A 64741-nucleotide genomic window follows, 5' to 3' on the forward strand; every position below is an offset into this window, starting at 1 on the left:
TGTGCATATATCAATACCACCCTCAGATCCGAAACCCTTGTGCGACCAAACCCCAGAAATCCCAGTCCCATCAGAACAAAAAAGTAAGTTATTGTGCATCTTTCCGGTTGACGACTCAAGGTTGGTTTGCGCTATCTCCTCATCGCGACCTTTCGGCTAACAACAACCTGGTTTTGTTGTTTAGGGGGAGTCTAGCGGCCTTGTATGTAGAATGATCAGCTTGCAGATATTTTTACCAAGTCCCTCACTGGTCCTCGTATTAGTTACATATGCAATAGGCTTGGTGCATATGATTTGTATGCACCGGCTTGAGGGGGAGTGTTTGATAGTTATGCGTAAATAGTCCTAGTCCCATATGTAGTAGGAGTAGTATATGTCCTAGTCCCATATGTAGTAGGAGTAGAATATGTATTATATATAGGGCTCATTGTATCATAGTTAAAAAAATAGAATTTTCTCCCGTGCAATCTAACAAATTGTTTTAGACTTACCAACATATAGTAATTATTATTATAGTACCATGCTACTATTTTTACAATAAAACTCCATTGCTCACTCTTATACATGTGCATGGACAGGCTGGAGGTGATTGAGATGAGGTGTCAAATCAGCAGAAATAAGAATCATCTAATCTTTTTTTCTTCTTTTTCTCTGGCTTTAGGCAGTCAGCATTAATGAGTTTCTGAAGCCTGCTGAGGGTGAGAGGTATTATGCACCTGGTGGTCGAGGCCGAGGAGGTCGTGGCCGTGGTTCTAGAGGTTATGGTGGAGGTTACGGTGGAGCCAACACTACGAGCAATGTGGAAGCCCCTCCTATTGAAGATCCGGGTCACTTCCCTACATTGGGTGGCAAGTGATGCTTTAATAGTGCTTTGTCCCACGTCCAAGAGGCAAATTGACAGAAAAATAATGGAGTGAAAGGGTCAATGTTTCTGATGGCCTTCAATGTAAATTTCCTTCCCTCATGCCATACCCTCTGTAGTTTTTTTCTTCATGTGATGTGTTACTTTTCTGATATACTGGGGTATATGAAGCACATTAATTTATGCACGAGCTTTTTCTCCGCAGTTCCGTTCTAATATTTTGTGTGGCATTCTCATTGACAAAGATGGCAGGGTACTCGTGTTCTGATTAGGGACAAACACCTTTACAATTGACATTATTTGTGTTGGGAAGTCATAAAAGTTTAATAGCCGTGACACTAATGAGTAACAGTGGGGGCGACAGGTTGGTGCAAATCCGTGGTGAGGTTATTTGACTTCTCATGTTTTGTCCATCCTCATATTTTTTTTAAAAATCTAATCACCCTGGTTTTCACCTCCTGTGTGTTGTAGGGTTTGGCATCGACTCCTTTTTGTTTATTAGAATCAAAAAAAGATTACAATAAGGAGGGGACCTTATCTGTGTCCGAAACTGACCAAAGCTGTGATAGCACCAAAGAGTTTATATAAGTTCATCCTCTTAATGAATCTCAGGAATTGTTAAAAAAAGGAATTTATCACTTGTCCTTTTCATCTAATGAAGTGTTCACGCTATTTCCTTTACAAGGTCCAATGTTCTTACACTTTATGGACCTGCTCTGCCGGTCTTCCATCATTCTGCGACACTACTTTGGCAAAAAGATTGTATATTATGGCTCAATAGAAGCAACAAAGTGAAGAAAGAGCGCGAACACCTTCATTATGAGAAGCAACTTGACTAACTATTTTGGCCCGTTAATTTCTTCATATGCATAACTAGAACAATTTAGATCGTGTACTCCTATAACATAGTAAAAAAAATAAAAGGTGCTCCGGAAGGCGGTATAAGGCAATTGCATGTACTCTATCCCTATAAGCATAGATTGCCAAATTCTCCAGTGCAAAACAAATTAGCTTAGGCGCTAACACACTGTTCTCATACTGTTGAACTATGAGAAATATATTTAGACATATATATTGAGAAGAAGATCATGCCGATCGAGCAGACCTTTGAGCTTAGCACATTTTTGTGGCAGGCGAAGTGCTGTCCCTTTGGGGACATCCGATGACAAAAAGGATCTTAGTCACTAGACGTTCGAGAGCGTATTCATCTTCACCAGTGTATCTTTCTGTTGAACTATGAGAAATATATTTAGATATATTGTCAAGCTGAAGCAGGGCTAAGTGTCAAAGTTCAACAATCATTATGTTCACAATCATTTGTACGCTTCAATTAAAAAATCTTTTTAATCAAGAAATAAGAAGATATATCTAGCTGTAAGCATTTAGCAGGACAAGTCCACAAGGGTAAACATTAATGGTGATTAGTGAGATTACAGTAGACATGTCACGGATGAGCCAACAAGCAAATAGCGGACATTCTCTTGTAGTCAAGGACTCAAGATGAGCAGCAGCCACTATTCTGAGCAACAGGCTGTCCACGAATATTTACAGTTGGAGGCTTGGCAGCATTTGTGGCTGGTTGGCTTGCCATACTGCAGTCAGGAGAGCAAAAGAGAATGAAATAATGGAAATTGAGAGAAGCAACACATGCCAGCTCATATCATAAATGTAAATAAAAAGATCATTTGGAGGACATTTTATACAAGGGATGAGGTCAAAACCAAACAAGTTACTATATCTTTCATTTAGATTTTTTCCTTTTGGCTTGTGTAAATGTGATATTGCACGAAATGATTCATGACCATGTTTAAATCCATTTTAAGGCATCAAATAGGATCCTAACTGCAAGATGATTACATTTACCATCTGAAATATCTCCCAAATTTTGTACCAACCATAATGTCATAAAAGGAAGTGATAAAAATATATAAGTATCTGTCTCCCAGAAAATAGAAGTAATTGAATCTTATCAAAGATCAGGTCGCAACTTGGGAAGGCTATACAAGACACCTTTGATTAGCACTATTTAAAGAGGATACACTTTTACCTATTCTTGATAGCAGAAGTCATAGCCATGAAAGCCTGTTCTACGTTACTAGCATCTTTCGCACTGGTCTCCAAGAATGGAATACCAGTTTCATCAGCAAAGGCCTAAGAATAAATTTAAGTAGATCAGTTTGTTTTCCATTTAAGGACAAAGGATGATTAAATATCTGCAAGAAGATGATTCACCTTAGCCGTTTCATATGACACAACTCTATTAGCTGCAAGGTCAGATTTGTTCCCAACAAGAATCTTGTTAACATTTGGGGTAGCATAACGATCAATTTCATTCAGCCACTGCTTCACATTATTGAAGCTCTCCTGATCCGTCACATCATAGACAATCTACCATAGAGGCCATCCAAAGAAAATGTCAAAAGGTACAGAAAGCAGTTGACATTAGACTCTACAGATAACTAGTTGCTATTTACATTTTCTTAAGAAAAGTAAGGCAACTACTCACTATTATGCCATGGGCTCCACGATAGTAGCTGCTAGTGATAGTCCTAAAACGCTCTTGTCCAGCAGTATCCCACTAAACAGTGTCAAAACAGAAAACACCAATATCTTGATTTCATGAAAAGTTCACAGCACATCGAATATCTGTAACATGAAAGGCCTGAAGCAGAAGTGCGGGTGAAGTCTTACAATCTGAAGCTTAATGGTCTTCCCATCTTGCTCCACTGTCCGGATTTTCTACATGAAAATATTTGAACAGTTGGTAAGATCAGTAATAACATAAAAGTAGAGTGCTCTGGCTGAAAAAGATCACAGAAGATTCCAACTGTATGTAAAATTGAGTAGCTCATAAACAATTAAAGTATCTTACAAAATCAACTCCAATTGTGCTTATGTAGCTCTCCTGATATGTGTCATCCTGATGGTAAAAAGCGATAAAATAGTCAGCCAACATTTTCAGAATAAAATTTTTAACCACATTGAACTATAATCTGATAACTTTTCAGCAGGGTGAGAATCTCTGAGTTGAACTATAATCTGATAAACTTTTCAGCAGGTTGAGAGTCTCTGAGTTCACGATCAAGAATCTCTAACAATGAAAGCGATGCAACCAGCAATAGGTTCATAATTAATCATCCAGATGATTACAGTGTGAAAAATAAACTTCGTGTAAAAGAAGAGTCTCAAATATCATGGCAGATGTAGTTTTTTATGAGTAGGTGATTCAAAATTTCATAAAAAGCAATAGAACAACTCCACCAGGGCAGTAGACTCTACTAGCTGGAAAATTCAGGACTATTCAAGATAAATAATTCATTCCAAGTGGAGAATGGAACTGAAAAATGAAGATATGGAGAATCCATGGCTGATGCTCCATAAATCCTCCATTTGTTTAGTCAATCAGGAATTTAGTAGGTACGTTCAGACAGGTAAAAGCAGACTAGAAAAAAGTCAGTATAGACAATTCCAAGATTTGAAAACTTACAGCAAATCTTAAAAGGAGACATGACTTCCCAACACCAGAATCACCGATAAGCAGAAGTTTGAACAGGTAGTCACTGCCGGAAAGCACAACCAATATAATTATAATATACACCCATTAGCTGGCAGATGTTAAAAGTTGTATACTTAGGCACTACCTGGAATGAAAAAGCTAAATCACTAATAGAAACAAGCGCTAACATCAATATCAGAGAAGTTTGTTATCTTGCTATATATGCGTAATTTAGCAACATCTACTGGTCACTTTGGGATTAAATTTGATACTCCTACTTGATTTGGCTATAAAAATATGGAAGGGCAGAAGTTTAACATTTACATATCATTCCCTATATGTTCAAACTTACTATACTTTTTAGTAAATATTATTTCACATATTTATCAACACACCAAGACAAAGTAGTCTTTACATTATAGAAATCATCATGCACTGTTGGATGATGCAGTCTAAGTATGGTTAGATTGATACGTACGATAGAATTTGAGGAAGAGATTGTCTAAGGATTGTACCCTATTTGATAGGCTAAAGAGACAAACATGAGATAATTGACCTACACATAATCCTAGTTATCTAGAACATCTCTACACCCAAGTAAGACCAACAAATATCAACCTAATTACTAAAAAAAATTGACTTAGGAGGTTACTAGTTGGACCTTGTGCAAGCATGTGAAAGAAATATTACACCAAGGAATTTCAAACGATCTGAGATAACAATGAAAGCAATGTTGTCAATGACAAAAAATAGGAAGTGCCAAGTGCCTACAGGAATTTAAAAGCAAACCACAACTGAAGTGCGCACTTTATGAAGAAAGGCGCATATGGAAAAAAAGGTATATGCAAGGCAAGAAAAAAAAAATAGTAGCTGTAAATGTTAATCAACAACACAAACTGCAATTACATGGACTTACTGAAAAAACTGCAATTGAGTGAAATGTATGAAGCAAAAACCTTCTTCACCAAGTTCAAAAACCATTTACAATCTCTAATTTAAATATAAAAGATACAGTTTTGAGTTTCGAATTTAACTGGCGACTAGTCTTTTTCATACTTTTAAAGTTTCTAATCTACCATTTCCTGAAAATAACTTCTATTTTTTGGACCAATTGAAAAGAAATAAGTTATTAAGCTTAAAGTTGATTTTAATCTTCTCAAACGACGTTCGATTGTTGATTTTAATGAATTAGGGATTATAGGTGAAATCCACAACTGCGATAAACATTAAGGATGTTTTGACAAAATCCACAATTAAACGAATAAGTATTGAAACGAAAAGAACTAGAAAAGGAAATTGAATGACAGAAACTAATATGAAGAGATAGTTCAATCCGTCACCAACAAAATATTGCAAAATAAGAAAAGGAATATGCCGACGGAACTTACTATTCTGAATTCATAGCTATTAAAAGCAGACGGAAGTCGCCGGAATATTGAGAGATCTACCGGCGAGAATTGTACGGAATCTGATTCTTCGCGGCAGAATTCAGATGCAAAAACGTTGAAAGAGGCTGTGGGAGAGAGAAAGAGACCCTGCAATGAAGACACGTAAAAGGAGAAAATGACAAAAATGGTCCTTTATGTTTGGGAAGGTCTAAAGTAGTCCCTTAAATATACATTTAAATAGTTTTAGTTCATTAAATTTATCAAATTGAGCAATTTTGGCCTCTATTAAATATTTAACAAACTAAACTATGGTAGTTAAATTAATGGGAACTGGAAAAAACATTTGAAGGTGCATATTTTGAAGTTTTTGCTGGTTTTGTCTATTTCTAATGTCTGGTGAAGTTTTTGAGGTTATTTAGTTTGGGTCTTTAATATTAGAATATTTGATATTCCGATTTTTGATGTATAATTGTAATTTTTTGGTAAAAAAAAGTTCTTCCAATATCAATTAAATCTAACAAAATAGACAAAAACCAAACGTGCTTATTTTTGACAAACTTGGTAAGGGGCTATTTTTGTTATTTTCTCTAAAAGAAAGCATTGATACTTGATGAGCAGATTAATTAATTACATTGTTAGCTCTCTATTTACTTAATTAATTACACAGTAAAGCTAGCCATTTTAAAAGATGGCTAGCTTTACTGTTTCTCGTTGATTAGTTTGTCATAATTCCTCATAACTAGTTTGGAAGTAAGATGTGATTATTATTTTCTCATCCCGCATATCATTTTAATAAAATAATAAGTCATATCATGAGCATGAAATTGAGTTGTTAATAGATAAAAGACAAAATCAACGTTTAAGCCTAATATTGATGACAATATGAAATTTACTGATACGCCAGCTAACAACATCAATTTGTATACTACATAATTTTAAATTTAATCAATTCAGAAAAGGAAGACTCTAGAAAATTTGATCAGGAGACAAAAATTAAAGAACACAATTCGTAATATTAATATACAATTCACCAACATGTACTTTGTTTTCCAGTATTTGTTGGGAAATGTCATTAATCCACTATCAGATACATAAATTTAATTCGAGGATTTAAGATATATGTATTGACAGTTTAACAAAGTTTTTCACCAAATATAAACTTAACCTGTCATATGCAGCTAATGGTGGCAATTCTGTGGTTTCGTTTCCATTTCACCAATTTATGGGATGGTATTTCTCTAGATAACTTTTCCTTCTAACTCTTTCAGCTCTCAGTTTGAGAACCTAACATGTCTAAGATTGTTTGATACAATAAGAACTCTGAAGTTCATGAAGCTTGAGAATTCAGTGTAAATAGTCCAGGATAAAGGAAGACTAGATTTTTTTTTTTTTTTTTTGTGGAGAAAATTTGATCACCAAGACACAAATTAAGAGAGGGTGAAAATAGTTTGCTTTATTTCTTAGGAAAAAAAAAATTTAGACTGCGTATTAAGGATTGTTTCTGCCTGGGGAGGTAGCAGGTATTACATAGAATTAATCAAAGTGCGTGCAAGTAGGAAAAATATGCGTGTCAAGGATTAGGTCTCAGGTTCAAATCCTAGCGGAGACAAAAATATTAGGTGATTTTTTCTCATCTATCTAAGCCTTGGTTGATAGAGTTATCAGGTACCTGTTACTAGTGGGAGGTAGCAGGTACCTGTGGAATTAATTAAGGTGGGAGCAAGCTTGCCAGTACACCATGATTATAAAAAAATACCGGTGTCAAGGTTAGGGTCTCAGGTTTAAATTCCAGAGGAGACAAAAATATTTGGTGATTTCTTCCCATCTGTCCACGACTTAGTGAACATAGTAACTCGGTATAGGTACTAGCGATATGTAGAAGTTGCGCAACATCTACACTAGTAGAGATCTGCTATACTCAAGGGCGGATCTACCTTAGCCAAGCGGTGTCACGTGACACCGCTTCGTCGAAAATCTTTACTTGTTATTGATGTATAAAATAAAAAAATAAAATATGATAAAGTGACACTGCTTGTCAAAAAGAGCTATGTAACTTATCCGGTAAGATTCTGAAGTGTTCTATGCGGGTTCGAACTTCCGTAGCTTTATTTGATGTTTTAATATTTTTGTGCCTCATCTATACTATATTAAAAGCACGAAGGTCCTTAGCGAAATGTTGTTCGTATTTTTTACCCTCAAACTAGATTTCACATTGGATAGAATTGTAATTTAAGTTATTTTCCTAATATTTAGGATTTTAAATCCATATAAAATTTGACTTATTAAATCTTTCCCTATTTAAACTATGTAGATAATCCAAATATTTAGGACACTAAAATCAATTATAAAGTTACCTTATATGGATCAAAATAACCATGATTGTTCACACGATGGTCAATGTGATAATGAGTTTAACTTTTAATTCTAATTAAATAATTTTTAGAGAGTTGAATGAGGCTGAAACCCAAATCAAATGACGTAGTATGTATTATACTGCGTGCACATACATTGCTATGAAGAAAATAGTAATGCCAGTTTTTGGTTTTCTAATTTGGCCGTTTAATTATGAGCACACTTATAAACATGGCAAAACAAAAATATTGACAAAAAGTTAGAAAAATATACAAGAAAATTATTTTGGTAACAATTTTCTCATGAAAATATTTTAAAATACAATTATAATATTCTTTTTGAATTAAATTACACTAACTATAAGAACGTCCCAATTAAAATTTACAACTTATTATACAAACACGGGAAAACTAACACACTAAATCCGTGAGAATTAATTGAAAAAATAAACTCTAAATCTGATGTTTACATGAATTTTATATTTTTACTCCTTCTCGGGTAGTATTAGCGTCTTATGTTAGTTGGATGATGTTTTGTTTATGTTTTTTTTAGAATTAACATAAGAATATATAGCTTTTTAAAAATAAAAATATCATAATTCTAAATCTTCAAAGTTATACGATCTTGTTAAAACTAAAAAGCATGCACGATTTGTAAAATTAAAGCAATAAAATTATAAATCTTAAATAAATTTTATGTTAAATATATTGACTGTGATGACTGAGAACTTCTATCGGGCATAGTTTCTTCTTTTATTTAGTTAGCAAAATTGAATAAAAAATCAGCAATTTAGGAACTTAAAGTTATTCTTTGACATATATTTCATGATCAAAGCAGAAATTTGATATAATTTTTTAAAAAAACTTATATTCATTGAGATAAAAATACACGCGCAACGCGCGTACCCTTAAACTAGTCTAAAAAATGTACATAATCCAAAGGGGGTTTGAGCCCCTAAGCAATTAGACGTTATCAAAGCACTGAACAAGTGGATTATCATAATTGAAGAAACTAGCACAATTAATTTTTTAAAATGGAGGGATGTTGCTGTTTTCTTAGTAAGTTGTGCTATTTATTTTTTTTGGGTTGTTTTTTAAAATACGATGTTTTTACAGTAATTTGGTTACATTTAAAATGATAGTACTCCTTACAAAAACTCGTGCGTATGCCACTGGCTACACTAAACGTAGCGCGAAACCCAAATAGGAAGAGCAAAAAAAAAAAAGAAAAAGATCAAGTAAATGAGGAATCAATCAAAATATCAATAAATACAGAGAAAAAATTACCAGAAGGTTTAGAGTGCCTATGTGGAAATTTGCGTGGGATTCTCTTCATTGCTTGCGCTCCGCTCATTTTGCTCTATTCTTCGATTCGTCTCTTCTATACCTTCGATGCTATAAGAGAAAAGTATAAAGACAAAAGTTGTGTTAATTAACTTTTTAAGAAGAGATATTCATACAGTATAAGGCATATTGAGCGCGAATTATAAAGCCACATTTGTCGAATGCGGTTATAAGTCGCAATCAGCAAATGCGATTTACTCTTTTGCTCGATGATTTAAATCTCCTCGGATGCTAACTCCTTATGTAACGATTTTCAATTTATTTAGTAAATATATTTAGTTATTTTTGCTCTTTTTTAGCTACATATAAATACGCCGAACAAAAATGATTTGAGAAGTATTTTTCTTCTGATTATAACCCCTTATATAATCAACAACTGTCTATACTTTTGATGAATATAAAAATTTATTGTTGCTCTTTGATAAATATAGTTTCAAGTGTCTTAAATATTATTTTATCAATTGAATTTTCTTAGGCCCTTAATAAATGTATGTATGATATATTGAGGAATAACTCATTACTATGTATATTGGTTTTTTTTTTGGTTTTGGGTCGCTCTATGTGGGTTGACCCAACCCATGTAAAAGAGATAAGCGATTTACCTATAAAGAAGTTACTGCACAATAAAAGGGGAAAAAAAATATGAAAGAGTGGGAAGTTGGTTTTTCAGAAGAAAACCGTATCTTTTCTTCTTTAAAAGGAAAAGTCTGCATACGCTTTCAAATACAACTTCAAGAGACAGAAAAACTTCCTATTGGATTCTCCCATAAACACACAAAAAATCGAGGATATTTTGTTCGTGGATAAAACTTCGTTTCCAAGAGATTCAGAGTACGACCTGGGGCTATTATTTTGGTGGTGAGTTTAACAAATCTTCCGATGTGTCATTCTTAGGTACGCTATTGTTGTTCTCGTCCCGCGAATTGTTCTAACAATGGCATCAGAGCCTACGTTGTTTACTCCTAGTTGCTGCATCCATGATATATACTTCGTTAAAGATAATCATTATTTGGTGTAGGCACTGATTTTTTTGTGCGCCGCAAACTGGATAACCTAATCGAGTTTTACTTTAGAAAACAAACAAATTGATGTTAAATACTTTTCTGAGATTGCCGACTAAGAAGGAAAACAAGAGAAGTTGTCGGGTTTTTGTGATGACCCGATAGGTCATCTTATATTTTAGAACTAAATTCTATGTTTTGAAGCCTTAAATATCTAATTTTACCTTTCTCGATTTGCATGCATGGTCCGTGTATTTTTCCTAAAGGCTTATATGTTAAAAACTGATAAAAATAAGAATTTTTGCCTTAAAAGTTAAATTGAGTTGACTTTGGTCAACGTTTTGAGCAAATGGACTCGGACCCATATTTCGACGGTCCTGGTGAGTCCGTATCGTAATTTGGGACCTGGGCGTATACCCGGAATCGAATTCCGAAGTCCCTAGCTCGAGATATGATTTTTTGTTGAAAATTGAAAGTCTGAAAGTTTAATGATTTATAAGAATTGCTTGATGTTTGGTCTTGTTGATACCGAGTCCGTATTTTGGTTCCCGAGCTCGGTACAGGTCCATTATAATAGTTATGACTTGTCTATGAAATTTTGTGAGAAACGGAGTTAGTTTGACATGCTTCGGACGTCCGATTGTGAAAATAGAAGTTTTAAAGCTTTCTTGAAAATTTCATTTGATTTGGTGTTCAATTCGTAGTTCTAGGTGTTATTTTGGCGATTTGATCGCGCTAGCAAGTTTGTATGATGTTTTAGGACTTGTGTGCATGTTTGGTTTGGAGCCCCGAGGGCTCGGGTGAGTTTCGGATAAGCTACGGATGGTTGGAACTTAGAATATCTAGTTTTTTGTGCTTCATGTAACGACCCGACTGGTCGTTTCGCTTTTTAGAACCCCGTTCCCCTAAATAAGACTTCCCGCGCTTGCTTTAACTAATTTACGACCTGCGGGGATGGTCGGTTCGGGAATTGGAAGAGTTTGGGTTGAAATAGGCTCACTTGATTCCCTAAGATTTTCTTAAAAGGCTAAGTTTGACTTTGGTCAACATTTTTAGTAAACGGACACGGACTCGTGTTTTGACGGTCCCGGAGGGTCCGTAGGAAAATATGGGACCTGAGCGTATGCCCGGAATCGAATTCCGAGGTCCCTAGCCTGAGTAATGAATATTTGTTAGAAATTGTTAAAACTGAAATTTTAAGGATTTAATGAACTTGAATAATGCTTGATCATGTTGGTATCGGGCCCGTATGTTGGTTTCGGAGCCCGGTACAGGTCCAAAATAACATTTAAGACTTGCCCGCAAAATTTGGTGTCAATCCGAGTAGTATAAGTATGTTTCATCGCATTGGAAGTAATTTGAAGAACTTGAAGTTTATAAGTTTGATTCAATTGGTTTCAGGGGGTGATTCTTAGATTTAGCATTGTTTCGGGCATTTTGAGGGTTCGAGCGAGTCCATTTTATGATTTCAAACTTGTTGGTATGTTCGAGCGGGGCCTGGGGGCCCCGAGTGTCAATCGGGCGAGGCTCGAGTGAAGTTGGAAAATTTGGGAAGGAGCTGAAGCTCCAGTTTCCTGTCATAACCGCATCTGCTGTTGGCCAGCCGCAGGTGCGAGACCGCAGAAGCGGTCATCTTCTCGCAGATGCGGCCAAGCCAGGCCAAGCCCAAAGCCGCAGAAGCGGCTAGTTTTCCGCAGAATCTGAGCCGCAAAAGCATCTTGTCCCTCGCAGAAGCGGCCCAGCGGCCTAGTTGAAATTCTGCAGAAGCGGACACCTTTCCGCAGATGCGGTGGGCGCAGGTGCGGCCCAGGACCGCAGATGCGGAAATCACTGAAGCAGTGAGCTTCATTTATTACGGGCTCTGGGCCATTGTTGCTCATTTTCACTCATTTATTGGGCGATTTTGGAGCTCTTTAGAGAAGACCTTCACCTAGCATCTTGAGGTAAGTTCATCCTATTTATTTCTAAGCTTAATACTTGAGTCTTGGGTAGATTAACACACAAATGATTAGGAAAAATTATGGGATTAGAGCAAAACCTAGGGTTTTGATAAAACTTAGATTTTATCACGAAATTTGTTATGGAATGAAGTAGAAATCATATATTATTGATCCTTAGGTTATAGAGAACAACTTTCTTCGAAATATTTCGGAATTCGGGCACGTGGGCCCAGGGTCGGATTTTAGGAAACTTGTCTCTAAGGTTGGGAAATTGCTTTAGTAATTAAAATGCGAACTCTTGAGCTTGTATTGACTAGTTCCTACCTTGTTTAATTAGTTTTGGATCGTTCGGCTCCAAATTGAGGGTTTGAGCACGTTCTCGGTATTGGAAGCACACTTTGGAGCGAGGTGAGTCTCTTTTCTAACCTTGTAAGAGAGAATTGTCCCCATAGGTGAGTTAATTAATCATGTGTTTCTAATTGGGAAGGGGGGGGGGGGGGGTAGGGGCTACGTACGCACGAGGTGACGAGAGTCCGTGTGTAGCTACTATTATGTAATTGTCCGGGTAGTTTAGGACCCGTATCATGCTATGCTTGTAAATGTCTATATCCTTCCATGTTAATGAGATCACTTAGGACTTGTTAGAAGTTGGAAACAATGTATAAGAACACATGTACTCATTTGATAATTCGTGTGAATTTATTTGACTTTGATTATGCCTTATGTGCCCTCTTGATGATGATTGATATTTGTGGATCGGGCCGATCGCCTCGGTAGAAATAGATGCATCTATGGTTCGCGCCATTCGACCCTCTGGCAGTGCACATTTCTTTTTATGTTGGACCGGGCCGTACGACCTCGGCATAATGTGCGCATGTTATCTATGTGAATTCATATTCATGACTTGTCTTGCTAGATGCCCTGAAATGTAAATGGCTAACTATGAAATTATCTAGGGAATGACTTTTCGCTTCATGCTATAAATTGCTATATAATTGTGACATCTATGCGTAGTAAAACGCTTCTTATATTAATTGACCCTATTAAGTGTCAAGTCGACCTCTCGTCTCTACTTCTTCGAGATTAGACGGGATACTTACTGGGTACATATTGTTTATGTACTCATACTACGCTTCTGTACTTAATTGTACGGGATCTGAGGCAGGTACATCTGATTATCAGTCTGGTGCGCACGCTTGATCGTAGTCCGAGATTCCATGGTGAGCTGCTCCTTTCCTATGCCGACCAGCAGCGTGATGGAGTCTTTCTGTACGTTTTGGCTGTCTATTCTAGTTCAGACAGTAGGATAGATTATTCTTTTGTGTATTCTACTAGATGCCCATATACTTGTGACACCAGGTCTTGGCACACACATTAGTAGACTATTCTTTTGGGATTGTATAACTATTTCGGTTCGATGCTAATTATTTCTTGTTTTAAATTCGAATTTAGAGTTTGTGTTAACTGTTTTGGAAAAGTAAAACTAGAACTTATTAATATTTCTACGTTGGCTTGCCTGACAACGGTGTTGGGCGCCATCACGACCTGGAGTGAAATTGGATCGTGACACTTCAGCTGATATCTGGTGTGTTCTTCGTCGCGTTCGTGAAGGTACTCTTGCAAACACGAAAAGTGAACTGGACCGGGGAAAGTTTTCTTCTTCGCGAACGCGAAGGCTGGGTCGCGAACGCGGAGCGATAGGGGCCTTACCCTTCGCGAACGCGACCAGCTCAACGCGAACGCGTAGCATTAGGGACCTGGGGAAGGGGTCAGTCATCCCTTCACCGCGAGAGCATGGGCTTGCGAACAAGGCCAGGGGGGCATAGCCTTCGCGAACGCGATGAGGGATTCGCGATCGCGTAAGCGTAACAGGCGCAACTCTTCGCTAATGGGTCAGTACTCTTGCGAACGAGATGAACACTAACGCCCAGTTATTAAACAGTCCCATTACGGGATTTTTGCCATTCTTCTAAATTTTCAAAAGCTAGAAAGCCTAGAGACTGTTCTTCCAAGATATTTTCTTCCCCAAATTGTTGGTAAGTGATTCTGACCGACTTTCTTTCAATTACCCATTACATTTCATGAGTTTTCAACCTAAAATCTAGGATTTTCATGATGGAAATTGGGTAGAATTAGGAATTTTTGTAAAATTAGAATTTAAACCTCGAATTGAGGTTAGATTTCGAAATAAATTACATAATCGGGCTCGGGGGTGAATGGATAAATGGATTTTGGTCTGAACCACGGATTTTGACCAAGCGGGCCTTGGGTCGATGTTTGACTTTTTGGGGGAAAGTTTGGGAAATCTAAATTTATGCATTGTAGTTGATTCCTTTAGCAATATTTGATGTTATTGAGTTAATTGTGGCTAGATACGAGTGGTTTGGAGGCGGATTCTAGGGGAAAGGCTCCGGTAGAGCTTTGAATTGACCGCGGAGTGAGGTAAATATTGTGTCTAACCTTGACTTGAGGGAATTAGAAACCCTCAGACTATGTGCTATGTGATTCTCATGTGAGCGGTGTATATGCGAGGTGACGAGTGCTTATACGCCGCCGAATTATCTGTTTTCCCTGATTTACCGCTTTTCATTAATTGTTTCCTTTCCTATCTTAACTGTTATATGCTCTAAATGCTTTCCATGCTTACCTGCTACCTGTTAATCAATATCTTCTCCTGTTAATGATGTTAGTTCATTTCATAGTTTCACGAATCCCTGCTATTTGCTTAAATTGACTTGTTTGCACCTTTTAATTGTAAATTGCTGGATTGGTCTCGCTTGTAGTATTACTGGTGTAGATTCTATGTTGTGCAAGGTTTCCTTTTGGTTTAGTTTGGCATTTATTGATCGTAAATGCTTTGTAGTTTGAACTGTTGATTTGACTGTGCTTTGAGTATTTGGTACTGATATGGTGGGATCGGGTTGCACGCCACAACAGGTATAATAAGGGTGGATTGATATGTTGAAATAAGGGTGAATTCGTATTATACGGTGGGATCGGGTTGCACGCCGCAACAGGTGGAATAAGGGTGGATTGATATGGTGAAATAAGGGTGAATCATGATATTGATATCGGCATATGGTGGGATCGGGTTGCGCGCTGCAACACATACATACATATATATATATATATATATATATATGTGTGTGTGTGTGTGTGTGTATGTATATATATATATATATATACATACACACACACACACACACACACACATACATATATATATATATATATTATTTACTGTTGTTGATGTTGTTACAATAAAATAAGGGAGGATTTTATGTTGTCCGGTGGGATCGGGTTGCGCGCCGCAACAGCCTATATGTTTCCATTTCTTGAGCTGTGTTGGTTTCCAGTGTTTGTGTTTGAACTTTTAAAGATTGGTACTTCTGGACGACACTAGTTTATTCTTGAGGTTGTGGTTATTATTTTCAGTTGACTGTTTAATTCTGTTCAATATTTCTATTATTCTGTCATTATTATATATACCGCGTACAGATTAGTCTAGGTGACCCGCCTTAGCCTCGTCACTACTTCATCGAGGTTAGGCTCGGCACTCACCAGTACATGGGGTCGGTTGTACTGATACTACGCTCTGCACACTGTGCAGATTTTGGAGTCGGTCCCAGCGGTAGTTATTAGCGTGCACGGATTGGACATTTGCAGGGACTTGAGGTACGACTGTTCAGCGCCCGCAACTCCTGGAGTCCCCATCCTCTTTCTATTTAGCTGTACATTTTCATTCAAACAACTTTGTATTTATTTTAGACCATTGCATGTATTACTCTAGAAGCTCGTGCACTCGTGACACCAGTTTCAGGGATTTGTAGCAGACGTTTTTACGGTTTTAGCTTCCGCATTTGTATTTGGATTATTGCAGTTAAATCAGTTCTTCTTCACTAAATAAATTTTTAGACTGTTGAAAAGGATAAATTGTTCTAACGTTGGCTTGCCTAGCAAGTAAAATGTTAGGCGCCATCACGATCCCGACGGTGAAAATTCCGGGTCGTGACAGTTTTATAATGATCTTCATAGATCTTGTATATATTTTCTTTTGACAAGTATAGCTGTTCTATAGAAAATAGATTTGTTAGAATGATATCCTTTTATAAACAAAGTATGTCATGTCAGTAGAAATTTTCTACATGTCAATCTAATGATGACAATGTCATGAGCATATTAAAATACATATTTAGGTTCCATGAATTCACTAAATTATCTCTTTGTTACAGTAAACGACACAATACTACTTTCACATTTTTTTGGAGGCATTTGGATATGCCCTGTAGAATTTTGACCACAATTAATTTGGTCAGAGAAGTATCGTTGGATATAAACATTTTTTTCCGTCAAATGACCATACTTTATTTGAAGTGCTATAGAATTCAATTACTTAAGGAACTATGGTTAACTTGAATAAGTCTCCTTAATGACATTTTTTTTTGTGTGGACCCTGAACTAATATAAACTGTCCTTAATATAACTTAATATCTTCTTAATATAGAAAATTAATTTAGCCCTAATCCCTTGCATTGACATACTTCTACGAGTTATTGTGACATATGTTGTCATACTGAATGGTTTTAACCATTCTTATTGTTTCCTCGGTCCTATTTCAGATATGGCTGAACAGGGACAAGTTCGAATTACTCCAAGTGGGAGTTCTCGAAGTCATGGAAGGAGACAATGTAGAAGGATGCATCGTAGCATGACTTATTTCTATAATGATTCAGACTCAGAGCCTGACGTCATCAGTAGTGTCCCGAGAGCGATGCAAAATGAGTTAAGGCTAAGCGAAGGGAAGGAAAAAAGAAACTTAGGGAGTTTATGGAATTTAAAATGGGCCCCGATGCTTCCATTCCTGAACATGTACACCTTTTTCAGTTAAAAAGAGCTGAATTGTCTAATTACATAGAGATTACTGATTGGGAAGCATTAGCTATTTTAGCAGATTCTCTTAGAGAGCCTTGGGGTGAAATTTTAACTGAGATTTATCATGATATTTGGCCCAGTGCACCTTTTAACGTATATGTGCAAGAGTTGGTATTCGATTAATATGTGGATGTCCTAGCAAACATGTAAATTGTTATTATATATTTTATTTTAATAAAATTAAATTATGTTGTTTGTCTCATAAGTTACATATATTATTTATTATTTTATTTTATAATGGATTGAGACTTGAAATAAAGTACACACTAATAAGTGACTTTAATATTAAATAAAATATTTAGATATAGATGATGAATGGAAACGTAATGACCTTTCAATTCTATACTAAATATAGAATTAGTATTATAATTAATTTGCTTGAGTGTGTAATCACATGCATAAATTGACTCCAATATATGTTGATGAGTTAAACTTGTAATATTGTCTCTAATAACAGACATGCCACCGAAAAGTATCATTGCTGACTTGAACAAGGGTGACAAACTGAATGGTGAAAATTACGATATCTGGAGTCGTAAAATGTGGTATGTACTCGAAGAGCAAGATGCTCTTGAAAGTATTAACCGTGTTATGAGTCACCCAGAGGAGAGTAACACTACCCAACACAGGAGGGATCTGAAAACTTACAATATTTGGAAAAATAAAGATTCCACTGCACGTGCAAGTATTGTAAGTTCAGTTGATGATGATCTCATCCACGAATGTGAGCAATATCCTACTACTCAAGCCATGTGGGAACATTTAAGAGAGGCATATGGGGGTACAACTATGAATCGTCTTCGATAGTTGATAATCAAGTTTGACACGTACAAAAAGTGTCATGATCACAGTGTCAATGTGATGACCTAAAAGGTCATCTTGCGTTTTAGAACCCAATCCGGTGTTCCGAGGCCTTCAAAGCCTCAATTTATTTCTCCTCGATTTGCGTGCGCAATCCGGGCATATTTTCGGAAAGCCTTTATGTGAAAAGTTGAGAAAATAATAAGTTTTGCCTTTAAAAGTTGATTTTAGTTGACTTCGGTCAATATTTTGAGTAAACGGATACGGACCCGTATTTTGATGGTCCTAGAGGGTCCGTAGTAAAATATGGGACCTGGGCGTATGCCCGAAAACGGATTCGGAGGTCCCTAGCCCGAGTAATGAATTTTTGTTAAAAATTGTTAAACTGAAAATCTAAGGATTTAAAGAAATTGATTAATGTTTGATCTCGTTGGTATTGGGCCCGTATTTTAGTTTCAGAGCCCAGTACAGGTTCAATATAATATTTAAGTCATGTCTGTGAAATTTGATGAAAAACGGAACTGATTTGACGTAATTCGGACGTCCGGTTGTGAAAATAGGAATTTCAAGTGTTCTTAAGAATTTCATGTGTTTTGGTGTTAAATCCTTAGTTTTAGATGTTATTTTGGCGATTTGATCGCACGAGCAAGTTTGTATGATGTTTTAAGACTTGTGTGCATGATTGGTTTGGAGCCCCGAGGGCTCGGGTGAGTTTTGGATAGGCTACGAGTGTTTTGGAACTTAGGAAAAGTTGTTGGTATGACTGAACCTGTTGCAGGCCTCTGATCTCGCAATTGCGAGATCAGGCATCGCAATTGCGAACCTTGCAGGTTTCACTTTTGCGAGGCTTTTATCGCAATTGCGATCATAAGCTGGGCCATGCAGTCTTCGCAATTGCGAAGTAACACTGGGTAGGGCAGTGATCGATTGTGAACATACCTTCGCAATTGCGAAGGCATCAGATATGTGGATAACTTCGCATTTGCGATGGTTCTTCGTATTTGCAAGCTTTGCAATTGAGAAGCTCAGGTCGCAAATGCGGCATCTGCAGCTGTGTAAAAGGGACTTAGACGGGATTTTTGATTCATTTCCCAAATTTTCAAAATCTAAACCTCAAGATGCAATTTTCCAAAGGCTAGTTGTTCTCCAAATCATAGGTAATTGATTCTTAGCTCTTTTCTTTCAATCTTTCACTTCTTAAAACAAGATTTCAACCTAGAATCTAGGATTTTCATGGTGGAATTGGGGGTTTTTGGGTAGAAGCTAGGGATTTTGAAATTTGGGGATTTAGACCTCAAATTGAGGTCGGATTCCAAAACCAATTGTATATCCGGGCTCGGGGGTGAATGGGTAATCGGGTGTTGGTCCGAGTTTCGGGTTTGGACCAAGCGGGCCTGGGTGTTGACTTTTGTTGACTTTTTCCAAAATGGCATAAATTGAATTTCTTGCTATCGTGGGTAGTTCCTAAGGCTTAAATTGAATTGTTTGGTTGGTAATTTTCTAGATTCTATTGGTCCGGAGGCGTGTGTGAAGTGAAACGCGGTGATTGAGCCTTGATTTTGGCCGAAGGAACAAGGTGAGTGTTGTGGCTAACCTTAGCTTGAGGGAGTAAGTGTTATTTGCTTATTTTGTTACGTGTTTGGTTGTTGAGTACGATGTATAGGCAAGGTGAAGAGTATCTATACGTTGTTGTCGAGTCATAACATGTGAATGAGCTTTATTCTTGGAAATGTTATATTTTGATCATATTGTTCATGTGTAGACTAGTTAATCGATGTGTTGAGAAGTTCTTATCATGTTTTTTTGGAATATGGTATTGATGGGGTTTTTACCCAAAGTTGAGATCGGTATTGTGGAATTAAGTGTTGAAGTAAGGCTTGTTGTTGCCATTTCTACCTCTCTATTATTGTTGTCTCTTGTTTGGTGAGGTAGAGTGATAAAGCACGAAGGGTGATGCCGTGCCCGTTTCTATTATTTATATGGTGAGGAAGAGTGATAAAGCACGAAGGGTGATGTCGTGCACGTTTCTATTATTGATTATCTGGTGAGGTTGAGAGTAAAAGCACGAAGGTGATGCCGTGCATTTTTCAGTTTGTTGTGTTTACTTGTTATTACCGGTTCAAGGTCTACTAGCTGTGTTAAATTCCTCTACTACTGTGATTCTCTGTTTTGATACCCCTCAGCATGTTTTCCCTCCCGTTAATGTCTGTTTACCTTCTGTTAATTGTTATTTCTGTTAGCATATTGTATAACTGCACAGGTTTATATATGTGTCTTGTCCTAGCCTCGTCACTACTTCGACGAGGTTAGGCTCGACACTTACTAGTACATGGGGTCGGTTGTACTGATACTGCACTCTGCACTTTCTGTGCAGATTTCGGTACCGGACCGTGCTGACCCGATTTGAGTTGCTGCCTTCAGTCCAACAGGAGACCCAAGGTAGATCTGCTGGCGTCCGCAGACTCTGGAGTCCCCTTCCAGTTATCCTAGTTTCCTGTTTTCTTTTAATTCGAGAATAGTTGTATTTTTCTTTCAGCCAGTATTTGTAGTGACTCTTAGTAGTTCATGGATTGTGACACCAAATTTTGGGTAGTCGTGTAATAGTACTTGGATTATTATGAAATTCCGCTTTCCTTTAACCTGTTTAGTTTAATTGATGTTTTTTACTGTATTGGATAGTGGTTAGAATATTGAATCCTTATCTCTTGGCTTGCCTAGTATTCCAAAAAGTTAGGCGCCAACACGATCCCGACGGTGGGAAATTCGGATCGTGACAGTTTGCCATTTGTTTTTTTGTATAAGAGGTATGTGTGTAGAAGAGATGAGATAAGATGGAGAGAATTTTTAGCGTCTTGAATTTTCAACAAAGATTAGAAGTGAGGAAATGGTTAAAGTCTAATCAATTTAAAGAGGGAGAGTTGGAGTGGGTATTGACTACTTTTTGAAGCTCAGAAGTCCAATCAATCTGGGAAAGTCCGTTTGAATAGGCGTTGGACTCTTCCCTAGATTCTAGGAAATTATGGCGCGTGAGACTCTTTTGGTGAAACCGGTTCGTTTGTAGCAGATAGACTTGAGGGAGATTGGGATTAAATAGGACTCTTTTTTTTATCATGATCCAAATACAGTTATTTCAAAATATGCAGAGTGGAGAGTACATACCATGTAATCTTGATAAACCAGGTTCTTCACTAAGGATTCTCTTGTGTAAGTATGAATTTTCAAAGATAATAAGGATAATATCATTAGGTATTAATAAGACATTTTATCACATGGCACAAAAGTATACTAATAAAAGTATGAGACTGAGCAAAATCTGATCTTATTATTTACAAAATTAATAAATTATTTAACCAATTATTGAGTTAGAACTGGTTCATTTTAGGTGATCTTCATCATCCCTAATTCTAACATGTTCCTTTCAAAGTGATCTCTACTTGGAGCTTTTGTGAATATGTCACCTATTTGCTTGTCTGTAGCACAAAATTCCATAGTAATCAAACCTTTCTCATAGTTGTCCCTAAAAAAGTGATGCTTAACATCTATGTGCTTAGTTCTTTTGTGATGAACCAGGTTCTTGGTCATACTAATTGCACTGGTGTTATCACAAAAGATGGGGATACAACCTACATCAATTACAAAGTCCATTAATTGTTATTTGATCCACAATAATTGAGCACAACATGAGGCAACATCCACATACTCAGCTTCACCAGTAGACAAGGCCACAGAATTTTGCTTTTTGGTGGCCTAAGACACAAGACATGAGCCAAGAAAGTGTGTCATACCTGAAGTGCTCTTTCTATCCACAAGAAAACCTACATAATCAACATCAACACATCCCACTAAGTTGATATTACTACCTTTTGAATTCCATAGGCAAAGATCAGTTGTGCCTTTTAGGTATCTCAAGGTCTTCTTGACAACTGTCAAGTGAGACTCCTTTGGATTTGCCTGGAATCTAGCACAAAGGCCTATACTAAAAATAATGTCAGGTCTACTAGCAGTGAGATATAACAAAGAGCCAATCATTCCCCTATACATCTTTCGATCAACAGATGAACCAGGTTCATCTATATCCAATTTTGTGGTTGTTGCTATATGAGTGTCAATTTCTTTGGAATCTTCCATTTTAAACCTCTTAAGCAACTCCTTCACATACTTCTGTTGATGTATCATAGTTCCATTTGAATTTTGTTTGATTTGTAAGCCTGAAAAGAAATTAAGATCACACCTCATACTCATTTCAAATTCACTCCCCATTAGCTCAGCAAATTCTTTACTTAACCTATCTGTAGTTGCTCCAAAGATTATATCATCAACACATATCTGAACTACCAAGAGATCTTTACCTTTTTCTTTCAAGAACAAAGTATTGTCAATTTTACCTCTCTTGTAGCCATGCTCAAGCAATAATTTAGACAATCTTTCATACCATTCTCTTGGAGCCTACTTGAGCCCATAAAGTGCCTTGTCAAGCTTGTACACATGATCAGGACATTACTTGCTTTCAAAGCCAGGAGGTTGCTTGACAAACACTTCTTCCTTTAGATAACCATTGAGGAAGGCAATCTTGACATCCATATGATGGAAAGTGAATTCCATATAAGCAGCAAAGGCTATAAGGAGTCTAATTGCTTCCAATATTGTATCTGGAGCAAAAGTCTCATCATAGTCTATGCTCTCCTCTTGATTATATCCTTAAACCACCAATCTTGCCTTGTTCCTTGCAACTGTCCCATCTTTATCAAGTGTGTTTTTGAAGACCCATTTAGTGCCAATCATTGATCTGTCATTGGGTCTTGGTACCGGATGCCAAACTTGACTTCTCCCAAATTGGTTGAGTTCATCTTGCATTGCATTCATGCAGTCTGCATCCCGCAAAGCCTCAAAAATATTTTTAGGTTCAATGAGAGATAAAAAAAAAGATCAAAAGCACAGAGGTTCTTCAAAGAAGATTTGATTTTGATTCTAGAGGTTGGATCAATGATTTTGTTCCCAATGGGATGAGAACTTTGATGCTTATATGGTTTCATAACAAGTTGGTTTCCCTTAGATGTTCCTTTAATATTTTGTGCTGAGGAACATGTTCATGGACAGGTTCCCTCGAGGTTTGAGGGTCAGCTCCTCTCTGTTCAGTTCCCCCTGTTAGGTTGCCCTAGGTAGAAGGGCATGTTCCATCACTTGTTCCTTCCTCTAGTGCAGCTTCAGGCTGGGTTGTAGTTTCATTTGAGTTTCTTACCAGCCCAATTGCTTCGTTATCTTGTTCATGCCTCTCAGAAAGAATGTTAGTTTCATAAAAAAATAATATGTACACTTTCTTCTACACACATAGTTCTTTTGTTATAAATCTTATAAGCTTTACTATGTGAAGAATATCCCAAGAATACTCCCTCATCACTTCTGGGATTAAATTTACTTAGGGAGTCTTTTCCATTATTATGCACAAAGCACTTGCATCCAAATGCCCTAATGTGAGATATATTTGGTTTTCTCCCTTTAAGTAACTCATAGGGAGTCTTCTCAATAAGAGGTCTAGTCATGCACCTATTTATGATGTAGCATCCGGTGTTCATAGCTTCTGCCCAAAAGCTATGGGACAATTTACTAGCAAGTAGCATACTCCTAACCATTTCCTCCAACGTCCTATTCTTTCTTTCAACTACTCCATTTTGTTGTGGAGTTCTAGGAGCAGAAACGTTATGATCTATGCCATGCTCATCAAAAACTAAGCAAATTTAGCATTCTCAAATTCAGTAACATGATCAGACCGAATTGATGCAAGTTGATTACCTAGCTTTTTTTTGAGTTTTTCTAACAAATGAAGTGAACATGTCAAATACTTCATATTTAGATGTCAAAAACAGTGTCCAAGTAAACCTAAAGTAATCATCAACAAGCACCATAACATATTTCTTACCACATTTGCTTAATGTTCTAATTGGTCCACGTAGATCCATATGGACCAGTTCCATCGTCTTGGTAGTACTTACCATTTTCTTGCTTTTAAAAGAGGATCTTACCTGCTTCCCCCTTGAACGAGCCTCACAAACTTTATATGACTTGAACTTAATATTAGGCAGCCCTATCACCAGTCCTTGGAGACTAATTTGTTGAGTTAGCTTAGACTGGCATGTCCAAGTCTCTTGTGTCAAACGTGGGGATCATTGTCCAACACACTTAAGCAAGTGAGTTCAATATCTGAAATTATGGACATACCCACCACTTATATGTTATTCATTCTTTTTCCCTGCAAAACTATCTTGTCAGTGGTAAGACTAATCACAAAACATTTTGTAGAGGTGAAGGCTACCATGTTACCTCTATCACACAATTGTAATACACTTATTAGACTGTACTTCAGTCCATCTATCACGTACACATTCTCAATAGAGTGAGTATCAGTCTTACCTACTTTTCCAACCCCAATGATCTCACATTTCTTTCCGTTTCCAAAGGAGACATTACCTTATTTAAGGTCCTCAAGTGAAAGGAACCGGTTCTTGCTTCCTGTCATGTGCTTTGAGCAGCCACTATCCATGTACCATATTTGGTTGCTTCCCTTCACTTAGATCCGCAAAAAGAAATATGGGGTTAGTCTTAGGAACCCAAACTAGTTTGGGTCCCTTTCTATAGGCAAAAGGATAAATCAAGTTCTTTTTAGCCCAACTTGGCAGCCTATTTTTCCCTAGAATAAATTTTTTGTTCTTTTGATATGCCTTTTCTTTTGTGGTGCAATAACTCTTGTAGTGACCAGTGTTTCCATAGTGTGTGCAAATATTATTCTCAGGGAGTGTGAGATACTTGCTTTTGGGATCCCACTTAGGTGCAGAGTTCCAAAAACTAACTCCTCTTCTGTTGCTACTATGGTGTTCTTGTAGCCATGAAAGTGCATCAGAGGACATGTTCCATTTACAAGTTCTGTCTAGCTCATGCTTGACCTTGTTCAGATCCCCCTTTAATATTCTTAACAGCTCATCCCTTTTATACAACTCATCTTTCATTTTACCTACATTTTTTTCTAATGTGAGTTGTGTGTCACCGGCTGTCTTTTTACCTGTTCCTAATTTCAATTTTAGATTTTCATATCTAAGTTCTAGGACAGTTGTATCAAGTCCATGAACTTGGTTCTTCAACACAGTATTTTCACTTTCTGTTTCACAAGCCCTAAGTTCCAAGTTTTTGCACTTAGCTTTCAAAATCACACATTCTCTTGACAACTATTCCTTTTCATTATTCACATCCTCAGATTCATCAATCGACTCTAATAATAATTCAGATAATCTTTCTTTAGACAAAAATTTAATCTTGTCTTTGAGATGAAAGACACTTACATCAGTTTCTTCATCAGATTCTCCAATAGCTATTAGTGCTCGTTGTTCATCATCATTATCATCTGAGCTTTCATCTGGGTTTCTCCCCAAGCAGCAACCATAACCTTGGTTGATTCTTTGTTGTTGCCTTTTTTGGGATGAACCTGTTCTTTCTTCATGTTCCTTCGTTCAGCTCTTTCCTTCTTCCATTCAATCTCCCACAAAGGATAGTTTTTGATCATGTGATCAGTATTTCCACATTTGTAGCATCCATCATTGATTTGCTTCTCCGGAGCTTCTGCCTTGCTATAGCTTCCACTTCTTGAAGAACCCTTTCCTCTCCTTAGATACTTCTTGAAGTCTTTGGTGATTATTGCCATTTCATCATCTTCCAGATCAGAACCTTCAATGATTCTGAGTGCTCAACTCCTTTCCTTCTTAGGTACATCCATTTTTATGGTTTGTCTCCTACGTTCATAGGAAGTGAGATTTCCAATCAATTCATCTGGAGGTAGTGTAGCAATATTCTTTGATTCCTGGATGGCAGTGATCTTGCTTTCCCAAGTAATTGGCAAGACCCTAGTAAGTATCTTCTCAACTCTTTCTTCTTCAGGGATAATCCTGCCAAGATATTTCAGTTCGTTCATTTGTCAATGTAGTGAACCTTGTGTACGTCTCCTAAATGGTTTCTCCATCCTTCATAGAAAAGTTTTCATACTGAGAGTACAATAGAGTTCCTCTTGATCTCTCCACCTGAGTTGTTCATTCATGGGCCACTTGCAGTGTGTCCCAAATTTGCTTAGCAGTGGAACAGCCTTGGATTCTACTGTAGTCATCTGGACCAAGTCCACAAACAAGCCATTTTTTTTATTTGGAATTCTTTTCTCACTTCTTCATATCCTCGGCATTTCAATCGGCTCTTGTCTTTGGCACATCTACTCCTTCAGCATTGTTCTTCAAAGTAGCTAGTGGACCATCACTGACAATGTCCCATAGCTCATAGTCCTCTCCCTGTATGTAATCTCTCATTCTTGACTTCCACCAAGAGTAGTACTGGCCATTAAAGAGTGGTGGCCTAGCAGTGGATTCCCCTTCCCAAATTTCAGGTGGTGCATTCATCTTGATATTCTCCTAAGGTGTTAGCCTCTTCAAGGATAACCCGCTCTGATACCAAATGATATTTTGTACTTCAATACCACACAAGAGGGGAGGGGGTGATTTGTATGGTGTCTAATTTTTCGCGTGCATAGATTATAGAATGACCTGGTTCTTCTAGGTGTTCCTTACACTACAATTGCGGAATAGTAAATGCAGAAAGTAAAGCACACAAGTATTTTTACGTGGAAAAACAAGCTTAAAAGGTGGAAAAAAACCACGACCTACTTCCCTGTAGGATTTTTTCCAACACTCCACTAAATCACTGAGACAAAAACAACGTTTATAAAACTCATGTAAACCTAAGGATTACCTCTAACCCTTTGTGGCTACCAGCCTCAGGCTGTTGCGATAACTTCAAGTTAACTCTAACTTGAACAAGACACTCAGAGTACCTAGTACAAATGCTTCTAGAGAAAGCTGAAAGGTACAACTCAAAAGCCCTACTATAATGAAACTAGAATAAAAGACATATACTTGAAACTGATTCTTCTATCTGGTTTATGTAGCTTTAGGTTCGCACACTTGAAACACACAGGAATTTCTTGCAAAATGCCTTGCTATTTTGCTCTCAACTCTTGTTTAACTTCACCGTTTGTGCGTACCTGTAAAAGAGAACACAACTGATATATATAGAGTTAGTAGAATAAGGATTTAACTATAGTACTAATGCTATACTCTTCCATGGTGGAAGAGTTCTAGTTATTTTCAACTCCTAACTCCTCCCTTATGTAAGATAGAGTTCTCTTCAAGTAAGGAGTCTTGCTCCTTATTAATTATGCAACATTTTCATTCAGGATATATCAGATATAACCACTTATGCTTATCTCCTTCACGTGCATGCCTTGTGCTTGAATTTGCATGTGCCATGTGTACACTTTGTATAGACCTAGTTCATGCATGTGTTTCTTTGTCAATCATCAAAACAAACTTACTTAAGCCAACACAAACCATATGCAATAGGGAGTGCCATAATGAATAATGGCAAAAGTCTGTCTGTATTAAAAAGCATTTATCATTTTTGTTAATTGAAATGTAATTCGATCATAGATTACTGTTGAGAGTAGTAGTATAAGTGTTGTTAGTGGTGTAACATAACTTAACCATAGTTTAGAAGTCTATAGTTAGCTAGCCATAGTTAATAGTTAGTTATAGTAGTTAGACTTGTATAAAATGGACATGTTACTGTACAGTTGTCAATTATAGAAATGAAGATTCATTTTCTTCCTCTACTTTTCTCTTCTCTTCTCTTAGTTGTGATTGCTTCCCTCTTCTATTTTGATCTCGTTACACAAATTTAACATGGTATAAGAGCAAATTACTAAGCAATTCTAGGGATTTCTTTGTAAGATCGAAGAAAATCGATAGAATCAACTTCAGTTTTTCTTCAATTTCTTTCAATTTGGGAACGATAGTCTGTGATCGGAATCCTAATTTTGCTTCAGTTGTGTAATTGCAAGTGGATTTTTGCAATTTTTCATGGCTATAGCTGATTATTCCGGTAATAGCACCACTGCAGCAGTAGCACCAACTGGAATGTGAGTAATGTCACCAGAAAGGGCATACAAAGGCAGGCTGCTACAAGTTGATGAAGTGTGAATACTGTGACAAACCAGGTCATTCAAAGGATAATTTTTATAAAATAGTGGGCTATCCATCTAACTTTAAACCTAAGAGACGAGCTAATGTAGCACATAGAGAAGGCAATGTCCCACAGGTAGCAAATAAAGGAGTTCCAACACACATGTTCACAAATGAACACTATTCTCAAATCCTACAACTATTGAACAAAAGCTCAATTAGTGAATCAAGTGGAACTGTAGCAGCAATGGTAGGTAAATTTCTTTGTAATAATATTAGCATTCCTAAATGGATTGTAGACACAGGAGCTACAAACCATATGATAGAAAATAAAGAATTATTGTACCATGGAACACAAACAGAAAATGCAGGTCAGGCTCAACTACCAACAGGGGATTCTGCCAAAATTACTCACATATGGGATTGTCAATTATCAGGAGGTGACACTATTAAGAATGTCCTATGTGTTCATGCATTTAAGTTCAATCTTTTGTCCGTCTCCAAGGTGGCAAAAGATCTGAACTGTTTTGCTTCTTTCTTCCCTGCAATTTGTGTATTTCAGGACCTCTTATCTGGGAGGGTGAAGGAGATTGGTAGGCAGGAAGATGGGTTGTACACTATAACCTCTATAGAGTCACAAAACAGACTGCACTCTTGCAAAGGTTTTACAGTTGTCAAACAAGGAGATCCAGATATATGGCAAAAAAGAATGGGACATGTACCTCTGCAGTCCTTAGAAATCTGCAATGTTTCAGAAATAGTATAGACTTTAATAATGCTCATAGGTGTGAGATTTGCCTCTTGGCTAGGCAAACTTTGAATGCCATTTCCACTAAGTACTACTAGAAGTGTTGAACCTTTTTAGCTAATTCACATGGATGTTTGGGGACCCTACAAGGTTGCTATATATAATGGAATAAAGTTTTTTCTTACTTTGGTGGATGATTACACTAGATGGACTTGGACATTTCTTTTGAGATTGAAATATGATGTAGTTTTCATACTTAAAAACTTCCTTGCTATGATCAAAACTCAATTTGGCAAGTCTGTCAAGATGTTTAGATCAAATATTGGAAGTGAATATTTAAATACTCATTATAGAGAACTGTTTCAGTTACATGGGATCCTACATCAAAGTTTATGTCCCTACACACCCCAACATAATGGGGTAGAGAAGACATAGATATATTTTAGAAATTACAAGGGCTATCAGATTCCAAGGTTATCTACCTGCTAGATTTTTGGGAGATTGTATTGAGACTGTTGTATATCTTATCAATAGAGTGCCTTCCACTGTTCTTGGCAATAAGTCACCATTTGAGTTGTTGTATCACAAACAACCTTCCTTATCTCATCTAAGAATTATAGGATGCGTGTGTTTTGCTTCTTTACTGCCTAAAACTAATAAGTTTTGGCCTCGAGCTATGAAGTGTATGTTGTTGGGGTATGCAACACTTCATAAAGGATACAAACTACTTGATCTTGAGCACAATGTGTTTTTCATCAGCAGAGATGTAACATTTTTTGAAGAAGCATTCCCTTTTCAAAATCCAGAAGTAGGGACTGATCAGTCCTTCCTGGATGATCTGGATATGAGATCATTTCCTAATCATAATGGTGTAGTCATGAGCCTTCTCTTCCTCCTGCATTAGCTCCTGCTGTTGATTCAGTCTCAAACTTATCCAATACCTCTTCTTCAGAGAATGCACCAATGCCTAGATCAGACCAAGAGGAACCAGAGTCCCTTCCAGAAACTTCTGTATCAACTGCAGTTCCTGAGACAAATGAACCACCTGCTGATGATGTTAGAAGATCAAGCGGGATTTCTAGGCCTCCCATCTGGCATAAGGATTATGTCAGAATTGACAAAGCTGAATAAACCAATAATTGTAGATATCCCATAGCTGCTGTCATAGGCGATGATCACTTGTCTCCCAAATACCAAAGCTACTTATCTCAGCTTTCATCTAAACAGGAACCTAATAGTTGCTATGAGGTTGCAAAAGATAAAAGATGGATTGAGGCTATACAAAAAGAAGTAAAAGCATTGGAGGATAACAAAACTTGAGAGATAGTGTCTTTGCCCTCAGAGAAGAGAGCCATAGGTTGCAAATGGGTCTATAAGATTAAGTACAAGGCAACTAGGGAGGTTGAAAGGTTTAAGGCACGACTTGTGGCAAAAGAGTACAACCAGAAGGAAGGGTTGGATTACCAAGAAACTTTCTCACCAGTAGTGAAGATGGTAACTATAAAAGTGTAATTGCTTTAGTTGCTTCCAAGCATTGGACAATCCACCAAATGGATGTTTACAATACTTTTTTACAAGGTGACTTAACTGAATAAGTGTTTATGTGCATTCCACCTAGATTTGCAGGCTCTAACAACAAGTCATTTGTATGTAAATTGCATAAGTCCCTCTATGGACTCAAGCAAGTATCTCGACAATGGAATATCAAACTCACTACAGCACTCCTTGCCTCAGGATTCCAACAGAGTCACCTAGATTACTCTTTGTTCAATAAGGCCTCATTTGTTTGTACTTAATGAAGGTCTGAATCTTAATCATTCATATCTTAGACATTAAGTGCATTTAGTTTTAAAGTCTAAATCTTAATTATTCAAATCTTAATCATTAAGTGTGTTTGTTTTTTACTTCACAACCACTTAATGGATCTGAATAGATCTGTATGATTAAGATCCATAACATAGACTTAATTTCATTAAGATGCTATCATCCATATCCATTATTAATTGTTGCTACCATCTACCATTATCAACCACCACCATGTCACCACCACCACCACCATACTCAACCACCACCACCACCATCATCCTCAGTCATAGCCGCCACCATAATCGATTACCACCACACACCATCTGCATCACTCCCACCACCATCATTCTCAAACACAAACAACACTCATCCACCTCAACTACCACAACTAACCACCCCATCACCATCAACAACCATAACCGGCACTGCACATCATTATTAACTACCACCACCCACCACCACCTTCTTCAATCACAACTATCACCACCACCCGTCATTATTAACTATCATCACTCACTACCACCATCCTCAATCATAATCGTCACCACTAGCTACTATCCTGAACCACAACCATCAACCAAACCTACCACCAACCACCACCTCTAGTCGGCATTCACAAGCACCATCATTTGCCATCACCACCAGCAACTACATATTTTTAAAAAATTATATATTTTATTGATAGAATATTAGATTAATTAGTATTGCATTTGAATTTTATGTTTATTATTTTTCAAATAAAGATAAAGTTTATACGTTCAGATGTTAAAAATCAAACAGCCTTAATCATTTAGTATTCAGATCTTAATACACATCTTAATGTTCAGATGTGCATTCAGATTTAGATGTCTTAATCTTAATACACATCTTGATATTGAGATATGTATTCATGTTTAGATGTCTTAATCTTAAATAAAATAAATGAGGCCTAAGAAAACTTCAGGGCTGTTGGTAGTGGTCCTGGTATATGTAGATGACCTCATTATTACTGGAGATAATCTACAACTAATATAAGAGACCAAATCACAATTGCAAGATAACTTCAAGATCAAAGATTTGGAAGAGCTAAAATATTTTCTAGGAATTGAATTTGCCAGAAGTAGAGAGGGTATTTTGACGGATCAGAGGAAGTATAGCTTAGAGTTAATAGCTGATTTGGGATTATCAGGCTGCAAGCCCATTACTTCACCCATGGCGTTGAATGCCAAGTTGACCACATTGGAGTTTGACATACACACACACACACACACAGGTTCTACAACGATGACACTCTACTGGAGGATCCCGGGCCATATCAAAGGTTACTTGGTAGATTGATGTACTTGACAATCACCAGACCTGACATTTCCTTTGCAGTTCAAACCTTAAGTCAGTTTATGCACAGTCCCAAGTCATCTCACATAGTAGCTGCCCTCAGAGTTGTGAGGTATGTCAAACATTTCCCTGGTCTAGGGGTGTTAATGAAGGCTCAATGCTCTGGATCACTATCATATTTCTGCGATGCTGATTGGGCAGCATGTCCCAACAGCAGAAGACTTGTCACTAGATACTTAGTGAAGTTTGGTGACTCCCTCATTTCATGTAAGTCCAAGAAACAATCAACAGTTTCCAGGAGTTCTGTTGAGGCAAAGTACAGGATTTTGGCCTCGACTATAGCTGAGATTATTTGGCTCGTTGGTCTGTCTAAAGAGTTAGGGGTTGATCAACAAGCTCTAGTTCCTATTTACAGTGATAGAAAGTCAGCAATTCAGATTTTTGCCAATCCTATCTTTTACGAACGGACCAAACACATAGATATCGACTGCCATTTTGTGCGTGAAAATATTCAGTCGGAGTTGATTCATATTGTCTATGTTAACACTGCTGATTCGCAAGATGATCTTCTCACTACAGGCTTGGGCAGGCTGCAACATGGCTACTTATTATCCAAGTTAGGGATGATGAATATCGTCACCTCCTCTAGCTTGGGGGGGGGGGATTGGGGAGAGGTGTTGAGAGTAGTAGTAGTATAAGTGTTGTTAGTGGTGTAACAAAACTTAACCATAGTTTAGAAGTCTATAGTTAACTAGCCATAGTAAATAGTTAGTTATAGTGGTTAGACTTGTATAAAATGGACACGTTACTGTACAGTTGTCAGTTACAGAAATGAAGATTCATTTTCTTCCTCTGCTTTTGTCTTCTCTGCTCTTAGCTGCGATTGCTTCCCTCTTCTGGTTTCGATCTCGTTCCACAAATTTAACAATTACATATAAGTTTTATCTGAATTTAATACCCAAAAGCTATAAAATATACAAGTTTAACTTTTGAGGGAAATGTGATTTACATTTTACGAAGAAGGATCAAAAATGCCACTGAACTATTGAAAAAGGTCTAAAAATACCCTCCATCCACATATTAGGTTGAAAATACCCCTCCATCCACCTTTTTGGTTCACTTATGCCATTTGACCGTTAGGTCAACGCTGAATTTAAAAAATAATTATTAAATTACACGTGGCAACTTCTTATTGGTCAAAATTAAAACATCTAACCTATTAGAAAGACCCACCCATATCTACCCGTTTTTCATACTACCCCGCCCCAAACACTAACCTGACCCGAATAAAAAGTTTAAAGTTAAAAAACCCACTTCCATCTAACCTATGGATTTACATGTGTTCATTTTCTTGATTAATCTCATGTATAGCATTATCATTGAATAAAGGTTCATGAACAAATTAAACAAACAAGAAAAGCCTAGCATGAATGAGCCAATAATTTTCTTGACAATAATGTGGGACGTAAAACTAGGGGTAGTCCAACGGTTTATGATATCTTCCAAATACTACTAGAAATCCGGTAATTAGCGACCAAAAAAACCGACCAACTTTGGTCGGTTATGGCCAATTACCGACCAAAATGCGACCAAATACGCTTGGACGATATTTTGGTGGTCGCTTTAGTATACCGACCAAAGTTGGTCGGAAATTACCGACCAACGTTGGTCGGTAAATTAAATTCAAAAAAAAATATTGCAAAACAAAACCGACCAAAGTTGGTCGATTTTTTCCGACCAAAGTTGGTCGGTATTTTAATTTTGTAATCAAAAGATTCACCGTCTGGGAATCGAACCGGGGTGTCTACTGTGGCAGGATACTATCCTACCACTAGACCATTGGTGCATTTTGTTTTAAGATTGTCTTTTTTTTTTATTTATACTCTTTAATTGTATTTTCGCACGAAAATTTGGTCGATTTTTTAAGATGACCGGCCGAATTTACCGACCAAAGTTGGTCGGTTTTTTTAATATTAATTTTTATTTATTTTAATTGTAAAAACCGACCAAAGTTGGTCGATTTCTTGAGAAATAAATTTCGCGGGACTCAAAAATAGTTTCCAGCATTTTTGCGCCAAAGAAAACCGACCAAAGTTGGTCGGTTTCGTAAAAAAAATTAAAAATTAAAATATTTTGAAAAATCGACCAACTTTGGTCGGTTCTTGGCCGGTTTTTTTACCGATCAAAGTTGGTCGATTTTTCTTGGTCGGTTTTTTCCAAATTTTTAGTAGTGAAATAATCACTTTGAGATTGTTCCGTTATGTGAAAATGATTAAATTAAACTCATCTTGAATATAATGCAATTTATGTCTATCATGTAAATTGAACTGGATGCCATAACAAGAAAAAGAAAATCACGTAGTAAATTTGCGTCTATATGTTCGTTGCAACTTCCATGGTGCTTTTGTTCCATGGAGTTTGATAGAAGTGGGGCCTCTTTTTTTTAGTCGAACTTTTTGTTCAGGTTGGGTTAGTGTTTGAAGTGGGTTAGTACAAAAAACTGGTAGATGTGGGTGGGTCTTACTAATGGATTAGATATTTTAATTTCGGCCAATAAGAAGTTGCCATGTGGAATTTAAATAATTATTATTTTTAATTCAATATTGATCTAACGGTCAAAGGGTATAAGTAAACCAAAAGGTGGATAGAGGGGTATTTTTAGCCCAATAGGTGAATGAAGGTTATTTTTAACCTTTTCCAATAGTTCAGGGGCATTTCTAACCCTTTTCCGTACATTTTATGAAGCGGGACCAAAGAAGAAATTAAACAAATACTATATTTTTGAGTGTATAATCGAAAGTCACCAATCGAAAATATCACTATTAAGTAGGGGTGTACATAGGTCGGGTTGGTTCGGATTTTCTAATTACCAAACCAAATCAATTGTATCGGGTTATTAAATCTAAATACCAAACTAAACCAATAAAAGTCGGGTTTTTTAATCTCGTTTTTCGGGTTTTCGGTTTTTTTTTTCCATAAAGTCTTCATAGCACAAAACGTAAAATTTGTGCTCCAAATATTTCTTTAATCCTAGCAAGACAGAATTATATAAGGTGTTTTTCAATAAAATAACATAAATATGAGATGAGTCATGGCATTGTACTAAAATATTCAACAATAAAGATAATAAAATCGCATAAAATAAATATTATTAATAAGCCATAATGAAAACAAACATAATTTAAAATTACTACTAATAAGTACTATTATTTACATGACTAACCACTAAAAGAAAAATAAGTTATAGTACATGTTATCTAAACCATGTAAAAACTAAAAAATAGATATCCAACACTATTTTCATTCATAGTACAATTGAATTGAGTGTCTTTTATTAGCATTAGCATTGATTTGATTCTGGTTTAGGATTTATTTGAGTTACTAACATTTATGGACTATAAAACTTACTGGAGCATCCAAAAATTATAAGCCCAAGCTTGAAATAATACGTTAAAAGATAAAACTATGAAAAAGCTTAAGAAATATTTATAAACTACACTATAATAAATATTTTTATGTATTAAATATATTCAAAACTTCTATACAAGTAAGTCGGGTTGGTTTGGTTTCGGTTTGACTTTTTTTAGTTAAAACCAAACCAAACCAAATATGGTTGGGTTTTATTTCCAACACCAAACCAAACCATAGTCGGTTTTTTTTTCTCGATTTGACTCGGATTATCGAATTGGTGCAATTTGTCGGTTTCATTTGTACACCCCTACTATTAAGTACATACCTATTTACACAAAACCAAAAAATAGAACAGGCGTGTGAACCGGGTCGATACATAAACCGGGTCAACGTAAAGCGGCGGCGTACACGTATAAAGTGGCAGGGGAAAATAACTAGGGTTTAAGACGAGTATTGAAGGTGAAGGCGAGATAACGTAATGGCGAAATTTAACGAGGTGCAGAAAAAGAGGAGAGCAGTAATCGCAGAGAGTAAGAGAGCAAAACATGGGGACCCAAATACCCGTAAGCTTAAGCAGAAGGCCCAACCTCTTTCAATCTCCGGCAAGCGAAAACGCAAGCTGTTCAAGAAATGGCGCAGGGTCTGTAATCTCTAATAAATATTTGTTCCTTCTCTTATTTTTAATTTCTATATGTATATAAAGATGAAAATTTGTGATTTGACGCTTTTGAATGATGTGAAACAGGAGCAAAAGGAGGCTATAGAAAAAGGGGTGATTACGATGCAGGATGTGGAGATGGCAGTAACTGATGCTGCTGATGGTAAGTTATTTACTGCTGTAGCTGATTCTCCGGACCTAGTGTTTAAGCAGGGTGTTCGAACCCGCAGCATTTTGCTTATGAGCTTGTTTGTTGTGTGTTGTGTGTTGTGTGTTCGAGGCCGCTGCTTCAACAGAGCAGCGGGTGCAATTGCATTTGCTATTCGAGCCAGTGGCAGAACCAGGAATTTATATAAGGGGATTCAAATTTGGGATTTAAATTGACCTAAAGCTACTTTTGAACTCGCTTTATCACTACTCTAGAACTTTGCTTGTGGTAACAGGATTCAAAAGTTTATATATAACCAAAAAGATAGTATTTTTACCTGTTTGCACAGTATAATTTTTTGACGAAGGGGATTCAATAGTTAGAACTCAGAACGTAGTGACTTTGGACCTATTCTAGGCTAGAGAGCTACAATGTTGATGCTAATCAATTTCTTATATTGAGCTGAGGTTGCTAGTTCAGTAGGAAAGAGTTATCTTTTTGTTGCTTTACTCTTTGTGTTTACAAATATAGAGTTAATGCTTCATGTGAAAATGTTAAAAGTTCAATGATGTGTTTGGTTGTTGTATCTGCTTTATTTTCTGTTCTGTCCTCTCCTTGAAAGGGGCTGATCCATGTAACTGATAGACATTTTCGGATTTTCCTAATGAATTCAGGGAAAACTCAAGATGCCAATAGAACACCTGTTAAATTTCCCATGAAGAGCTCAAAATTTAAACTGAAGCATTTGAAGAAGAAAGGCAAGTTCCTATAGAGTTGCTATTTTACATTCTAATTCTGGATGGACTATTGGACTAGGGACTCGTCTTTCATTTCGCTTATTGACTACAAATCCATGTGTTACAGGAAAGGGAAAAAGGAATTCTAATAAACAAGCTACAGAAGCTTCCGCGGATGTAATGGTGGAGTAAGCGAGGGATATCAGAATCATATAGCTGACTGCTTGATGGGCGATATGTCTTTTTGCTTTTTTTCTTGCTCTGCCCCTACTTTCCTGGAAGTTAACAATGGCTTGTAATCTACGTTTGTATTAGTATCTGCTACTGGGAAAAAAGGAGGTTGGGGGGTTCTTATAGTTCTTCCTGTTGGTGGTTATATGTTTGTATCATGCAATTTTGTGGATACTATGGATCTTTTGGTATTAAAGATGTTCTTAAACAGAGCTCAGCCAGGAGGAAATGAGTTTTGTCAGAAGGCTAGTCAATATATTCTCCTGTTTCTTATTGAATGGTAACTTCCGAGGCAATACAATCTTGTCCAAAGAAGATTTTCATTTTCGATCAGCACACCAGTCGGACACTTCAAACATCTTTGAAACTCCAAAAGAAGATGAAAATTATAATTTTCCAACAGCAGAATACATGACGCCCGACGTTGTTCATTGAGCTTCAGGTTGCAAAAATTTCAGTTAAAATCATTGAACGCTTCAACCACAAGGTTACACCATATGATGGAGCAAACAAGGAATGTTATGTAGGCAACTGAGTATGCTAAAGCTCCCCCAAAAAAAGAAGGGAGAAAATGACCTTAAAATAAGGCCCGGAATCATGTCGATTAACCTACAGATAGAACAGAATGCTAGCTTCTCCAGAAGGAACAAAAGAGTTCTAAACAAGGTCTTTTACATTGGTGATATTGTAACTTTTGAAGCATCTAATGGGTGTAGCTTAGTGGTCAATTTTAGCTAGCGTTTGGCTATAGATTTCCAAATTTGTTTTGAAAAATCTAATTTGGGTGAAGTTTGTTTTGAAGATAAAAATGTGTTAGGACATCAGTTTTCAGAACATATTTCCCAAACTTATTTTGGAAAAACATGAAACATGACTTATACCCACAAGTTCTAAAAACTATCACAAGTCCCAACGGTACCACTATCAATAACATTCATTATATTATCGCAAACAATAGTCTTGAACATAAATAAATTTGGTACAAAATTATCGTTTTTATAATGAACTACATAATACACTATCAAATAACCGAGAAGACGAAGCAACATTGTTATAAAATAATAAATGGTGGGCTCTTTTATAAAATACAAAAGTTTGGGGCAACTTTTACAAAATGTAATAGTAATATTTTAGCGAGCTGGTTTTGGGATTTTGCCAAAATATAGCCAAAATCTATGGCCAAATATGTGTTTGCCAAATAAAACCCAAATTTATTTTGGCAAAATCTATGCAAAACAGGTCCTTAGTAATTTGACACATAAAAACTCCTTTAGGAAAGATTATCAAGCACACAATAAGCAGTTTCCCCAATTGTACATTTTAAGAAATATATTTTGACAAAAACACTTTACACAATAAGGTAAATTTAAGTAGTCTGGTCTTTAAGAGTAAAAACCGATATAAACTGAAGAGGAAAGAAATGTAGGATACAATTGCTAACTGAGAGCTGCGATATTTTAAACTGCCCAATTCTTGAAATTAATTTGAGCCGCCATTATCCATTCCTATCTTCTTTCCACTGAACAGCCTGCTCTATCCCCTACTTCTCCAACCCTCTCAACCTTCCAAATCAATTAATGGAAGCTCTGCAATCTTCATTTCTCTGCTCAACTCCACTGAAAACCCCATCTCACAAACCCACCAAAAAATTCAAACCAAAACCCACCATACTCTCCTGCTCCGTCACACCAGACCCATGGACACTCAGCGACGGCAACAACAAAAACCTAAACAAACCAAAACCCAAATCAAAACACGCCAAAAACCCACTCTCCGACGACAACGCTCGTCGCATTATCAAAGCTAAAGCCCTTTATTTAAGCGCGTTGAGACGAAACCAAGGCTCACAAGCTATGACTCCTAAATGGATTAAACGGACCCCTGAACAGATGTTGCAGTATTTGGAAGACGATAGAAATGGGCATTTGTACGGTAAGCATGTGATTGCGGCTATTAAGAGAGTAAGGAGTCTTTCGGGCAAAGCTGAAGGGTCATATGATATGAGAGAAGTGATGAGTTCTTTTGTTACTAAGCTTACTTTTAGAGAGATGTGCGTTGTGCTCAAAGAACAGAAGGGTTGGCGACAAGTTAGAGACTTTTTTGATTGGATGAAATTACAGGTGAGCGAGTTTGTTATTGGTGCTTCAACTTTTACATTAAGTTAGATGAACCCAGTTATATCCTGCTTAAAAACAGTATTTGGAAATTGGATTGGATATCAGTGTGAAACTTTTCTTTATATCTGATGTTAATTTTGATTTTTGAGAGGCTTCTGCAGCTTTCATGTGCCAGTTCCCTTGTTTTTTGTGCTCCTTTTACAAGATTGAATTTTTTAAAATGACAAGTTAAATATTTGAGATGGATGAGTCTATACTCCGCTGGTCCTTATTATATGACATAATGTAATATTTAAGGTGTTAAACTGACTTCTATACCATTACTGATAGCGGAGAAACAACAACGACATCTCAGTCTCAAACAAATTGGGGTCCGTTATATGAATCCTCACTGACCACATTATTCCATCATTGATAGTGGAGAAAAATATTAAAGTAATAATTAGAAGTTACTTTGATGGAGAAAAATATCACATCATGTTTTTAAAATTTGAATGATCACATTTTGAAAGCAGCGAGTTGTATAGAATTGGAAAGAGGTCATATAGATTTGGACGGAGGGAATATTTTCACCCATTATGGTTTATACAGAATGTTTTTTGCAAAGTTTCATAGAAGTCTTTCAATATACCTTTTGTTAAATTGTTCTTAAAATCTATATTAACATTGGCTATGAATCTGTCACTTAGACTTTGTGAATCTAGCATCTGCAATGACAAGTTTTTCTTTCTAATACTACTTTCTTTGGAGAATCTGAAATATTAATTTGGTGTAATTTAGATTTATGCTTGGAACAGTTAAGCTACCGGCCAAGTGTCATTGTCTATACGATTGTCCTCCGTGCATATGGGCAAGTTGGGAAAATCAAGCTAGCTGAGCAGACCTTTTTGGAAATGCTTGAAGCGAGGTGTGAACCTGATGAAGTTGCTTGCGGTACCATGTTGTGTGCTTATGCTCGATGGGGACGTCACAAAGAGATGATGTCCTTCTTTTCTGCTGTTCAGCAAAGGGGAATTACACCTTCAACTGCAGTCTATAATTTCATGCTTTCATCTTTACAAAAAGGATCACTTCATGAAAATGTTATTACTATATGGAAACAGATGGCTGAAAAAGGGGTTGAGCCCAATCATTTTACTTTTACAGTTGTTATCTGCTCACTTGTCAAACAAGGTCATGCTGAAGTAGCTTTTAAGACTTTTAATCAGATGAAGAGTTTGGGGTTCATTCCAGAGGAGGCAACTTATAGCCTTCTCATCAGCCTGGTTTCAAAGAGTGGTAATTATGATGACGCTTTCCGGCTGTATGAAGATATGAGATCTCAAGGGATAATCCCGAGCAACTTTACATGTGCTTCACTTTTGACTATGTATTACAGAAAGGAGGATTATCCCAAAGCCCTTGCGCTGTTTGAGGAGATGGAAAGGTATGGCATCAAAACGGATGAAGTCATATATGGCTTGCTTATCAGAATATATGGCAAGCTTGGTCTCTACGTAGATGCTCAAAAGACTTTTGAAGAAGTTAAGAAGTTGGGTGCGGTTAGTAATGAGAAGACCTATACAACAATGGCTCAAGTCCATTTAAATGCTGGAAATTTTGAGGAAGCACTGAATGTAATGGACGAAATGAAATCAAAGAACATATTATTTTCAAAATTCTGTTATGGTATCTTGTTGAGGTGCCATATTGCAAAGGAAGACTTGGCATCTGCCGAAGCTGTGTTTCAGGCTCTCTCTAAGGCGCAAGGTCCTGAGTGTGGTTTTTGCAAAGACATGCTCAATATTTACATGAGACTCGGTTTAACTGAGAAAGCAAAAGATTTTATTTTCCAGATAAGGAAAGTTCAAGTGGAATTTGATGAGGAGCTTCTCAAGTCAGTCATGAAAGTTTATTGCGTTGAAGGAATGGTCAGAGATGCAGTGCAGTTGATAGGAGAGTTCAGTGCAAGCAAGGTATTTGAAGATTCTGTATTTACACAGACTTTTTCTGTGGCCATTCATGGAAATGATAGATTTACCGCAGCTGAAATTGCTTCTAAGCCCTTGGACCAACCAGGTGCCGTGGCTTTTGAGCTGGCCCTTATCCTCTTTATAGCAGATGGAAGTAAAACGAAGGCAGAAGAAACACTAAAATTGTTGCTCAAGACTACAAATGGCCTGTCTGTTGCTAGTCAGCTTATCAGAAAATTCACCAAAGAAGGTAATAAACTTGCTCTTTGATTTAGTAAGTTAGAGCTAAGCAACACCGACTATTTCTGCTCTTTAATATTCTTGATAAGTGTAATATTTCGGCTTAGGGCAAAAGATTGAGCTTGCCTGATTTCCTGTTCCCTGTGAAGTGTCTTAATTAAACAGCTCTGAACCTAGGATGTCATATTCTTTAGGCTTCATCACTCTATGGTGGTATAATATGGTTGCTAAAGTGGCATGTTGGCGTTCTAGGAGCGATGCATCCAAATAATACTTTCTGATATAGTTCATCCTTTAAGCAGAAACATTAAGATGCCTGATCTTTTTGGTAATTTGTGTCAATTCTCCTGTAGGTGACATTTCAAAGGCGGAAAACCTTTATAAGCTGTTAATGAAGCTGGGCAGAAAACCAGAGGATGCTGCAAGTGCATCCTTGATAAATTTTTATGGGAGGCAGAAGAAACTGAAGGAAGCTCTAAATGTCTTTGAATCTGTTGCAGACTCCTCGAGGACTGGAAGTCTTCTATACAATTCTATAGTTGATGCATATAATAGATGTGACAAACAAGAGGAAGCTTACATGTTTTACAAGGAAGAGATGGAGAAAGGGCATGTTTTAGGTCCAGTTGCTATTAGCATGCTAGTGAATGGTTTAAGTAATTGCGGTAAGAGTATGGAATCATTGACTTGAATGTTTCCTGCTCAATTTTAAGAGTCTGTGTTTACACTGTAGGAGCTGTGTTTAAACTACTTTATCTATACAATCATCCATTTTGGCATAATCCTAAACTATTAAACACTCTAGTACAATCTCTTAAGGTTAGTGTGGGTAAAGGGTCGTGAGGGATCAGAATGACTCCTTTCCTCTCCATTTTCTTAAGGAGTTCTGGAAATTTTTATGATCAGGCCCTTTTCCAAAGAGCATATATGAACTGTGAACATGCATGCCCCTCATTTACCTCAAATCTACCACTATCGTCTCCTGGTACTTCAAGCTGGTTTAGCTTTGTGCCAGTTAAGTAAGTTAAATAGATACTTGGTGTTTACGTCCCACAATTTTTCAATTGATGTCTTCAATGCCTTCTGTTGATGCAATTGATCTGTTTCCTGGCTTTTGTTCCTCTTAAACTTTAAAATGTAGATGGAACACCATGCTGAATTTATTTCTCTATTTGTTGTTGAGGAACTGTAACTTTTTCCCCTGGAGTAACTTGTGGATTGTGTTAGGATTACAAGAAGTGAATGCATATAGAGTTCCATTGTCTTATAAATTTTGATATTCACATTTATAACAGCTGCTGAAGAAGAATCTTGAAACTGGAAAAAAGAAATAGTTAGTTATCTTATTTGCTTGTATTATCTGATTTTGTTGCTTGATGTTGTTGGAATACAATGTGCAGGGAGATATACTGAAGCAGAGGACATCATTCACAATTCTTTGCGTGCTGATGTGGAGCTTGATACTGTGGCTTATAATACATTTATCAAGGCAGTGCTGGAAGCAGGTTTGCTTTCATTAAAAAAAATGATTGCGTAAAAGCATCTGAAACATTTGTCTTTTTCATTTTTTCATTTGGAGCATATTGAAGATCAATCTTGACCATAAATTAAAATTTTCGAGACCTGAAGTCATTTTACTGGATTGCAGGTAAATTGCGCTTTGCTACCAGAGTTTATGAGCACATGCTCTCCTCGGGTGTTGCTCCATCAATTCAAACATACAATACCATGATTAGGTCAGAGCATGACGTTTTTCGAACTAAGTGAGGGAAAGATACTATATTTTGCATTTCTCTCAGTGTCATAATTTGTTATTGGTGCAGTGTATATGGAAGAGGAAGAAACCTGGATAAAGCTGTGAAAGCTTTTGATATGGCTCAGAAGATGGGCATTTCTCTGGATGAAAAGGCTTATACCAACTTGATATGTTATTACGGAAAGGCTGGTAATTATTTGCTGTCTAAATTTCACGTCAGGTGTTTGTTAAGAAACCCTGGGCTCTTTTAGTGAAGATCATTCTAATGCAGATTCTCCTAATCTCTTATTCATCTCACAATTTCCCGTAAACATAGATAGTATTGAAAATTTGTCATTTTTATCTTTGTGGCTCAGTTAGGCTTCTTGGGGGTTTCCCTTTATCTTATGTATGTTTCTAATTCCCTAACAAGAAATTGCTAATGTGAATGGCAATGCTTTCTATATGTATCCTTTTTTTCTGAATTTTTTAATTTCAAGAAGGTCATTTTCTGCCTCTGTTCAAACACCTTACACCTATCATAATGATTGTACTGTTTCCAATTGTTTTTGGTCGGTGGGGGTGGAGGGGGAAATGGGTGCTGTACTTGAATTCCCTCGACATCGTGACAATGTTTTAGTTGTAGCAATTTTCCAAATTCTTATCTTCAATAAATGCAGGGAAATATGATGAAGCATCTCAATTATTCGCCAAAATGCAGGAAGCAGGAATAAAACCTGGGCAGGTAATTTACACATAATCATAGCCAGATCCAGTAGAAAAGTCATTTTTCTTTTTATTTTGTGGCAGTAAATATGTCAGCTACAGTATGGCCACATCCTGGCTGCTGAAATATTGCCATGTGCTTTTAGTACAAACTTATATGTCGTGGTTGTCAATAATGCACTTTTAATGTTAAATGACATACTCATATTGTATGGGAGAACACTAGATTAAAGTACTAAGAATTTGCAGCACATTGCAGGTGAGCTACAATATTATGATGAATATATATGCTGCTGCTGGACTTTATCGAGAAGCTGAAAGACTCATGCATAGCATGCGGAGCAGTGATTGTTCACCCGACTCCTTAACATATCTCGCACTTATTAGAGCATATACAAGGGGAGCAGAGTACTCAGAAGCTGAGCTTGCCATTGATTCTATGCAGAAAGAAGGAATCCCCCCTTCTTGTGCACATTATAACGTGTTGCTATCAGGTTTTGCAAAGGGAGGATTAATTGGAGAAGTAGAAAGGATCTATAAAAGTTTCATGAGCGCTGGACTACAACCTGACCTAGAGTCTAATCGTATTATGCTTAGAGGTTACACGGACTATGGTCATGTGGAGGAAGGCATCTCCTTCTTTGAACGAATTTCCAAGTCCATAAAACCTGACCGGTTTATAATGAGTGCAGCTGTGCATTTGTACAGGTCAGCGGGCTTAGAAATCAAAGCAGAAGGGGTGTTGAGGTCTTTGAACAGTCTCGGGATTCCCTTCTTGGAAAATCTTGAAGTTGGATCAAGGTCGAAAGCTGCCTGATTCATCAGCATAGACTCTGGAGTTGGGACCTTTTAATAGATTTCTTGATGAGACGAAATGCCAAATGACAATTATATCGTATCAAGTAGGCAACTGTGTGTAGACTAGCGTGAATACAATAGCCGAGGATATACCGGGCAGGAATGGAGCTAAGCTAGTATTTTGTGAAGGAAGTTGAAATAACGTGCAACCTTTGAGTTTGGCAATGTCTGCCACAGTACAGAGCATTATCTGCGTACCGACGTGCTGATGATCTTCTTACTGCGTGTGGTACATCCCAGGTCGGAATATGATTCTGTTAAACCAATGATGAAGGGCTGAGAAGTATGAGCAAGTGTAAATAGCATTTGTTTCTGTAGTTTGTCTCTTTTACTGCTTATACCCTAAATGATTAAGCATTATATACAGAGATACTAGATGTTAGTAATATTTGTACATTTAGTTTCTATTACAAGTCTTGAAGAGTTCTAATATTAAAATTGCATGATATTTTCATGTTATTGCTAGATTATTATGATGATGTTACTGTAACATCTCCTTTTTGTGAATCTTGAGACTACTTACCCCATTACGTGTCTACTTATTCCCGCTAGAGAGCCTATTATTCACTACTACCTATCTTATCTTACAATATATTAATACGCACTATTAAGTCTAGTTTATCATAATTACACGCATTGATTGGCTTTTATATTTTTATTGGAGGGGACAAACTAAGATTGTTACTTGAATAGTTAGAAATTTGATCGAGTGTACTTGAATTTCATTAGACAGCGAGATATTTATGCCTCAGTCCAAAGATTTTTCTTGCAATTCAACTGTACTCCCTACTTTAACCAACATAACCTTATCTTAGACGCTCAATGCATGTTCACTAATTGATAATCGTTTTATCTAAATAGATTGAAGTATTAATTATTATGTTTATTCTGTATGATGTTTTTCAAATTTCCTCTACAAAACCCATGCAATGAAGTAGAAAATATAGGTATTACAAATGATTGAATCTAATATCAAAACCCATATTATGAATATTCCAACCATCTGGCGATTGAGAAATAGGCCTATAACCGTCCGATAATTTAACTAACTTGAGAACATTTCGGTGATCAGAATTACCAATTTTACAACTCAAACCTTTTGTAACATGTATGAATCTAATGGAAGTGGAATTTAGTAGATGACATCAAACTCATACTCAAATGATGGAATGAAGGGCTACGCAACAATAATTGATGTATTTGGATGGACAATTTGGCTGTCAAGATAGTTCCACTTCCGTCTTTCAATTTACTGTTAAGTGCTTGACTTAGACTTGAATTCAGTAACTTATACTCCATCCGTTTTAAAAACTAATGAACTTATTTGATTGGGCATATAGTTTGAAAGGAAGACGTCATAAATATTTGTATGATAATAAACCATCTCATTATTGATAAAAATATGAAATTTAAAGTTTCATTATTTTCAAATATAAAAAAGTTTATTCTTTTTTATTTAAAACGGACTAAAAAATAATTTTATTCTTTTCGAAACAGAGGGAATGAGTCTTTGCATAATTGTATTTCTTTCTTTCCCTAAACATGCATGAAAAATAATACTTCGACTAATTTATTGTAAATTTTTCTTGTTATTTAATATAAAATAACTTCTTGTTAATTTCTAAACTATTGCTCAATGTTAGGTCTTCCTCCCCTCCCCCCTAAACATTTTAAAAAAAAAAGGTTGGCGGTTTTTGACGGAAAAGGATCAAAACTGCATTCAGACTATTCGATTTGGTACAGATATGCCGTCCACCTATTGAGCCAAAAATGGCCTCACCGTTATCTTTCTGGCTCACTTATGCCCCTACGACTAACGTCAATGCCAAATAAAAAAAATATTTAAATTAAACATGAAATTTTTTTATTAGTCCAATTTTAAACTATGATCCCAATTAAATAAACCCATCTATAAATCTTTTTTTACCCAACCCCAAAAATTCGACCCGCCTAGAAAAATGGTCAAACTCTTGATTGTTAAGAAAATTAACTTCTCCATCTTTTCAAATCTACCATCACCATAGCTGCCACCACCCCCTTTCTTCCATAACAACCACGCTGCTACCATAATCATGATTCTCATATTTGCTCCATTCCTCCATTTTCGAATAATAACAGTGAGAATATTATACTAATCGAAACGGTCCGATTGGAAAATCTTTAATTTTTTTCGATTTGATCTCTTTTTTGTTGTAAAATTAGGAGTTTGTTCAAGGAGGAGTACCTAGGCTATAAATTTTTATTTTTTACAATAAAGTATCATTTGGGTCTAACAACTTATTAAGAGTTTGCAAAATTTACAAAATTGTGAAAAAAAAACTTGACTATTCCGAAATTCTAAGCCCGAGAATTCATAATGGATTCTTGATGACTTATGTGTTGAGAAAGAAAAAAAGATTAACCATTGTAAGTGACACTTGAATGTGAAAATTAAGGTACGATCATTTTCGAAAAATGACAGCTCCAATGGTAAATGTAAAATGAAGAAGATGATAAAAATATGAAAAATGATCGAAGCTGCCCCTAGACTAAAAATGTGGTGGCACATGGTTGCTATGGAGGAAAGGGGATTGTGGCAGCTATAATGGTGGTAGAATTGGAAAGATGGAGAAGTTTATTTTGTTGACAATCAAGATTTGGCCATTTTTTAAGGCGGGTCGGATTTTTGGGTTGTGTAAAAAATTGGGTTAAGGGTGAGTTTATTTAATTGAGGTCATGGTTTAAAATTGTACCAATAAAAAGTTGTCATGTGTAATTTAAGTAGACCTTTTTTTTATTTGGCATTAACCATTAGTCGTAGGGGCATAAGTGAGCCAGAAAGATAATGGTTGGGGCATTTTTGGCTCAATAGGTGGCAGAGGGCATATTTGTACCAAATCGAATAGTGTGGGGGCAGTTTGGCCCTTTTCCGTTAATTTTATTCTTATTTTTATTGCAATTTCAAAAGAAAAGGGAAAAAATGAAAAGGAAAAAAAAAAAAGAGAAAAAAGAAATAGAAAAAAAAAGAGAGGAAGAAGCAATATATGTCATCTGGTATGATGCTTCCCGGTAGGCTAAATCTCATTTGTTGAATAGCAGTGGGAATTTCAGCGTTGGGGCGAAAAAACAATGGCATCATTTGGAAGGAAACAGGGCGTGGCTTTGGCCAGCAATCTCCTGAAAACCCTAACCGGAAGATCTTCCAATTTCAGATCCAACGCCAGAAGTTTTAGCGGTGTTGGTAGCACTGAGGTCGTAACCTCCCACACAGACAAATGGATGCAGGTATAAGTTGTTTTCTCCTTTCTCTTATCTTCATCTTTCTATCAGATTTATCAAATTTTTTTGCTGAACGGAATTTATGATGCCCTAGCTTATGGATACAGAGGTTTTATGATGGAATTTTCGGCTAGTCTAAGTCTTCCTTAAGAGATGTCCTTTTTCACAGTGGCATGTGTGAAAATGAATTTCTGAAATTAGAGACAAAAGGGGAAAAGAACTGAAATCTTTTCGAAACTTGTCTAGTTTGAATTGTCTTTTCTTTGTTTTATTTCCGTCTTTCTGAGCCGGGGGTCTATCGGAAACAGCCTCTGTGCCCTATCCGGGCAGGGGTAAGGTCTGCGTACACATTACCCTTCCCAGACCCCACTTTGTGGGATTTTACTGGGTAGTTGTTGTTGTTGTTGTTGTTGTCTAGTTTGATACCCTAGGAAATCTAACTGCAGAAAAATCTGATAATCGGAGCTGTTATTTCTTAATGTGAAGCTTGAATAAATATATGTGAAGGTGAGAATTGATTTCTAAAGTGAGGGATTAGAAATTTCTGACCTTTTAGGGTGATATTTTATCTTGTGAAAGGGAATCGAATGTTGAGTATTGGATATTAGTCTTTAAGTTTGCGATGTGCATATTGCATGGAGAAACTGCAACCAAAATCATGCTTTAGAAGAGCTCAAGGTAGGATATCGTGCTTATAATTTCTTCTTACATGGACTTTGAGCAATACTAATCTGAAAAGGAAAAAAAAATCAGATTTTAGTGCATAATTATCATCACACTTTTCTGGGTAAGTTTCAGGTCAGTTCTTAATCCCAATTAGTTGTTAAAAGCTACCATGATTTTCTGTCCTCAAATGTTGGACAAGTTAGGACTAGCGGAAGATCTTGTTTTGCCAAGCCAAATCTGAGGCAAGCTTGACTTTGACAGGTTCAGGCTTGAGTAGGCTAGCCTAAGATCTTGACCTTGACACAATCTAGAAACTGGGAGGCTTCGGATTGAACAGTTTGATTGGAGATCAAATTTGCGATATCCAATGAGTGTGAAACCTCAATTTTGTGTTGCATGTCAGAGAAGGCAGCTGAAATAGCAGTCAATGTTGAAATCACGGAAAAGGAAAGATGAGATTGGAATAGGAGATAGAGTGGGAGAGGGACAAAAGAAGAAAGATTGGGGACGGGAGAGTAAAGATATGAACACAGTATTGTAGATGGCAAGAAGTGACTGGTCGGAGATGGGAGTGACAGGAGAAGAGAGGAGATCTAGGAAGAAGTAAAACCTGTGTCTTAACTGAAAAGTTGTTGTATTTATGTGTTTATCATATATATCTGAAGGCTGATAGTATTAGGAAGATATTTAATGGTGTTTTGATTTGGACAAAATGTGTTTAAGCTACAATTATCTCAGTGAAGAATTTAAAGGGACTCAGGAGCATGGAGACAAGCTTCTATCGTACTGAGATTAACAGAATGCTAGTCAAATTAAGCAATTCTGATTTGCTTGAGTAGCTTGTGAGCTGGCCTGGCATGCCTGCAGCCCGAGTAGTAATCAATTTTCTTTCCCCTCATCTGCAATCCAAAGTTTTATTTCTCTTTTCCAAAGGATTCTTCTATAATTGCCTTGCCACAGGCTGCACCTTACAGTCCTATGACCATTTGTGTGGTAGAAAATGCGTTGTGTAGTCAATTTTTGGACACGAATTATTTAATGCAGGCACTTTTATAAGCTTGTCAGAATAATATACAAAGGTGACCATTTTATAGAAATAATGTTAAGTCCAATAAGCTTGTTTTGAGCCGAGGGTCTATCGGAAACAACCTTTCTACCTTATACAAGGTAGGGGTAAGGTCTGCGTACACTATACCCTCCCCAGACCCCTACCTGTGGGATCACACTGGGTATATTGTTGTTGTTGTTTGAAGCTTGATTTTTTTTAAAAAAAAAAATAGTGGAACAATAAGGTTCAAGATGGTTCCAAGGTTTTTTTTTTTTTTTTTTTTTTTTTTTTTTTTTTTTTGGATGAGTAAGATGGTTCCAAGATATGAAGTCCTCGTTTTTGCTTTAGTTTCTGTCAAGCCTTTTTTATTTCAAAATTGCGTCAAGGATTTTCTCCCTATTGATCTGTATCAAACCAGTGGAAGAATAAGCTTGATCAGAAAAAGCTAGTGAAACAATAAGGTTTTAAGATGGTTCCGAGATACGAATCCTCGTTTTTCCTATTGTTCCTATGATGCCACTGTTAATCCGTAAGTACATTAAGAATTTTCTTCCTGGTAAATACTTTGTTTATTTTCCTGATTGTTGTGTGGTGCTTAAATGGTAGGATATTAGCAAGAAATCTCCCATGGAATTGATCAATGAAGTTCCGCCAATCAAGGTTGAGGGCAGGATTGCCGCCTGTGAAGGAGGTAATGTTAATACTACCACCATGTTCCCTTTTTTTACCGGGAAGTGTTCGTGAGTTGCTTAAGAAATACTGCTTCCATTACAAAAGAATCTGCCTTGAAGTGCTCTTTTTTTATCTTCTGAAACAGACACTGATCCTGCTCTTGGACATCCAATTGAGTATATATGCCTTGATCTGGACGAACCAGCTGTATGCAAATACTGTGGTTTGCGCTTTGTTCAAGATCATCACCATTAGGGTTGCATGATGAGAATTCCTGAACTAAGAAGAGTCGTCTTCATTTTATATCTAAACAGTTGTGCTTATTTTGATCCTTTGTACTAATGATGCAGGCAAGTTTTGCTTCTCGTAATAAGGATTAGTACTGTCTGTGTGATCCATTTTCTTAAAGCTGGTATACAGATGCTTTTCACTAGTTCATTTCTCTCTTTCGTACACAGGCCATAGTAAATGCTTTTGCCGATTGAATCTATGTTAGGTGCCAAAGGTTTATGTTAGATATAATGTTTTAGAAGGCAAAATTGGAACTCGTCCGGAGTTTGCCCGTGAGGCAAGGCACTCAAAATGTCTGGAGACATTAGGGGGTGCTTGGCCTCGTGCTGTAGGCGTTGGCTTACGCTTCAAGCGTCCGTATTTGCACCCAACATGACGCACAAGTGCACTCCATCTTTTTTTTTTTTTTTTTGGCGCACTCGCGTGAAAACATTCAAAATTCCTTAACTAACTCTTTACTCCTCAAAAACGCTTCCCATTATCACAGAAATTCGAGGATATTTGTCACTCAAAAGTAGAGAGACCTAACATCGTATTCTTTTTGACTAAGAATACAATGAGGGTGTATTTCGACGAAGATTTCATTTGAGAATAATAGTCGGTCTTCATCTTTATTTTTCCTATGTCTTCACTGTTTAGTTTTCAATATTTACTCTTCAAATTCTGTTCTTGTTCTTTACCCTACTCTTCGAATAACTATTGTTCTTTTCAAGTAACTGCAAATAATTCTATTCAAAGGTTACTCAGTGGAAATATTTTACATCGCCAAAATGCATAGAATTTAAAATCACTTAAAATCTTGATATTTCTTTTATCAAAAACATAGAGGAAAAGACAAATCTTTTCCTTTTTGGAATAATTTTCAGCCATTGCACTTTTATTTCCTTGGGCTGAATACACAAGTGACTAAACAAAACGCGAAAAGAACACAGAATTGGCCTAGGCTATGAATAATCATACCATGAAATCTGTAACTTGTAAGAAGCCAAAATTTCCCGAAATAATGGGAAAAGAATAGGTCATTCGCGGAAAATTTGTCAGTAACAAAATTCTCAGTAGGCGCCCTTGATCATTCTTTGGCAAAATTATCTCAAGGAAAAAAATTTCTTCACTTGTCACCCTCAGCTGCTGCTAATTTCCTCCTCTGCTGATGTTCAGCAACTTTATAATCTACCACTTCACGAAATAAGTTAGGGTCTAATACACAGTCCTCGCTCCCATATACAGCAGCTTGAACACTAGCCATCAGTTTTGCGATCTCTCTTCCTGAAAATCCCCCCGTTCTGGCAGCAGCTTCTCTCAGAATATCATCCGTCAATCCTTTTATCTCTATTTTCTGCTGCTGCTTCTTGAATAAGCTTGAAAAGAAACCAGGTTTCCTTTCCCCAGCTTGAGCTATATATCTTTCCAGATACAGTTTGATCAGCTTGAAGCGCTCATCTTCACCAGGCAAAGGGAATTCGATGACTTCATCAATACGGTCTGCAACAGCTGAATCAAGATCACCAGGGCGATTTGTAGCTAAGGCAAGTACTATATCTTTTGACTGATCACCGGTGCGGAAAAGAAGTGCATTGAGGGCACTCCTCTGAGCTTCACTCATATAGGTTTTGTTTCGCCTGAAATTGACATGAAAAGGCAAGCTCAGAGATCTAATGGCTGAAGAATCAAATTCGACATGTCCACCTAAACATTGTAAAAGAGTAAATCTGACAAGCATATAAATACCTGGATATAGCTATAATATCAAAAAAAAAAAAAAAAAAAAAAAAAAAGATGATAGATCTGATTAATCTAGGGATCAATGTGGCATCATTTAATTTAGATGACATTTAAGGTCAGAATTTCCCTTCACCTAATCTCTCAACTTTGGCTCTGCCATCAAGTTAACAAGCAAGTCTGCCTACCTTCGCCTGAATGGAATCAGTTCAATTCTATATGTTGCTTCAGGGCTTCAAGAATCATCCAATTGAATTTTCAGCAGACTATCTGTTCTATAAAGTTATTCCCCTAGACGCAATTATTTGATCTCCATCGGACTAACTTCAGCAAGTTATCTCTCAAACGAGAACAAGGTACTTGTTATGAGTTCATCATTGAGGCATGCCTAGCTATCCTGAAGGTGGTCTTTTTTCAGTGCCTTGCTACTAAAACAAATTCGACCAGTACATCTTAAAGTCAGAGAGGACCCCAGAGATCCCTGAACAAGATTATATGAAATTACTTTGTCAAAGGAAATACACCTCCTAGCATGGTGGCGCGAATAAATAGTACAAACCTATCAAAAACTATTAAAGATCTCGATCAATCAAATGCAGCAATGTTATGGGAAAGTCACTTACTCGCACAAAAATGCATCTGCTTCGTCAATAAAAAGTAATAGACCCTTTCTGGATTTTTTGGACCAGTCAAATAACTGATGTATTTTAGTGACAGCCTGTGATCCCAGTGGCGCAACATCACCACCCGTCATCAATGCATAGTCAAGTCCCTGACAAAGAGAATCAAGCATATTATTGACCACCAACAAAACTAGAACTGCCAAGTTATAGATGTCCCATAAACGGAGTCCACCAACGTCAACACTCTCTTGAAAGATTGCCCTTATAAAACTTTTTATGAGTCATTAATTTCAGAACTGTTATGCTTTGCATCAAAAAGCAATTTTTTTTTATCAGCGACTTTGTGTCAACTTATAAGATGGTATACGTATGCCAGCTTGTGTGACACTCCCTAACCCGTATGCAATACTTTAACAAGATTGAATGCAACACATAACATATAAGTAAATATGTAAAGGTCACTAAAAATTAGCTGAGAAGATAACAAAAGAGGGAGAAAGATCTTACAGATCTGCGAGCAAGCTCTCTAGCAACCATTGTCTTCCCTGTTCCTGGAGGGCCATAAAAGAGCATGTTGCGAAATGGAGCTTGATGGGATTTGGTATTAGCAGTAGCATTGGCTAACTGCTGAATCCTTTTTTCAAGAGATGGATGTAGAATGACATCCCCAAACCCTTTCTCAGACTTGGATGCAGAACCTCCATTAGCACCCTTCGAGAGAGTGCTCATGGCTCGTGAGAAGAAGCCTGACCAAGGATATTTACCCCTAGATGACTCTCTGATCAATGATGGCTGTCCCAATATTCTGTCCACATAACTCCAGACAACTCTTGCACCTTCTCTGCAATTCAGATAACAAGCTTGCATCAGCCGTATTACCCACACTAGTGAATACAAGTAGAAGTGCTGGCAAAATATCTTCAAGAACAACCACAAAATCCAAGAGAGACAGGGTAACCAACTTTAATAGTTTACCCACCACCAGATTCCAAATAAACCAACTTCTTAGTATTGGCCGTTTAAATAAACAAGTGTATTATCAACAGAGGGAGCAGTCAAACAAAACGAGCAGAGCCAGTAGCTAAAAATTATATGAGTTCTGCATAGCTAAAATGTAGAAATGCTTTAAAAGATCAGATATCATTAGAGTAGGATTTTCCTCTTTCATCCCCGCAAGGTGGTTTGAATAATAGTGATGCTCAAACTAGAAGACAAGAGAATTGCACATGCAAACAACTTTACGTTGATAATTTTGAAAATATATGAAATACCTTGTTGTATATATTCCAGCTGCAAGAGCAGTCACGCCACCAACAGCCACAACAAGCTTATTTTGATCCGTTAGTATTGCACGGAAACCACCTACATAAATGGATATCTTCACGTCAAAAGATAATATTTATTTTGCATCAGCAGTAGCCCAAAATGCAGCCCTACCTACATTTTGTGCATTTGCACAAATTAGTGGTGCTTGATGACCTTTTTAAACCAAAAAAAAATTGATACTGCTATTTATCTTTTGCGAAGTTTTAATCCCCCACTCAATAGTATCGGCACTAGTCATAGTCGCCAGAGGCATGCCAAGAATCAGAAGAATGCAGCATTTATAAATAGAGTCCAGAAAATATGTCTGGCGTTTTTAATTTTTTCTAGTATGCACATTGAAAAGGCTAAAAAGGAAAATGAGCATAGAAAGATGTGTAGATTATAAACTCACTAATGGTGTCTAACACCAGCAAGCAAATATTACTCCATAATACTAAAAGAACTACAAATCTAAATCTCTTCTTGTTTCTCTTTCCCAAGAAACAGAAGACTTAAATTGTCTCTTCAGCAAAAATTAAAAGACAGCACATTGGCATGAAAGACAGTTAAAGAAAAAATTCAACACCAAAGCAAGAGATGTATTATGCAGGTCAATACTAATAACAGAACAAAATAGACTGATATGATCCATAAATCTAAACATGGATAACCCGTATCAGCAAGCTAATAGAAGGTCATCAGAGAAGAACCTCCAATATGATCAAAAGTTGTGTTAATCGCAGCGACCCATTTCTCCCGTTCAGCATTTGCACGATCTACTAGTATTCTCCTGTTAACATCCTCAGCCAGCTTTGCTTCATGTGCTCTACCCTCTGCTTCTGCCATAGCTCTCACTCTAATAGTTTCGCGCTCGATCTCTGCTTTTTCTCTCTCTGTCTGGCGGCGCTGCGCTTGGATTTGTTCTTCTGTTGCTCGTCTAGCTGCCTCTTGTCTCAGAGCTGAATCCTCTTGCATTTTTACCAACTCCTGATTTCTAGCTCTATGGTGCTCATTTTCTGCCTGCAGAATGCAAGCAGAAGTCAGCTTTATCATTTAAAGCAATACCAATTTAACCATGACATTATTAAAACACATCACATGCCTGCATCCTTTTCCTTGCTAATTCATCTTCATATCGAGCCATCTGTGACTTGATTTGTGCCTGCTGCTGAGCTAGTTTTTTTTGTTCGTCGTATATAACCCTTTGTCTCTCCTGTTAAAAGAAAGACAATCATATATTTTTTTCTTCCTTGGTACATAAATGTAAAGTTCAAATTTTGATATTACAAACAAGACAAGTGAAATGTGTTTCAATCAGATAAGTGAACAATAAATAATTACCAACAAGTGCACAAAGGGTTGTCGCATATTTTCTGGAAGAAATAGAAGTTCAATACACCCTACTTAGTTTAAACAAATGATATTTATTGGAGGAGCAGCATGCAGAGACAGAAAAAACAAAGTATTTAGCAAGCAACACTCCATATCTATTTCCAGTAGAGTAAAAATAAAATCCCTCACGTGGCTTAATTGTCTTCAAGGAATCGGGTCGTTTGCTCTAAACGTTGTTTGCACTTGGTTTGGTTTGCACATGGGAATACAGAACCATGTCCTCTACAGCCAATGAAATTTCTAATCCACTTTAACCAACCACTAATGCTTAATTACATATAGTAAGTTCACCTAAACGAAGATTTAGAGCAAAAACAAAACATAAATCAAGGAATATACTAATAAAACAATGGACATCAAAACCAAAAACAAATCGTGAAATAAAATAACGGTGTAAGTTACAACAAGATTTGTCAGCTGATACTTCTGATTGCTGCTTCATTAAAAGGGAGAATTTTTTCTTAATCGTCCAACAAAAACAAATAAAAGGAACTTTCTTTTATCGAGTTGATAAATAAGGAGTAGTTCACCATAGAACTTTAAGCTTACCGTCTCAGCTTGAGCTTGCAGTGCTTTAAACTCTTGCATTTTTGCAGTTAACTCTACCTGCCTTGTGTCTTCTTGCTTTTTAATCACTTCAAACACCTACAAACAAACAACTAGGAATAATTAGACTACATAAGAATAGATGAATCATTATCTCTTCACAGTGAATTTCGCAGCAAAAATTTATTTTTTTCTAGAATATATTTTACTACATAACAATAGACAAATCTTTCTATTTTATAGTTAAAATATTTGCCAATTAATTGATTCCCCAACAGTACCAAACAAATTTGGATATAGGTCTTTAGTACATTACTATTGCCTTCTTAAGAATAAAGCTAGAAAATTAACTAAGATTCGGTACCTGTTTGGCACTTTTAGAACTATTAATCTCTCTCAAAGCCTTAGCGCCTCTCTCCAAAGCCTCAGGATCAAAACCAGCTGAAGTAGTCCTCGGATTATCATTTCGAACCTTCGGAGGAGGCTCAGGAGTTGCCGCCGCTGCCGGCTGAGGTGGCTGAGGAACATCAGCAGGAGCACTCGGTACCTTATTGGAAGAGGTGGAAAACGGAGAGAAGCTGAAACCACCACCACCACCACCGTCGGCATAAGCAGTTTCTGTACCAAACTTAGCAGAAGCTAGGGCTGCAAATAGCCCTGCTGCATATGTTTTACCCATTTTCCCCTCACTTTTTTCTTCTGCTATAGGAATAAGAAATAAAATTGGGGGCGGAGAGAATGCTAGGGAATATCAATGATTGTGGCTTGCAGGAGAAGAAAAGGAAGACGCCATAAAAATGTTACTTTTCTTGGGAGATTGGAAAAGAAGGTTCAGGGTTTATGTAGGGTTTGAGATCTTTTGGTGAAATTGCGGCTTAGGGCCTTTGTTTCTTTGTAAGATCTGAACCGGACTTAGTGTTAATGAACCGGGAATTAGGAATTAGTGGTTTCTTTTGGATTTTCGGGGGTAATTAGTTGAGGCAAATAATTTCAATTGGTTGAAGAGAATGTTAAAGCGATATATAATATAGTCAAAATGACCTCCTGGCCACTTAAACTTGCACCAAATTGTCAACCCGGTAAATAAACTTACAACTTTTTCATTTGAACACCTCAACTTGATTACTTACACATCAATAAGCCACTTTGACCGTTGACTATGTGTTTACCCTAAAATCCGAGTAACAATTAAATTTATATTGTGGTTTTAAGGATATGTGGTTTAATCCAATACTAATTGATGAACAAGGAATTAAATGTATAAATAGAAGAATAAAATAAGTCAAACCAGTGTGCAAGCCAAATCTCGACCTCGAGCTATGATGGCCTCGAGGTGGAATAGTATGAATAGCAAGATACAAAGCAACTCTTGATGAACAGTGAATAGAATAGCTAGAGAATAAAGTGTATGTATTATATTATAAGTGAAAAACGTGTCTTACAAATGGATGGGCTCCCCTTTATATAATAGGGAGCCCTAAATAAGGTACACTTCTAATTACAGTAAGAAATCATAATTGACAGTTGTCTAACCGCCAAGGGTCAATCTATTCCGCAATTCACGCCGTGATCTTCGGGTCGTTGAGGGTACTAGCTCTTTCTGTTACCGAACCATAACGATACTATCTCGAGGTATGTCTTCTTCCGACCTCGGCAAATGATTTCGACCTTGACCTTGAATTGGAAAGGAACCTCGACCCCGAGCTAGGCGTCTTGGCCTCTCGACGTGGTATCATCTTTTCCATCGAGGAACGAAATCGGGTAGCCTCGATTTTCACCGTATACAGATAGTCCCCTCGTTTCTTAGAATAAAATGATAAGAAAAGATTTGAATCTCGATTTCCCGGAGGCCCTGATGATGATATCATCCTCGTGACGTAGGCGTTCGAGGTGACCGAAACGTCCCGTCGGTTCGTTTCCCCAAAACATTAAATGCTTGCCAGTGGCGGTCGGCCACTAGCGCCGCCGAACCGTCACCGTGTGCCTATAAATATAGGGATTTTACTTGAATCAAAACCTTTACTTCCACCATCAAACTCTTCTTGTTCTCTTCCTCTCTTCATCTTTTCTCTATCTCTACCTGTTGATCCACCCCCTTTTAGCACAAGAAATATCAAACTCCACCTCTTTCTGCTTCCTTTAACCTGAATCAATGGCGAAAACCTCCAAAATCGTTTAGAGAAAGCTTCCTCCTCTTCTTCCCGGCCGGCAGATGATAAAGCGCTGGCCCTTCATGGGATTGTTCCCGGCCCCTGTGTCACAAAGAATGACTTCAAAGTCGAGAATCCCCCTACGATTTTCGGGCCGATGTGAGCACGTATCGAGATATATTTGCTCGATAACGGAGAAATACCTTGAGTCCATGAAGAGAGATTGTGGCTGGGGGATGAGGTCGTGGAACAAATCCTCGCCCCCGAGGAGAGTATCACCACTCATGTGGAGGGGTTCTTAAGTGTCTATACTTACCCCTTCACACTGGGTCTCATCGATCGACGTTTGCAAGAGGTACCAGGTCACCCTCGGCCAGATCTGTCCTTCTTCCTGGCTTATAGTGATCATGCTCCATTTTTTCTCCAGCAAGGTCGAGGGGCTAGAGTTCACCCTCAACTATCTTATTCGACTATATCGGCCTCATCTTTTCCGAGGGTTGATCAAGCTCCAACGCCGGTCGATCAAGGCCTTTTTTGCCAGCAACGACGAGGATAAAAATCGGGGTTGGATGAGCCGGTTCGTGCGAGTGAGGACCTGCGACATCATCCCGGAGGAGAAATGTCGTTCCCAGAGAAGTGGAACCCAAAACGTAAGTGAAGTTTTTACCCATTAACCTTCGTACTCCGTTTTTTCATTATGTGATGCATTCGTCTATTTCGCTGTTGTTGCTTGGATGCCTCATGCGGTCACCGACCTCGAAGACTGGGTCCGAAAACTAGCCGCGACCTCCTCTTATAATGAGAGTCGCTGGCGTGACTTCGCGAGGGGCAAATGGGAAGCCGAACATCATGGTAAGTTCATCTCGTAAGACTTTGATGCATTCCTCTTTATTGGATATGTCTTTTTACTCATATTTGATTTTCTCAATGCAGGCACTGGAGATTCTCCGAAATGAGGCCGGCCCCGCCTGGGGAAGAGACCGAGTCCCCGATTCTGAAATTGTGGAAAGATAATAAGAGAAAAAGGGTCTCGAAGCCCGAAGACCCCCAAGATAAAAAGGCTCCAGCTCGAAGACGCAGGAGAACTTTCCTTCTTATGGATATAGATTCGGTCCACCAGTTGGTTGAAGAAGAAGAAGACGAGGTGAAGACTCGGCGCTGGTGGTTCGAACCAGGAAACCGGTCGAAGTTGTCAAACCCTCCGAGCCGAAGACCTTGCCTCGTGATGAGGAGGCTTCGAAGAAAGATGCAGGCAAAACCCCCGAATCACCCGAGGTCGAGATTGTTCCTCGGCCATCAACAAGCACACTGGAGGGGGCGGGTTTCTAGATCCCCCGCACTGAACAGAACGCCCCGAGTGATTTGCTCGGGTCCATGACAATAGTTCACTCTCCCTCTCTACCGGCCTATTCTGAAGAGGCCATAAGAGAGGCTCGGGCCCTGCAGATGCCTGACTTGGGTGGAGTCCCCAACGGAGAGGATCCCTTCCGGGATTGCTTTACCGGGTTCGATGACGCCACCGATCTCAACGACGCATCTACCCTCTTCGAAGAGGCTCAACATTTTTTCTCTCGAGTAAGCATCAATTCCTATTGTTGCAATTTTTCTTTATCTTCTTCTCTCTTTACCCTAACTTGTATCCTTTTTTCAGTGTAGGCTTTTACCAAGTTTAGGACCGACCTGAGCCAATGTGAGGCTTTGAAAGGAACACTTTGAAACTCCTTTGCAATCAAAAGGAGGAGGAGATCAGGGACTTTCGGGCAGACTTGGCCAAGGCTCATAAGGATGGGGCCGAGCTAAACAAGCAGGTAACTGTAATTTTGAAAGAGTACGGTCTACTCGACCCAACCGTGGAGGCTAATACTTCAGTGTCTCAACTACAACAAAAACTGTAGAGGATCGAGCTGCTTCGCAGGGAGGTAGATCAAATCAAGGCCGACTGCAATCGGTGGAAAGAGAACATGGACCGCCTCGCTGCGGAGAAAGAGGCTGCTTTGGCCAAACTGGCATCGGCCGAGGTCCAACTTCGGGGAGCTAAAGAGAATATTTCAGCCTATGCCAGAAGGATCGACGAGCTCGAGATCAAGCTTGCTGAGGCCAGGGCAGAGGTCGGGAAGACGAAGGTCACAGCTGACACAACCATTATTGTATACTTGGCCGATGCTGCAGCTAAGGGATGCCGCCGACAAAGAACGACGGAGCAATGATTTGGCCAAGTGCCAATCTCGGGGGGAGACCCTCGAGGAAATCCACGCTCGAGGTTACAACCTCTTTACAGAGATAGCTCAAGCAAAGACGCTCAAAGTTGATGCCAGATTTATCGTCTCCTCCGACGATGATGATGATGATGAAGGCAGCCAAGGCGGGTCTGACAATGATGAGGGGCCCGAAGGAGAAGCCGCTCCCAAGGAAGAAACCAGTCCCGGGCATAGTTAGGATTTTTTTTTGTAAGACCCCTGTCGGTCTCTTTTATATATAATCTAATATATATAATATATATATATATAGTATATATATATACTATCATTATATATATTATAATATATATATATATATATATATATATATAAGAAAATTTTCCTTGAATGCCTTCTCAATTTTTGTGAGCATGTTTTTTGCCTTGCAAAATCTTAACATAGTTTCATTTTTTGAATGGTGTGTTCACAACTTTGTCTTGGGTGGCTTGCTTGAAGTTACCAGGGTCGAGTTCGAAAAAGGTTCGAACTTCGAGGCATAGACCTTTACGAGTTTGTGCCAGATAACGGTGAGTCCCCGAGCTATAATCAAGTTATTGTTTACTTGGGTTCGGGATAATCGAACCCTTGGGTTCGGATAGAGTGAGAGCAAGATCTCGAACCCTAAGTGTATTGGCCCTTAGGCTCTTTTTAGATCGGGCCGTTATGGCCCCTAAAAGATGGCTATTATTTCCCCCTTTTTGGCTTAAAAGAATTAGTAAAAATTTCTTTATGCCTTAGCATGTATTTTTACCCATTGGGTTTTTTGAGGGTCCGATGCCTATTGAGACCCCTTTGTTTTTTGTGCCTTAGCACGTTTTTGTTAAGGTAATTTGGTACCTCTTAAGGTTTCTCGAGGGCCGATTTTATCGATGCCCTTTTTATTATTTGCTGAAGGTAGCCTTTTTTAATCGGTTTTTCATAAAATTTGAAGGCCTATTTTGATTGCGAGGTTCGGACGTCTCGGAGTCGCATTAATTTGGCCGTAGCCTTTGTGTATGCCTCTTGGGCTTATTTCCCAATAACACTTCGAACTTTTTCGAGGTGTTGGTCCCCGAGAAAGATGGCCTTGGACTATAGATTAAGGGGCACCTCTTGAGGTCTTATGAATTCGAGTTTAGATAACTCGAACATGTTGATTATCGATGACAGTCCCCGAGTGTTCGAGGTATATTTGCGTTTGGCTCTTGATCCATTTTTCACAAAATCATAAGTATAGAGCTCGTATAGTAGTAAGTTTCTTTGAGACACAAAGTGTTTGATATAGAAAGAATGCCTCTTTGAATAATTTATACATGCGTACATGTTTTGCCATCGGGGCCCGACTAATCTATATGGACACGGTTCAATCGACCGTTTGGCCCATTACAAAGTTTCCCTATCAAGACCCTTTTGTCATGAAGTATTTTTCTCGAAAATATATCCTCCGAGGGTGATGCCCCCCAGTATTCGAGGTTGATTGAGAAGAAGCCTTGGATACTATTGAATTTTCCTTAGGTAGCACATAATTGTTGCCTCGTTAAAAACCTCGTCGGAAAAACCCATTTGGGATAAAAACCGATCTAAGGGAAAAGGAGTGCAACGCGTGCTAAGAAAACCTAAGGTCTTCGTGTTGAAGAGTTTTCTCGACGTCTTCGATCGAACACTTTCAATAATTTAGTATCAAATACTAATGGAAAAAGGGAGCAAGTCATACCTCAGCAATAATATCGTTTGAGTAGTGGGATACATTCCAATTGTTTGGAAATTGTCCGCCCTCCATTGTGACAAGTTTGTAAGATCCCTTTCCGATGATGCCGATAACTCGATATGGTCCTTCCCAATTTGGTCTTAGTTTCCCTCCGTTTGGGTCTCGAGTATTGAGGGTGACTTTGCTTAGAATTAAGTCCCCGATTCCGAAGTGGCGCAGGTTGGTTCTTCTATTGTAATATCTCTCGATTCTTTGCTTCTGTGCAGTCATCCGAACAAGCGTAGATTCTCTTTTTTCATCCAATAGTTCGAGGCTAGTATTCATAGCCTCGTGATTTTATTCCTCCGTTGCATGTCAAAATCTGGCGCTAGGTTCCCCAACCTCGACTGGAATTAAGGCCTTGGAGACTAAGGAGAACGGGGTTGCCCCCGTGCTGGACTTCGATGTCGTTCGATACGCCCAGAGAACTTGGGGTAGAACTTCTCTCCATTTCCCCTTAGCGTCGTTCAACCTTTTCTTTAAGTTTTGAATGATGGTCTTGTTCGTCGTTTCTGCTTGGGTGATACAGCGTCGATAAGATCCTTTTTATTTTGTGTTCTTCGAGGAACTCCGTTACCTTGCTGCAGATGAATTGCTTTCCATTGTCACATACGATCTCGGTAGGTATCCCGAATCGACCCACGATATGGTCCCAGATGAAGTCTATAACTTCTTTTTCTCTGACCTTCTCGAAGGCCTGTGCTTCCACCCATTTAGAAAAGTAGTCAATCATAAACAAAATGAATTTAGCTTTACCTGGGGCCGTTGGCAGAGGTACGACGATATCCATCCCCCATTTCATGAACGGCCATGGGGATAGGACTGAATAAAGTTGCTCTCCGGGCTGATGGATCATCGGTGCAAACCTTTGACATTTATCACATTTTCGAACAAACTCCTTACTGTCTTTTTCCATGCTATCCCAGTAATACCCTACTGTAATGATTTTGTGAATCAAAGATTCGGCGCCGGAGTGGTTCCCACAGGTGCCTTCATGGATCTCTCGTAAAACATAATCGGTATCCCCCAACCCTAAACATACCGCAATGGTCCTTTGAACGTCCTTCTGTATAGCGTTCCATCTTCATCCAATGTGAACCGAGCAGCTTTGGTTCGTAGAGCCCTCGACTCTTTAAGGTCCAATGGGAGCTTTCCATTCTTTAAATATTCAATATATTTATTCCTCCAATCCCAGGTCAAGCTTGTAGAATTTATCTCGGCATGACCCTCCTCGACCACAGATCTCAATAATTGGACGACAACCCCCAGGATAGTATCATCTTCCTCGACTAATGACCCCAAATTCGCAAGTCCATCGGCCTCACTATTATGTTCTCGGGGTACGTGATCTAGAGTCCACTCCTTGAAGCGGTGCAAAGTTACCTGACTTGTCCAAATACCTTTTCATTCTATCCTCTCGAACTTCGAAGCTTTTGTTACTTGGTTCACCACCAATAAAGAGTCACACTTGGCTTCAATGACTTCTTCCCCCAAGCCTTTAGCTAGCTCGAGACCTGCAATCATTACCTCGTACTCAGCCTCATTGTTAGTCAACCTAGAAGTTTTGATAGACTGCCTAATAGTGGTATCTGTGGGTGGCTTCAAAATGATGCCTAGTCAGGACCCCTCCACACTAGAAGCGCCATCTGTGAAAAAGGTCTATACCCCCGATGATGTGCCCGATTTTAACAAGAGTTCCTTTTCAACTTCGGGTACGAGGGTTGGCATGAAATTGGCCACGAAGTCCGCTAAAATTTGAGATGGCCGTTCGGGGTTGATACTCAATATCGTACTCACTGAGTTCGACGGCCCATTTGGCCAATCGGCCCGAAAGTTCGGGCTTGTGCAAAATATTACGGAGTGGGTAAGTGGTTAACACACTTATGGGGTGACATTGAAAGTATGGTTTCAGCTTTCTAGAAGCGCTTACTAGTGCAAGTTCTAATTTATCTAAGTGTGGATATCTAGTTTCTGCTTCCCTTAAGGTTCGACTAACATAGTAAATAGGAAATTGCGTACCTTGGTCTTCTCGAACTAGGACACCAGTTACCGCGATTTCCGACACTGTCAAATATAAGTAGAGTTTCTCATCTGCCTTTGGGGTATGAAGCAATTGTGGGCTCGATAGGTATCGTTTTAATTCCTCTAATGCTTGTTGACACTCCGGGTTCCAGGTGAAATCATTCTTCTTCTTGAGTAAAGAGAAAAATCTGTGGCTTCGATCCAATGACCTCGAGATAAATGGGCCTAAAGCAGCTATCCGCCA

General features: G+C 37.8%; 6 protein-coding genes across 6 annotated transcripts in view; 4 read left to right on the forward strand and 2 right to left on the reverse strand.

Moving 5' to 3' along the window:
- Positions 1–1066, forward strand: part of LOC109224315 (plasminogen activator inhibitor 1 RNA-binding protein-like) — a 4718-nt gene extending 3652 nt beyond the window's left edge. The window contains exon 7 of the mRNA XM_019388904.1: positions 662–1066. Coding sequence (XP_019244449.1) covers positions 662–856 — 195 coding nt within the window. The 3' untranslated portion in view covers positions 857–1066. The remainder of the gene's footprint in view (positions 1–661) is intronic.
- Positions 2098–5914, reverse strand: LOC109224320 (ras-related protein RIC1-like). The gene is made up of 8 exons (XM_019388910.1): positions 5747–5914; positions 4350–4422; positions 3735–3782; positions 3554–3601; positions 3369–3440; positions 3095–3250; positions 2910–3013; positions 2098–2454 (listed from the first exon to the last, which is right to left on the reverse strand). Exons 1-8 carry the CDS (start codon positions 5758–5760, stop codon positions 2358–2360), a joined length of 612 nt encoding a protein of 203 aa, XP_019244455.1. The 5' UTR covers positions 5761–5914; the 3' UTR covers positions 2098–2357.
- LOC109224326 lies at positions 35852–37498 on the forward strand. Its single transcript, XM_019388916.1, has 4 exons — positions 35852–36080; positions 36186–36261; positions 36921–37004; positions 37111–37498. Exons 1-4 carry the CDS (start codon positions 35919–35921, stop codon positions 37173–37175), a joined length of 387 nt encoding a protein of 128 aa, XP_019244461.1. The 5' UTR covers positions 35852–35918; the 3' UTR covers positions 37176–37498.
- On the forward strand, positions 38629–45301 carry LOC109224333 (pentatricopeptide repeat-containing protein At5g27270). The gene is made up of 8 exons (XM_019388920.1): positions 38629–39334; positions 40129–41533; positions 41877–42188; positions 42924–43028; positions 43172–43259; positions 43347–43468; positions 43939–44003; positions 44244–45301. The coding sequence occupies exons 1-8, from the start codon at positions 38792–38794 to the stop codon at positions 44799–44801; spliced, it is 3198 nt and encodes a 1065-aa protein (XP_019244465.1). The 5' UTR covers positions 38629–38791; the 3' UTR covers positions 44802–45301.
- On the forward strand, positions 47860–50937 carry LOC109224340 (NADH dehydrogenase [ubiquinone] iron-sulfur protein 6, mitochondrial). Its single transcript, XM_019388926.1, has 3 exons — positions 47860–48106; positions 50421–50505; positions 50632–50937. Exons 1-3 carry the CDS (start codon positions 47951–47953, stop codon positions 50739–50741), a joined length of 351 nt encoding a protein of 116 aa, XP_019244471.1. The 5' UTR covers positions 47860–47950; the 3' UTR covers positions 50742–50937.
- LOC109224345 (ATPase family AAA domain-containing protein 3) lies at positions 51555–57258 on the reverse strand. Its single transcript, XM_019388933.1, has 8 exons — positions 56727–57258; positions 56366–56461; positions 55527–55637; positions 55135–55444; positions 54391–54481; positions 53627–53960; positions 53120–53268; positions 51555–52396 (listed from the first exon to the last, which is right to left on the reverse strand). Exons 1-8 carry the CDS (start codon positions 57039–57041, stop codon positions 51886–51888), a joined length of 1917 nt encoding a protein of 638 aa, XP_019244478.1. The 5' UTR covers positions 57042–57258; the 3' UTR covers positions 51555–51885.

The sequence above is a fragment of the Nicotiana attenuata genome, chromosome 1 (genome assembly GCF_001879085.1).
Source record: "Nicotiana attenuata strain UT chromosome 1, NIATTr2, whole genome shotgun sequence".
NCBI classification, from domain to species: domain Eukaryota; kingdom Viridiplantae; phylum Streptophyta; class Magnoliopsida; order Solanales; family Solanaceae; genus Nicotiana; species Nicotiana attenuata.

Coding starts and splice junctions, on each gene's coding strand:
- LOC109224320 (XM_019388910.1), bottom strand. Junction 3,783..4,349: donor GTCTCCTTTTAAGATTTGCT/GTAAGTTTTCAA, acceptor TTTTACCATCAG/GATGACACATATCAGGAGAG. Junction 3,251..3,368: donor GTGGAGCCCATGGCATAATA/GTGAGTAGTTGC, acceptor CCTCTATGGTAG/ATTGTCTATGATGTGACGGA.
- LOC109224326 (XM_019388916.1), top strand. CDS start 35,919: ATGGCGAAATTTAACGAGGTGCAGAAAAAGAGGAGAGCAGTAATCGCA. Junction 36,081..36,185: donor TGTTCAAGAAATGGCGCAGG/GTCTGTAATCTC, acceptor GATGTGAAACAG/GAGCAAAAGGAGGCTATAGA. Junction 36,262..36,920: donor AGTAACTGATGCTGCTGATG/GTAAGTTATTTA, acceptor TAATGAATTCAG/GGAAAACTCAAGATGCCAAT.
- LOC109224333 (XM_019388920.1), top strand. CDS start 38,792: ATGGAAGCTCTGCAATCTTCATTTCTCTGCTCAACTCCACTGAAAACC. Junction 39,335..40,128: donor TTGATTGGATGAAATTACAG/GTGAGCGAGTTT, acceptor TGCTTGGAACAG/TTAAGCTACCGGCCAAGTGT. Junction 43,260..43,346: donor ACATACAATACCATGATTAG/GTCAGAGCATGA, acceptor TTATTGGTGCAG/TGTATATGGAAGAGGAAGAA.
- LOC109224340 (XM_019388926.1), top strand. CDS start 47,951: ATGGCATCATTTGGAAGGAAACAGGGCGTGGCTTTGGCCAGCAATCTC. Junction 48,107..50,420: donor ACACAGACAAATGGATGCAG/GTATAAGTTGTT, acceptor CTTAAATGGTAG/GATATTAGCAAGAAATCTCC. Junction 50,506..50,631: donor GATTGCCGCCTGTGAAGGAG/GTAATGTTAATA, acceptor CTTCTGAAACAG/ACACTGATCCTGCTCTTGGA.
- LOC109224345 (XM_019388933.1), bottom strand. CDS start 57,041: ATGGGTAAAACATATGCAGCAGGGCTATTTGCAGCCCTAGCTTCTGCT. Junction 55,445..55,526: donor TAGCAAGGAAAAGGATGCAG/GCATGTGATGTG, acceptor TGCATTCTGCAG/GCAGAAAATGAGCACCATAG. Junction 52,397..53,119: donor GCAGATGCATTTTTGTGCGA/GTAAGTGACTTT, acceptor TGTCAATTTCAG/GCGAAACAAAACCTATATGA.